The sequence below is a fragment of the Ambystoma mexicanum genome, chromosome 10 (assembly GCF_040938575.1).
Source record: "Ambystoma mexicanum isolate Mex_15411 chromosome 10, UKY_AmexF1_1, whole genome shotgun sequence".
NCBI classification, from domain to species: Eukaryota; Metazoa; Chordata; class Amphibia; order Caudata; family Ambystomatidae; genus Ambystoma; species Ambystoma mexicanum.
Window position 1 is genome coordinate 7,694,188 of NC_090932.1, and position 72,089 is coordinate 7,766,276.

Consider the following 72,089-nt stretch of genomic DNA (forward strand, 5'->3'; position numbering starts at 1 on the left):
TAGGTGTATTGGATGTGCTATGAATGGGCCTGATTATTCCCCGTGATTCCAAATTTTTAATAATCTCTGCCAATGATTCTAAACATGCCAGCGGTAGTCTATACTGGCGTACAAACACTGGATTTCTGCTACAACCTTCTGGTAGTGTGGCCACATGTAAATCAGTTAAACCACAATCATAAGCATCTTTTGCAAATACATCCTTAAACTCCATAAATATTTCCCTCAGGTCGTCTCTATCCTTATCGCTGTCACATGCATCCGCTAAGGAGATCTGCTCTTCTACCATTCTGGAAAATTCTGGAAACTCTTCTGGTAAAGGAATCTCAGCGCTTTCCTCTAACTGTGTGGCTGTGTCTTTTTGTAGAGCTGCCACTTTTAAATATTTTGGCATATCAGCTTCCACTTCAATGGGCTGATTTCCTGTTTCGTTTTCATTTAAATTAAATATTATGCAATCCTCTTGATGGCAGCACACTGTCTCATTTGAATCATAAGGATACACAGAATGAATTTTAAATATTCCTTTGGGCTGAGAGTCCAGGTGTTCTGGCAACTCGCCCTTGGCATCTACATATTTTTCAGGAATATTCCCAATCACCATGTTATTTAAATCTGCCGTATAATGTGATTTTTGTATGGCCATTCCTAATGGGGAGTTTTCCTCTAAATGAATATCCTGACAACCTTTATTATTTACCATGATTTTTACAGATCCTTCACCAATGTCTACCAATGGAATGTATTCATAATCCAGGCCTTGCTGTTTTATGGATTCATTCAGGCATACAAATGCATCAGAGCCTTTCATCTGCTGCCCATTTTTGCATTTCAGTGTTATTGCAAACTGTTTTGTAAATGCAGGAATAATAGTATCTTTCCTTATTTGTAATTCGATGGCATAAGGAACCAGTTGTGCACAATGATAAGCCCTTCTTTTGTCTTCAAATTCAGGTGCCGGCCCACCTAGGCGTGACCATATTTTTTGATTAAGGAAATCTAACACCATACACATTCTGTGCATGATGTCATTGCCCATGTAAAATTCATTTTGTGCTCCATTCACTATCCATACATTATGGTAAATTGTTTTCTGCCCAATGCTAATTTTAAGCATGCATCTGCCTGCAATTCGGTTTTCAAAGTCTGGACTGTCCAACCCAGAAACATATTGGTTTTTAATCCTAAATTTCGGGATTTCTTCCCTCTCCATAATTTTTTGCAACAATTTCTCATTAATGAAACTCCTTTCATGTTCAAGCGCTAAAGTGGCTTTTATTGTTTTAAGATAATCATTTATACCAACGTGAACCCATGGTTGCTCATCTTCCATGTGTATTTCTGCCAGAGTGGTAATGTGTTTTTCTGAATCTGTTTTAGGAACAATATTCTGTTTGCATGTATTCTCTTTTAAGTAGAAACGTAATGTGTGCTCATCTATAGCAGTCTGCCAATCTTTCCTTGGGTCCAAGTATATTTGTACAGGTAGTTTTTCATTGTCGCTCTGATCTTTGTCTTGACACATTAATATAACAGTGACACTAGGTATGCAGCTATTCTGGAGATATACCTCCACAGCATCATTTGTTTTGGCAACGGTGTGACATTCATTTATATTGCTGTTTTGTGATTTTAGTTTCTTAGGCCTCAATGGTTTTTTGGTTAAGGACCACAGCACTCCATTCACCCCATCTATGAGAGGAGACAATCTTTTCAGGCAATCTGTCCCCATCAGAAATGGAATTTCACAAATAGATGTGATCAATACCTCTTGTTTCATTCTGTGCTTTCCTATTTTTATGTCAACCTCAGTTACACCTATGATGGGCACCTCCTCCCCATTAAAGTTATGCACTGGGCCTTGATTTGCCTTCACTGTGATCTGACTCTGTGGAGGCCTCCCTTCATTGATACTCTTTACCAGCTCCTTGGACATAATTGTGGCCTGTGCGCCAGTGTCAATCATAGCGAAGGTGTGGCATTTTTCTTCTACAGTGATGGGTGCATAATATCTGTCCTCAACTTCCTCTAATACACATAAGAAATGTGAATTCTTACTGATTTCAGGGCTCACCTTTCTCAGGTCTTTTTCACTTTTGGCTAAGCACATTGGTAAATGAAAAGACATTTTTCCCTCCTTTTTACCCATTTCTGTGCGAGATATTTTATTCATTTCTCCATGATCAGAAGTTTTTTGGAGTGTGGCCACTGTTCGCCCATCCATCTGGGTAACATCAGAGACCACATTACAACCTTCCAACTGAACATGTGTAACAACATCATTCAGCAATTTGTCATTTTTTAATTCTGTGCATTTGTGATCATTTAGTGTCATATCAGCCCTTGCAGCCTCTTCAAGAATATGTGGCTCAAAGAATTCTTCAGGTGATTGACTTGTACCCTCCTTGTGAGTATTTCCTTTTTCTGTCTGTGTTTGGTCATTGTTTTGCTTGCCCAGGGAAGGAGCTATGGCATCCCCACTTACTCCCTGTTCACTGGTATTCCCCATGCATGAGTCATTTTTCTTAAATCTGTCCCTTTGTTCTTTTGGAATTCCTAATGTTTCTTTTTCATTTGTGCAAATCTTTACTGTTTTATTTAGCTCTAAGTTAAACCGTACCTCTTTTTTAGAAGTATTTGCACTTTCTATCACAATTTCATTTACTGGTACTTTCATTTTTAATCCATTAGTCACCTCAGAGTTGTCATGCAAAATTATATCAGAGCAATCTGTCATTTTGGCACTGCGATTATCATGAGTACTTAGTCACTTTTCGGAAGCCCCCCGGTCATTGCTATGGCCATCAGCCCCCTCTTTGGAAGGTTGTTTTTGCGCTGTATAGAGCTTTCCTATTTGCTCAGCTAACATTTTCACTTGGGCCTCAAGGCACTGGAACCTTTCCATCTCTCTAGGATCCTCTTTCTGTGGCCTAGGTCGATATTGGTTGTTTTCCCCCTGATTGGATCTATTCTGATACCTCTCAGGTGATTGATGTCGGTTGGGATGGTTTCTGAACTCTTGATTCATTTGTGGAGGGGAGCGGGTTGCACCCATCCTTTGATTATAGTCCCCTGGTGGGGAATCATTGTACTGGCGTGGATTGTAGTTCACGTTTTGCCTCATGTCCTGTCTCTCAGATTGTGGGTACTGGCCCCTATGTTGATTTCCATTATCATTAAATCGATTCACATATCGGGGCCTATCCTGATTACCATATATCATGGTGTTGGGATCAAACCTACTCTGTGTCCCCAATGACTGATAGGGACCATCATTTCTTTGATCTTGATTTTGTCTCTGGTTATTGTTCATACCAGCCATATCAGGCCGATATCCTACCCGGGGTCTGTCCCCTAAATACCTAGGGCTGATGTAGCTCTCTCTATTACTAGGATCATGTGATTGGAACATTGGTACAGGAAATGGCGATCTTTGTTGATTACCCCTTTGTTCAGGTGTCACATTATTTTTACCTTGGCTTTGAGCAGACTCAAGGGACATTTTGGCTGACCTGATTTCCATTACTGTGGCTGAGGGTTCTTTAGATTTAGGCCTAGTATCTTTCATTTTATCACTTTCTCTACCCTGACAATAGAGTACCTCATATAGCTTAGTGCTTTGATGTACAATCCATTCAAGGGACTTGTCACGGTCAAATTCACGGACCAATTGGGATATGATGTCTTTCTGTAGCCCATAGAAGTATGCAGTTTTAAACTCATTGGAATTTGAGTCAAAAGATACATCAAAGCGAGAGAATGCTCTTTTTAAGTCTTGTAAAAATTGGCGAGGGGATGTATTAGGTCCAGCAGTAATTGTGTACGCGACTTTCTTTGCCTCCTGCAATGACTGAAAAGGAGAAAAATGACGCCTAATTTCTTTTTCAAACTCCAGCCATGTCATATTCTGCTGTTCATTTAATCCCCTTATGATGCTGGCCGTCGGGGCATCTAAAGTTAAATGAAAATATTGTCTGTACTGTTCCCTAGGTATCTGGAGTGCTTTAAAAATGTCATGCACCGCTTCTAAGTGATCCTCAATGCAGCATTCACCTCCCTTTTTAAATGGTTTGATCAGGGCTTTAATGGATTTCATTATTTTTATGGGGCTACTTGTTGCAATGCATGGAATTGCACTATTTTGTGATTCAATCCTGTTTTCAGGTGTATGAGCTTGGTGGCTGCCCCCAATGGGAGTATCAAGTCCCCCAAGGGCGCTGCAACCAAGTTCAGTCACCGGCCCAGTCTCTGGGGCACTAGCTCTTTGGGCAGAGCTAGACTTCACCTCCACTCCATTGAATGTGGTACCCTGCCGCCTCTCCTGGGACCTGGGAATGCACATTTGCTGTTCTAAGTCTTTACACTTTTTAAGGAGTCTGTTGGCTTCATCATGCAAATAATTATTTTCATCACTCATTTTATTAATCGCCTCCTGCATATCGCACATTTGCATTTGGCATTCATTGAACTCTTTATTTCTCTTGTCTCTTTCTTGGATCATTTTAATCATTTCTTGTTCTGCACTCTGGAGATCACCTTCTTTTTCGCAATGTTCTTTTTGTAAAATCTGCATTTCTGAAACAACCTCATCTTTATCCTGCCTAATGTGATCCACTAAGGCTTTTAAGTGTGTCAATTCTTGCTCACTATCTTCAAATTGTTTCTTGCTTTTGGATAACTGAGTATCAAAGTCTCTGCATTTTAATTGCATGTCTTTTTGGCATACATCCAATTCTGCTCTCAACATTTCCTGATTTTTACTTGCCCCATCTAATTCAGTCTTTAACCTGTTAATTAGCTGAGTATCATTCTCTTGCATTCGCAGGGACTTGTTTAAAATAAACCATATTTTGCCGCATAGCCGTATTAAACAGTCTTTCTCTGCACTTTTATCGGCTGCATTCAATAATCTTGTAAGGCAGACCTGAATTATGCTGCCTTCTGCAAAAATATTGTCTAGTTTTTCTTTCTGCACCTCACCCTGAATGCGGTTACTCCATTCTAACGTACTATTCGAAGACCAATTCCCATGTGCAAATAACTTTGCCTCTAAATATTGCACTAGATCTGAGAATGTGGTTTCCCTTTGTGACATTCTGAAATTCGTTTTTAGTGGCACACTGCTATTATAAAATGGGTTCCCTTTAATGTGCAAATGGCAGTGTGAGACACGCTTGCCACGCCCAGTAGGTACTCTGTGATCACTTTCCCGGCCTGCAACGCACCATAAATATGTAGGGTATTTTGTGGAGATTTGGGGCCTGACGGTATTTTATTACCGCCGAAAAATAACTTAGCAATAATCACTCTTTGTATTCAGATTTGGCCATGTGCAACAATAATACAATGGACATGCATTATTTCAGCACCCAGACCTGCATATTTGGTATACGTGGTTGGTGGTATTTTGGTGAGCATAATTCCCTTGTTTTATTTGTGGCCCCAATGTCCAGAATCCCTTATCTTTGCTTAGATTTTTCGTGTGATCACTAGAGAGACCTCAGACCTGCATTCTAGGAAGACCACATTTTCCTGTGATAGTGTTGGTGTGCCACCATGGGCGAACTCACTGACTTATTTACGACAGAGAGCTATATGTGGTAGTCTTGTGGTAATTTCCACTACCTTATATACGGTAGGGAGCTATGTTCAGAGAGTCTCTCTTCCCGTTGGCTCATGTACCTCCAACAAGCTATGCTACAGTCACTCACAATTATTCATACTGATTTTGACATGCACACATCTGTCTTAAAATGACCATTGCACTGTTTAAAAATCTCCCCACATCATCAGCATTGTAATGGTAAACAATAAACATCACCCGTCTGTTTTCAAATATTTTTCTGTATTATAAAAGTTATATTTACAAACGATCTCATTCTTTACAGAAATAAAATGGTACAGTCAAAGCATTGTCTGTGACACTCTGCAAAGAGAGTGGCGGAGAACAGAACTCAAATTGCAACATTAGCACTTGATTAAGACACGCACAGGAATCCTACACTGACTGCATATTACCGTACACACTCAGCTCCCACACTTCTCATTACCTTATCTTTTTAGTTGTTCTCTTTGTGAATGTGGCTCTCTTGGATTAACTCCAGCAAAAAGGAACGCTTGCCTTCTCAAGCCGGGGTCATTGCCTGGAATTCTCAGCTTTTTCAGATAGGAATGCCTCAGCCAGTGGAAAGGTTTTTCTTTCAGCTCTCCCCAATCTCGACTGCAGCAGGACACAGGAATCTGCATTCAGTCAGGACCCCACAGCCAGGTCTTCGCCCCAGTAGTGCAGAAAGATGTCTGCCTGTCTTTTTCCTTGATACTGCCCACTAAAACTTTCCTCTCAGCCCTGTGTATGACGTGTCCCAATGAAATCCATCATCTCTCATCCTCCTACTCTTCAACAATAGCTTCGCTTATACATTTGCAATTGTTGCAAATCTGACTTCCTTCTTCCTGCAGTTACTGTGCACAAAAACACGGAGAATCAGGCAGAGAAGAGAAGAGAAAAAAAAATCTGCACACACATTTAAATGGTTTTCAGAGTATGCCTAATTCTGCAGTGGAGAACACATTTTATTAGTGGGTTATATTAAATAAGGTTTTATTAGTCAGGTTAATGGTTAATAGGTTAGCTGTTAATTTTCAAATGTGTCTCTCGCACCATAGGCATTTCAGGTGAAAAATAGTGTGCATTTTTAAATGAACACGTGTGCTTTTAACTGTAAAAATAGATTTGCATCTTATATGTTAAAATCGTTTTTGACTGAATAGCCTGTCTTTCCTTGTTAATCTGCTAACCCATATAGCAATGCACCGCACCCTTGTGGTGGTGGTGCTGCAAAAAAAATGTGCTACTTGTGCAGTATTACTGTACTCTGTACTGTAACACGCCAAATATCCTTACAAGACCAATGTGCCTGAGGGAGTCCAACCTGGGAGACCAGCACTGAAGACCAATGTGCCTGAGGGAGTCCAACTTGTGAAACCAGCACTGAAGAACAATGTGCCCGAGGGAGTGCAACTTGTGAAACCAGCACTGAAGACCAATGTGCCCGAGGGAGTCCAACCTGGGAGACCAGCACTGAAGACCAATGTGCCCGAGGGAGTCCAACCTGGGAGACCAGCACTGAAGACCAATGTGCCCGAGGGAGTCCAACCTGGGAGACCAGCACTGAAGACCAATGTGCCTGAGGGAGTCCAACCTGGGAGACCAGCACTGAAGACCAATGTGCCTGAGGGAGTCCAACCTGTGAAACCAGCACTGAAGACCAATGAGCCTGAGGGAGTCCAACCTGTGAAACCAGCACTGAAGACCAATGTGCCTGAGGGAGTCCAACCTGTGAAACCAGCACTGAAGACCAATGTGCCCGAGGGAGTCCAACCTGGGAGACCAGCACTGAAGACCAATGTGCCTGAGGGAGTCCAACCTGGGAGACCAGCACTGAAGACCAATGTGCCCGAGGGAGTCCAACCTGGGAGACCAGCACTGAAGACCAATGTGCCCGAGGGAGTCCAACCTGGGAGACCAGCACTGAAGACCAATGTGCCTGAGGGAGTCCAACCTGGGAGACCAGCACTGAAGACCAATGTGCCTGAGGGAGTCCAACCTGTGAAACCAGCATTGAAGACCAATGAGCGTGAGGGAGTCCAACCTGTGAAACCAGCACTGAATACCAAAGTGCCTGAGGGAGTCCAAGCTATGAAACTAGCACTGAAGACGAATGTGCCTGAGGGAGTCCAACCTATGAAACCAGCACTGAAGACCAATGTGCCTGAGGGAGTCCAACCTGTGAAACCATCACTGAAGACCAATGTGCCTGAGGGAGTCCAAGCTATGAAACCAGCAATGAAGACCAATGTGCCCGAGGGAGTCCAACCTGTGAAACCAGCACTGAAGACCAATGTGCATGAGGGAGTCCAACCTGTGAAACCAGCACTGAAGACCAATGTGCCTGATTCCAACCTGTGAAACCAGCACTGAAGACCAATGTGCCCGAGGGAGTCCAACCTGGGAGAGCAGCACTGAAGACCAATGTGCCTGAGGGAGTCCAACCTGGGAGACCAGCACAGAAGACCAATGTGCCTCAGGGAGTGCAACTTGTGAAACCAGCACTGAAGACCAATGTGCCTGAGGGACTCCAACCTGGGAGACCAGCACTGAAGACGAATGTGCCTGAGGGAGTCCAACTTGTGAAACCAGCACTGAAGACCAATGTGCCCGAGGGAGTCCAACCTGGGAGACCAGCACTGAAGACCAATGTGCCCGAGGGAGTACAACCTGGGAGACCAGCACTGAAGACCAATGTGCCCGAGGGAGTCCAACCTGGGAGACCAGCACTGAAGACCAATGTGCCCGAGGGAGTCCAACCTGTGAAACCAGCACTGAAGACCAATGTGCCTGAGGGAGTCCAATCTGTGAAACCAGCACTGAAGACCAATGTGCCCGAGGGAGTCCAACCTGGGAGACCAGCACTGAAGACCAATGTGCCCGAGGGAGTCCAACCTGGGAGACCAGCACTGAAGACCAATGAGCCCGAGGGAGTCCAACCTGTGAAACCAGCACTGAAGACCAATGTGCCTGAGGGAGTCCAACCTGGGAGACCAGCACTGAAGACCAATGTGCCTGAGGGAGTCCAACTTGTGAAACCAGCACTGAAGACCAATGTGCCCGAGGGAGTCCAACCTGGGAGACCAGCACTGAAGACCAATGTGCCCGAGGGAGTCCAACCTGGGAGACCAGCACTGAAGACCAATGTGCCCGAGGGAGTCCAACCTGGGAGACCAGCACTGAAGACCAATGTGCCTGAGGGAGTCCAACCTGTGAAACCAGCACTGAAGACCAATGAGCCTGAGGGAGTCCAACCTGGGAGACCAGCACTGAAGACCAATGTGACTGAGGGAGTCCAACTTGTGAAACCAGCACTGAAGTACAATGTGCCCGAGGGAGTGCAACTTACAAAACCAGCACTGAAGACCAATGTGCCCGAGGGAGTCCAACCTGGGAGACCAGCACTGAAGACCAATGTGCCCGAGGGAGTCCAACCTGGGAGACCAGCACTGAAGACCAATGTGCCCGAGGGAGTCCAACCTGGGAGACCAGCACTGAAGACCAATGTGCCTGAGGGAGTCCAACCTGTGAGACCAGCACTGAAGACCAATGTGCCTGAGGGAGTCCAACCTGTGAAACCAGCACTGAAGACCAATGAGCCTGAGGGAGTCCAACCTGTGAAACCAGCACTGAAGACCAATGTGCCTGAGGGAGTCCAACCTGGGAGACCAACACTGAAGACCAATGTGCCTGAGGGAGTCCAACCTGGGAGACCAGCACTGAAGACCAATGTGCCCGAGGGAGTCCAACCTGGGAGACCAGCACTGAAGACCAATGTGCCCGAGGGAGTCCAACCTGGGAGACCAGCACTGAAGACCAATGTGCCCGAGGGAGTCCAACCTGGGAGACCAGCACTGAAGACCAATGTGCCTGAGGGAGTCCAACCTGTGAGACCAGCACTGAAGACCAATGTGCCTGAGGGAGTCCAACCTGTGAAACCAGCACTGAAGACCAATGAGCCTGAGGGAGTCCAACCTGTGAAACCAGCACTGAAGACCAATGTGCCTGAGGGAGTCCAACCTGTGAAACCAGCACTGAAGACCAATGTGCCTGAGGGAGTCCAACCTGTGAAACCAGCACTGAAGACCAATGTGCCCGAGGGAGTCCAACCTGGGAGACCAGCACTGAAGACCAATGTGCCTGAGGGAGTCCAACCTGTGAAACCAGCACTGAAGACCAATGAGCCTGAGGGAGTCCAACCTGTGAAACCAGCACTGAAGACCAATGTGCCTGAGGGAGTCCAACCTGTGAAACCAGCACTGAAGACCAATGTGCCTGAGGGAGTCCAAGCTATGAAACCAGCACCGAAGACGAATGTGCCTGAGTGAGTCCAACCTATGAAACCAGCATTGAAGACCAATGTGCCTGAGGGAGTCCAACCTGTGAAACCATCACTGAAGACCAATGTGCCTGAGGGAGTCCAAGCTATGAAACCAGCACTGAAGACCAATGTGCCTGATTCCAACCTGTGAAACCAGCACTGAAGACCAATGTGCCTGAGGGAGTCCAACCTGTGAAACCAGCACTGAAGACCAATGTGCCTGATTCCAACCTGTGAAACCAGCACTGAAGACCAATGTGCCTGAGGGAGTCCAACCTGGGAGACCAGCACTGAAGACCAATGTGCCTGAGGGAGTCCAACCTGGGAGACCAGCACTGAAGACCAATGTGCCTGAGGGAGTCCAACCTGTGAAACCAGCACTGAAGACCAATGAGCCTGAGGGAGTCCAACCTGTGAAACCAGCACTGAAGACCAATGTGCCCGAGGGAGTCCAACCTGGGAGACCAGCACTGAAGACCAATGTGCCTGAGGGAGTCCAACCTGTGAAACCAGCACTGAAGACCAATGTGCCTGAGGGAGTACAACCCGTGAAACCAGCACTGAAGACCAATGTGCCCGAGGGAGTCCAACCTGGGAGACCAGCACTGAAGACCAATGTGCCCGAGGGAGTCCAACCTGGGAGACCAGCACTGAAGACCAATGTGCCCGAGGGAGTCCAACCTGGGAGACCAGCACTGAAGACCAATGAGCCCGAGGGAGTCCAACCTGTGAAACCAGCACTGAAGACCAATGTGCCTGAGGGAGTCCAACCTGGGAGACCAGCACTGAAGACCAATGTGCTTGAGGGAGTCCAACTTGTGAAACCAGCACTGAAGACCAATGTGCCCGAGGGAGTCCAACCTGGGAGACCAGCACTGAAGACCAACGTGCCCGAGCGAGTCCAACCTGGGAGACCAGCACTGAAGACCAATGTGCCTGAGGGAGTCCAACCTGTGAAACCAGCACTGAAGACCAATGTGCCTGAGGGAGTGCAACCTGTGAAACCAGCACTGAAGACCAATGTGCCCGAGGGAGTCCAACCTGGGAGACCAGCACTGAAGACAAATGTGCCCGAGGGAGTCCAACCTGGGAGACCAGCACTGAAGACCAATGTGCCCGAGGGAGTCCAACCTGGGAGACCAGCACTGAAGACCAATGTGCCTGAGGGAGTCCAACCTGGGAGACCAGCACTGAAGACCAATGTGCCTGAGGGAGTCCAACCTGGGAGACCAGCACTGAAGACCAATGTGCCTGAGGGAGTCCAACCTGTGAAACCAGCACTGAAGACCAATGAGCCTGAGGGAGTCCAACCTGGGAGACCAGCACTGAAGACCAATGTGACTGAGGGAGTCCAACTTGTGAAACCAGCACTGAAGTACAATGTGCCCGAGGGAGTGCAACTTACAAAACCAGCACTGAAGACCAATGTGCCCGAGGGAGTCCAACCTGGGAGACCAGCACTGAAGACCAATGTGCCCGAGGGAGTCCAACCTGGGAGACCAGCACTGAAGACCAATGTGCCCGAGGGAGTCCAACCTGGGAGACCAGCACTGAAGACCAATGTGCCTGAGGGAGTCCAACCTGGGAGACCAGCACTGAAGACCAATGTGCCTGAGGGAGTCCAACCTGTGAAACCAGCACTGAAGACCAATGAGCCTGAGGGAGTCCAACCTGTGAAACCAGCACTGAAGACCAATGTGCCTGAGGGAGTCCAACCTGGGAGACCAACACTGAAGACCAATGTGCCCGAGGGAGTCCAACCTGGGAGACCAGCACTGAAGACCAATGTGCCCGAGGGAGTCCAACCTGGGAGACCAGCACTGAAGACCAATGTGCCCGAGGGAGTCCAACCTGGGGACCAGCACTGAAGACCAATGTACCCGAGGGAGTCCAACCTGTGAAACCAACACTGAAGACCAATGAGCCTGAGGGAGTCCAACCTGTGAAACCAGCACTGAAGACCAATGTGCCTGAGGGAGTCCAACCTGTGAAACCAGCACCGAAGACCAATGTGCCTGAGGGAGTCCAAGCTATGAAACCAGCACCGAAGACGAATGTGCCCGAGGGAGTCCAACCTATGAAACCAGCACTGAAGACCAATGTGCCTGAGGGAGTCCAACCTGTGAAACCATCACTGAAGACCAATGTGCCTGAGGGAGTCCAAGCTATGAAACCAGCACTGAAGACCAATGTGCCCGAGGGAGTCCAACCTGTGAAACCAGCACTGAAGACCAATGTGCCTGAGGGAGTCCAACCTGTGAAACCAGCACTGAAGACCAATGTGCCTGATTCCAACCTGTGAAACCAGCACTGAAGACCAATGTGCCTGAGGGAGTCCAACCTGGGAGACCAGCACTGAACACCAATGTGCCTGAGGGAGTCCAACCTGGGAGACCAGCACTGAAGACCAATGTGCCTGAGGGAGTCCAACCTGTGAAACCAGCACTGAAGACCAATGAGCCTGATGGAGTCCAACCTGTGAAACCAGCACTGAAGACCAATGTGCCTGAGGGACTCCAACCTGGGAGACCAGCACTGAAGACGAATGTGCCTGAGGGAGTCCAACTTGTGAAACCAGCACTGAAGACCATTGTGCCCGAGGGAGTCCAACCTGGGAGACCAGCACTGAAGACCAATGTGCCCGAGGGAGTCCAACCTGGGAGACCAGCACTGAAGACCAATGTGCCCGAGGGAGTCCAACCTGGGAGACCAGCACTGAAGACCAATGTGCCCGAGGGAGTCCAACCTGGGAGACCAGCACTGAAGACCAATGTGCCCGAGGGAGTCCAACCTGTGAAACCAGCACTGAAGACCAATGTGCCTGAGGGAGTCCAACCTGTGAAACCAGCACTGAAGACCAATTTGCGCGAGGGAGTCCAACCTGGGAGACCAGCACTGAAGACCAATGTGCCCGAGGGAGTCCAACCTGGGAGACCAGCACTGAAGACCAATGTGCCCGAGGGAGTCCAACCTGGGAGACCAGCACTGAAGACCAATGAGCTCGAGGGAGTCCAACCTGTGAAACCAGCACTGAAGACCAACGTGCCTGAGGGAGTCCAACCTGGGAGACCAGCACTGAAGACCAATGTGCCTGACGGAGTCCAACCTGGGAGACCAGCACTGAAGACCAATGTGCCAGAGGGAGTCCAACCTGGGAGACCAGCACTGAAGACCAATGTGCCTGAGGGAGTCCAGGGAGTCCAACCTGGGAGACCAGCACTGAAGACAATTTGTGCCTGAGGGAGTCCAACCTGGGAGACCAGCACTGAAGACCAATGTGCCCGAGGGAGTCCAACCTGGGAGACCAGCACTGAAGACCAATGTGCCTGAGGGAGTCCAACCTGTGAAACCAGCACTGAAGACCAATGTGCCCGAGGGAGTCCAACCTGTGAAACCAGCACTGAAGACCAATGTGCCCGAGGGAGTCCAACCTGTGAAACCAGCACTGAAGACCAATGTGCCCGAGGGAGTCCAACCTGGGAGACCAGCACTGAAGACCAATGTGCCAGAGGGAGTCCAACCTGGGAGACCAGCACTGAAGACCAATGTGCCCGAGGGAGTCCAACCTGGGAGACCAGCACTGAAGACCAATGTGCCCGAGGGAGTCCAACCTGGGAGACCAGCACTGAAGACCAATGTGCCCGAGGGAGTCCAACCTGGGAGACCAGCACTGAAGGCCAATGTGCCCGAGGGAGTCCAACCTGTGAAACCAGCACTGAAGACCAATGAGCCCGAGGGAGTCCAACCTGTGAAACCAGCACTGAAGACCAATGTGCCTGAAGGAGTCCAACTTGTGAAACCAGCACTGAAGAACAATGTGCCCGAGGGAGTCCAACCTGGGAGACCAGCACTGAAGACCAATGTGCCCGAGGGAGTCCAACCTGGGAGACCAGCACTGAAGACCAATGTGCCTGAGGGAGTCCAACCTGGGAGACCAGCACTGAAGACCAATGTGCCTGAGGGAGTCCAACCTGTGAAACCAGCACTGAAGACCAATGTGCCTGAGGGAGTCCAACCTGTGAAACCAGCACTGAAGACCAATGTGCCCGAGGGAGTCCAACCTGGGAGACCAGCACTGAAGACCAATGTGCCTGAGGGAGTCCAACCTGGGAGACCAGCACTGAAGACCAATGTGCCTGAGGGAGTCCAACCTGGGAGACCAGCACTGAAGACCAATGTGCCTGAGGGAGTCCAACCTGTGAAACCAGCACTGAAGACCAATGAGCCTGAGGGAGTCCAACCTGTGAAACCAGCACTGAAGACCAATGTGCCTGAGGGAGTCCAACCTGGGAGACCAGCACTGAAGACCAATGTGCCCGAGGGAGTCCAACCTGGGAGACCAGCACTGAAGACCAATGTGCCCGAGGGAGTCCAACTTGTGAAACCAGCACTGAAGACCAATGTGCCCGAGGGAGTCCAACCTGGGAGACCAGCACTGAAGACCAATGTGCCCGAGGGAGTCCAACCTGGGAGACCAGCACTGAAGACCAATGTGCCCGACGGAGTCCAACCTGGGAGACCAGCACTGAAGACCAATGTGCCCGAGGGAGTCCAACCTGGGAGACCAGCACTGAAGACCAATGTGCCCGAGGGAGTCCAACCTGTGAAACCAGCACTGAAGACCAATGAGCCTGAGGGAGTCCAACCTGTGAAACCAGCACTGAAGACCAATGTGCCTGAGGGAGTCCAACCTGGGAGACCAGCACTGAAGACCAATGAGCCTGAGGGAGTCCAACTTGTGAAACCAGCACTGAAGACCAATGTGCCTGAGGGAGTCCAACCTGGGAGACCAGCACTGAAGACCAATGTGCCTGAGGGAGTCCAACCTGTGAAACCAGCACTGAAGACCAATGAGCCTGAGCGAGTCCAACCTGTGAAACCAGCACTGAAGAGCAATGTGCCTGAGGGAGTCCAACCTGTGAAACCAGCACTGAAGACCAATGAGCCTGAGGGAGTCCAACTTGTGAAACCAGCACTGAAGACCAATGTGCCTGAGGGAGTCCAACCTGTGAAACCAGCACTGAAGACCAATGAGCCTGAGGGAGTCCAACCTGTGAAACCAGCACTGAAGACCAATGTGCCTGAGGGAGTCCAACCTGTGAAACCAGCACTGAAGACCAATGTGCCCGAGGGAGTCCAACCTGGGAGACCAGCACTGAAGACCAATGTGCCCGAGGGAGTCCAACCTGGGAGACCAGCACTGAAGACCAATGTGCCTGAGGGAGTCCAACCTGGGAGACCAGCACTGAAGACCAATGTGCCTGAGGGAGTCCAACCTGTGAAACCAGCACTGAAGACCAATGAGCCTGAGGGAGTCCAACCTGTGAAACCAGCACTGAAGACCAATGTGCCTGAGGGAGTCCAACCTGGGAGACCAGCACTGAAGACCAATGTGCCTGAGGGAGTCCAACCTGGGAGACCAGCATTGAAGACCAATGTGCCTGAGGGAGTCCAACCTGGGAGACCAGCACTGAAGACCAATGTGCCCGAGGGAGTCCAACCTGGGAGACCAGCACTGAATACCAAAGTGCCTGAGGGAGTCCAAGCTATGAAACCAGCACTGAAGACGAATGTGCCTGAGGGAGTCCAACCTATGAAACCAGCACTGAAGACCAATGTGCCTGAGGGAGTCCAACCTGTGAAACCATCACTGAAGACCAATGTGCCTGAGGGAGTCCAAGCTATGAAACCAGCACTGAAGACCAATGTGCCCGAGGGAGTCCAACCTGTGAAACCAGCACTGAAGACCAATGTGCCTGAGGGAGTCCAACCTGTGAAACCAGCACTGAAGACCAATGTGCCTGTTTCCAACCTGTGAAACCAGCACTGAAGACCAATGTGCCCGAGGGAGTCCAACCTGGGAGAGCAGCACTGAAGACCAATGTGCCTGAGGGAGTCCAACCTGGGAGACCAGCACAGAAGACCAATGTGCCTGAGGGAGTGCAACTTGTGAAACCAGCACTGAAGACCAATGAGCCTGAGGGAGTCCAACCTGTGAAACCAGCACTGAAGACCAATGTGCCTGAGGGACTCCAACCTGGGAGACCAGCACTGAAGACGAATGTGCCTGAGGGAGTCCAACTTGTGAAACCAGCACTGAAGACCAATGTGCCCGAGGGAGTCCAACCTGGGAGACCAGCACTGAAGACCAATGTGCCCGAGGGAGTCCAACCTGGGAGACCAGCACTGAAGACCAATGTGCCCGAGGGAGTACAACCTGGGAGACCAGCACTGAAGACCAATGTGCCCGAGGGAGTCCAACCTGGGAGACCAGCACTGAAGACCAATGTGCCCGAGGGAGTCCAACCTGTGAAACCAGCACTGAAGACCAATGTGCCTGAGGGAGTCCAACCTGTGAAACCAGCACTGAAGACCAATGTGCCCGAGGGAGTCCAACCTGGGAGACCAGCACTGAAGACCAATGTGCCCGAGGGAGTCCAACCTGGGAGACCAGCACTGAAGACCAATGAGCCCGAGGGAGTCCAACCTGTGAAACCAGCACTGAAGACCAATGTGCCTGAGGGAGTCCAACCTGGGAGACCAGAACTGAAGACCAATGTGCCTGAGGGAGTCCAACTTGTGAAACCAGCACTGAAGACCAATGTGCCCGAGGGAGTCCAACCTGGGAGACCAGCACTGAAGACCAATGTGCCCGAGGGAGTGCAACCTGGGAGACCAGCACTGAAGACCAATGTGCCTGAGGGAGTCCAACCTGTGAAACCAGCACTGAAGACCAATGTGCCTGAGGGAGTCCAACCTGTGAAACCAGCACTGAAGACCAATGTGCCTGAGGGAGTCCAACCTGTGAAACCAGCACTGAAGACCAATGTGCCCGAGGGAGTCCAACCTGGGAGACCAGCACTGAAGACCAATGTGCCTGAGGGAGTCCAACCTGTGAAACCATCACTGAAGACCAATGAGCCTGAGGGAGTCCAACCTGTGAAACCAGCACTGAAGACCAATGTGCCTGAGGGAGTCCAACCTGTGAAACCAGCACTGAAGACCAATGTGCCTGAGGGAGTCCAAGCTATGAAACCAGCACCGAAGACGAATGTGCCTGAGGGAGTCCAACCTATGAAACCAGCATTGAAGACCAATGTGCCTGAGGGAGTCCAACCTGTGAAACCATCACTGAAGACCAATGTGCCTGAGGGAGTCCAAGCTATGAAACCAGCACTGAAGACCAATGTGCCTGATTCCAACCTGTGAAACCAGCACTGAAGACCAATGTGCCTGAGGGAGTCCAACCTGTGAAACCAGCACTGAAGACCAATGTGCCTGATTCCAACCTGTGAAACCAGCACTGAAGACCAATGTGCCTGAGGGAGTCCAACCTAGGAGACCAGCACTGAAGACCAATGTGCCTGAGGGAGTCCAACCTGGGAGACCAGCACTGAAGACCAATGTGCCTGAGGGAGTCCAACCTGTGAAACCAGCACTGAAGACCAATGAGCCTGAGGGAGTCCAACCTGTGAAACCAGCACTGAAGACCAATGTGCCCGAGGGAGTCCAACCTGGGATACCAGCACTGAAGACCAATTTGCCTGAGGGAGTCCAACCTGTGAAACCAGCACTGAAGACCAATGTGCCTGAGGGAGTCCAACCTGTGAAACCAGCACTGAAGACCAATGTGCCCGAGGGAGTCCAACCTGGGAGACCAGCACTGAAGACCAATGTGCCCGAGGGAGTCCAACCTGGGAGACCAGCACTGAAGACCAATGTGCCCGAGGGAGTCCAACCTGGGAGACCAGCACTGAAGACCAATGAGCCCGAGGGAGTCCAACCTGTGAAACCAGCACTGAAGACCAATGTGCCTGAGGGAGTCCAACCTGGGAGACCAGCACTGAAGACCAATGTGCTTGAGGGAGTCCAACTTGTGAAACCAGCACTGAAGACCAATGTGCCCCAGGGAGTCCAACCTGGGAGACCAGCACTGAAGACCAATGTGCCCGAGGTAGTCCAACCTGGGAGACCAGCACTGAAGACCAATGTGCCTGAGGGAGTCCAACCTGTGAAACCAGCACTGAAGACCAATGTGCCTGAGTGAGTCCAACCTGTGAAACCAGCACTGAAGACCAATGTGCCCGAGGGAGTCCAACCTGGGAGACCAGCACTGAAGACAAATGTGCCCGAGGGAGTCCAACCTGGGAGACCAGCACTGAAGACCAATGTGCCCGAGGGAGTCCAACCTGGGAGACTAGCACTGAAGACCAATGTGCCTGAGGGAGTCCAACCTGGGAGACCAGCACTGAAGACCAATGTGCCTGAGGGAGTCCAACCTGGGAGACCAGCACTGAAGACCAATGTGCCTGAGGGAGTCCAACCTGTGAAACCAGCACTGAAGACCAATGAGCCTGAGGGAGTCCAACCTGGGAGACCAGCACTGAAGACCAATGTGACTGAGGGAGTCCAACTTGTGAAACCAGCACTGAAGTACAATGTGCCCGAGGGAGTGCAACTTACAAAACCAGCACTGAAGACCAATGTGCCCGAGGGAGTCCAACCTGGGAGACCAGCACTGAAGACCAATGTGCCCGAGGGAGTCCAACCTGGGAGACCAGCACTGAAGACCAATGTGCCCGAGGGAGTCCAACCTGGGAGACCAGCACTGAAGACCAATGTGCCTGAGGGAGTCCAACCTGTGAGACCAGCACTGAAGACCAATGTGCCTGAGGGAGTCCAACCTGTGAAACCAGCACTGAAGACCAATGAGCCTGAGGGAGTCCAACCTGTGAAACCAGCACTGAAGACCAATGTGCCTGAGGGAGTCCAACCTGGGAGACCAACACTGAAGACCAATGTGCCCGAGGGAGTCCAACCTGGGAGACCAGCACTGAAGACCAATGTGCCCGAGGGAGTCCAACCTGGGAGACCAGCACTGAAGACCAATGTGCCCGAGGGAGTCCAACCTGGGGACCAGCACTGAAGACCATTGTGCCCGAGGGAGTCCAACCTGGGAGACCATCACTGAAGACCAATGTGCCCGAGGGAGTCCAACCTGTGAAACCAACACTGAAGACCAATGAGCCTGAGGGAGTCCAACCTGTGAAACCAGCACTGAAGACCAATGTGCCTGAGGGAGTCCAACCTGTGAAACCAGCACCAAAGACCAATGTGCCTGAGGGAGTCAAAGCTATGAAACCAGCACCGAAGACGAATGTGCCCGAGGGAGTCCAACCTATGAAACCAGCACTGAAGACCAATGTGCCTGAGGGAGTCCAACCTGTGAAACCATCACTGAAGACCAATGTGCCTGAGGGAGTCCAAGCTATGAAACCAGCACTGAAGACCAATGTGCCCGAGGGAGTCCAACCTGTGAAACCAGCACTGAAGACCAATGTGCCTGAGGGAGTCCAACCTGTGAAACCAGCACTGAAGACCAATGTGCCTGATTCCAACCTGTGAAACCAGCACTGAAGACCAATGTGCCTGAGGGAGTCCAACCTGGGAGACCAGCACTGAACACCAATGTGCCTGAGGGAGTCCAACCTGGGAGACCAGCACTGAAGACCAATGTGCCTGAGGGAGTCCAACCTGTGAAACCAGCACTGAAGACCAATGAGCCTGATGGAGTCCAACCTGTGAAACCAGCACTGAAGACCAATGTGCCTGAGGGACTCCAACCTGGGAGACCAGCACTGAAGACGAATGTGCCTGAGGGAGTCCAACTTGTGAAACCAGCACTGAAGACCATTGTGCCCGAGGGAGTCCAACCTGGGAGACCAGCACTGAAGACCAATGTGCCCGAGGGAGTCCAACCTGGGAGACCAGCACTGAAGACCAATGTGCCCGAGGGAGTCCAACCTGGGAGACCAGCACTGAAGACCAATGTGCCCGAGGGAGTCCAACCTGGGAGACCAGCACTGAAGACCAATGTGCCCGAGGGAGTCCAACCTGTGAAACCAGCACTGAAGACCAATGTGCCTGAGGGAGTCCAACCTGTGAAACCAGCACTGAAGACCAATTTGCCCGAGGGAGTCCAACCTGGGAGACCAGCACTGAAGACCAATGTGCCCGAGGGAGTCCAACCTGGGAGACCAGCACTGAAGACCAATGTGCCCGAGGGAGTCCAACCTGGGAGACCAGCACTGAAGACCAATGAGCCCGAGGGAGTCCAACCTGTGAAACCAGCACTGAAGACCAACGTGCCTGAGGGAGTCCAACCTGGGAGACCAGCACTGAAGACCAATGTGCCTGAGGGAGTCCAACCTGGGAGACCAGCACTGAAGACCAATGTGCCCGAGGGAGTCCAACCTGGGAGACCAGCACTGAAGACCAATGTGCGTGAGGGAGTCCAGGGAGTCCAACCTGGGAGACCAGCACTGAAGACAATTTGTGCCTGAGGGAGTCCAACCTGGGAGACCAGCACTGAAGACCAATGTGCCCGAGGGAGTCCAACCTGGGAGGCCAGCACTGAAGACCAATGTGCCTGAGGGAGTCCAACCTGTGAAACCAGCACTGAAGACCAATGTGCCCGAGGGAGTCCAACCTGTGAAACCAGCACTGAAGACCAATGTGCCCGAGGGAGTCCAACCTGTGAAACCAGCACTGAAGACCAATGTGCCCGAGGGAGTCCAACCTGGGAGACCAGCACTGAAGACCAATGTGCCAGAGGGAGTCCAACCTGGGAGACCAGCACTGAAGACCAATGTGCCCGAGGGAGTCCAACCTGGGAGACCAGCACTGAAGACCAATGTGCCAGAGGGAGTCCAACCTGGGAGACCAGCACTGAAGACCAATGTGCCCGAGGGAGTCCAACCTGGGAGACCAGCACTGAAGGCCAATGTGCCCGAGGGAGTCCAACCTGTGAAACCAGCACTGAAGACCAATGAGCCCGAGGGAGTCCAACCTGTGAAACCAGCACTGAAGACCAATGTGCCTGAGGGAGTCCAACCTGGGAGACCAGCACTGAAGACCAATGTGCCTGAGGGAGTCCAACTTGCGAAACCAGCACTGAAGAACAATGTGCCCGAGGGAGTCCAACCTGGGAGACCAGCACTGAAGACCAATGTGCCCGAGGGAGTCCAACCTGGGAGACCAGCACTGAAGACCAATGTGCCTGAGGGAGTCCAACCTGGGAGACCAGCACTGAAGACCAATGTGCCTGAGGGAGTCCAACCTGTGAAACCAGCACTGAAGACCAATGTGCCTGAGGGAGTCCAACCTGTGAAACCAGCACTGAAGACCAATGTGCCCGAGGGAGTCCAACCTGGGAGACCAGCACTGAAGACCAATGTGCCTGAGGGAGTCCAACCTGGGAGACCAGCACTGAAGACCAATGTGCCTGAGGGAGTCCAACCTGGGAGACCAGCACTGAAGACCAATGTGCCTGAGGGAGTCCAACCTGTGAAACCAGCACTGAAGACCAATGAGCCTGAGGGAGTCCAACCTGTGAAACCAGCACTGAAGACCAATGCGCCTGAGGGAGTCCAACCTGGGAGACCAGCACTGAAGACCAATGTGCCTGAGGGAGTCCAACCTGGGAGACCAGCACTGAAGACCAATGTGCCCGAGGGAGTCCAACCTGGGAGACCAGCACTGAAGACCAATGTGCCCGAGGGAGTCCAACTTGTGAAACCAGCACTGAAGACCAATGTGCCCGAGCGAGTCCAACCTGGGAGACCAGCACTGAAGACCAATGTGCCCGAGGGAGTCCAACCTGGGAGACCAGCACTGAAGACCAATGTGCCCGAGGGAGTCCAACCTGGGAGACCAGCACTGAAGACCAATGTGCCCGAGGGAGTCCATCCTGGGAGACCAGCACTGAAGACCAATGTGCCCGAGGGAGTCCAACCTGTGAAACCAGCACTGAAGACCAATGAGCCTGAGGGAGTCCAACCTGTGAAACCAGCACTGAAGACCAATGTGCCTGAGGGAGTCCAGCCTGTGAAACCAGCACTGAAGACCAATGTGCCCGAGGGAGTCCAACCTGGGAGACCAGCACTGAAGACCAATGTGCCTGAGGGAGTCCAACCTGGGAGACCAGCACTGAAGACCAATGTGCCTGAGGGAGTCCAACCTGGGAGACCAGCACTGAAGACCAATGTGCCTGAGGGAGTCCAACCTGTGAAACCAGCACTGAAGACCAATGAGCCTGAGGGAGTCCAACCTGTGAAACCAGCACTGAAGACCAATGCGCCTGAGGGAGTCCAACCTGGGAGACCAGCACTGAAGACCAATGTGCCTGAGGGAGTCCAACCTGGGAGACCAGCACTGAAGACCAATGTGCCCGAGGGAGTCCAACCTGGGAGACCAGCACTGAAGACCAATGTGCCCGAGGGAGTCCAACTTGTGAAACCAGCACTGAAGACCAATGTGCCCGAGCGAGTCCTACCTGGGAGACCAGCACTGAAGACCAATGTGCCCGAGGGAGTCCAACCTGGGAGACCAGCACTGAAGACCAATGTGCCCGAGGGAGTCCAACCTGGGAGACCAGCACTGAAGACCAATGTGCCCGAGGGAGTCCATCCTGGGAGACCAGCACTGAAGACCAATGTGCCCGAGGGAGTCCAACCTGTGAAACCAGCACTGAAGACCAATGAGCCTGAGGGAGTCCAACCTGTGAAACCAGCACTGAAGACCAATGTGCCTGAGGGAGTCCAACCTGGGAGACCAGCACTGAAGACCAATGAGCCTGAGGGAGTCCAACTTGTGAAACCAGCACTGAAGACCAATGTGCCTGAGGGAGTCCAACCTGGGAGACCAGCACTGAAGACCAATGTGCCTGAGGGAGTCCAACCTGTGAAACCAGCACTGAAGACCAATGAGCCTGAGCGAGTCCAACCTGTGAAACCAGCACTGAAGACCAATGTGCCTGAGGGAGTCCAACCTGTGAAACCAGCACTGAAGACCAATGAGCCTGAGGGAGTCCAACTTGTGAAACCAGCACTGAAGACCAATGTGCCGGAGGGAGTCCAACCTGTGAAACCAGCACTGAAGACCAATGAGCCTGAGGGAGTCCAACCTGTGAAACCAGCACTGAAGACCAATGTGCCTGAGGGAGTCCAACCTGGGAGACCAGCACTGAAGACCAATGTGCCCGAGGGAGTCCAACCTGGGAGACCAGCACTGAAGACCAATGTGCCCGAGGGAGTCCAACTTGTGAAACCAGCACTGAAGACCAATGTGCCCGAGCGAGTCCAACCTGGGAGACCAGCACTGAAGACCAATGTGCCCGAGGGAGTCCAACCTGGGAGACCAGCACTGAAGACCAATGTGCCCGAGGGAGTCCAACCTGGGAGACCAGCACTGAAGACCAATGTGCCCGAGGGAGTCCAACCTGGGAGACCAGCACTGAAGACCAATGTGCCCGAGGGAGTCCAACCTGGGGACCAGCACTGAAGACCATTGTGCCCGAGGGAGTCCAACCTGGGAGACCAGCACTGAAGACCAATGTGCCCGAGGGAGTCCAACCTGTGAAACCAACACTGAAGACCAATGAGCCTGAGGGAGTCCAACCTGTGAAACCAGCACTGAAGACCAATGTGCCTGAGGGAGTCCAACCTGTGAAACCAGCACCAAAGACCAATGTGCCTGAGGGAGTCAAAGCTATGAAACCAGCACCGAAGACGAATGTGCCCGAGGGAGTCCAACCTATGAAACCAGCACTGAAGACCAATGTGCCTGAGGGAGTCCAACCTGTGAAACCATCACTGAAGACCAATGTGCCTGAGGGAGTCCAAGCTATGAAACCAGCACTGAAGACCAATGTGCCCGAGGGAGTCCAACCTGTGAAACCAGCACTGAAGACCAATGTGCCTGAGGGAGTCCAACCTGTGAAACCAGCACTGAAGACCAATGTGCCTGATTCCAACCTGTGAAACCAGCACTGAAGACCAATGTGCCTGAGGGAGTCCAACCTGGGAGACCAGCACTGAACACCAATGTGCCTGAGGGAGTCCAACCTGGGAGACCAGCACTGAAGACCAATGTGCCTGAGGGAGTCCAACCTGTGAAACCAGCACTGAAGACCAATGAGCCGGATGGAGTCCAACCTGTGAAACCAGCACTGAAGACCAATGTGCCTGAGGGACTCCAACCTGGGAGACCAGCACTGAAGACGAATGTGCCTGAGGGAGTCCAACTTGTGAAACCAGCACTGAAGACCATTGTGCCCGAGGGAGTCCAACCTGGGAGACCAGCACTGAAGACCAATGTGCCCGAGGGAGTCCAACCTGGGAGACCAGCACTGAAGACCAATGTGCCCGAGGGAGTCCAACCTGGGAGACCAGCACTGAAGACCAATGTGCCCGAGGGAGTCCAACCTGGGAGACCAGCACTGAAGACCAATGTGCCCGAGGGAGTCCAACCTGTGAAACCAGCACTGAAGACCAATGTGCCTGAGGGAGTCCAACCTGTGAAACCAGCACTGAAGACCAATTTGCCCGAGGGAGTCCAACCTGGGAGACCAGCACTGAAGACCAATGTGCCCGAGGGAGTCCAACCTGGGAGACCAGCACTGAAGACCAATGTGCCCGAGGGAGTCCAACCTGGGAGACCAGCACTGAAGACCAATGAGCCCGAGGGAGTCCAACCTGTGAAACCAGCACTGAAGACCAACGTGCCTGAGGGAGTCCAACCTGGGAGACCAGCACTGAAGACCAATGTGCCTGAGGGAGTCCAACCTGGGAGACCAGCACTGAAGACCAATGTGCCCGAGGGAGTCCAACCTGGGAGACCAGCACTGAAGACCAATGTGCGTGAGGGAGTCCAGGGAGTCCAACCTGGGAGACCAGCACTGAAGACAATTTGTGCCTGAGGGAGTCCAACCTGGGAGACCAGCACTGAAGACCAATGTGCCCGAGGGAGTCCAACCTGGGAGGCCAGCACTGAAGACCAATGTGCCTGAGGGAGTCCAACCTGTGAAACCAGCACTGAAGACCAATGTGCCCGAGGGAGTCCAACCTGTGAAACCAGCACTGAAGACCAATGTGCCCGAGGGAGTCCAACCTGTGAAACCAGCACTGAAGACCAATGTGCCCGAGGGAGTCCAACCTGGGAGACCAGCACTAAAGACCAATGTGCCAGAGGGAGTCCAACCTGGGAGACCAGCACTGAAGACCAATGTGCCCGAGGGAGTCCAACCTGGGAGACCAGCACTGAAGACCAATGTGCCCGAGGGAGTCCAACCTGGGAGACCAGCACTGAAGACCAATGTGCCCGAGGGAGTCCAACCTGGGAGACCAGCACTGAAGGCCAATGTGCCCGAGGGAGTCCAACCTGTGAAACCAGCACTGAAGACCAATGAGCCCGAGGGAGTCCAACCTGTGAAACCAGCACTGAAGACCAATGTGCCTGAGGGAGTCCAACCTGGGAGACCAGCACTGAAGACCAATGTGCGTGAGGGAGCCCAACTTGTGAAACCAGCACTGAAGAACAATGTGCCCGAGGGAGTCCAACCTGGGAGACCAGCACTGAAGACCAATGTGCCCGAGGGAGTCCAACCTGGGAGACCAGCACTGAAGACCAATGTGCCTGAGGGAGTCCAACCTGGGAGACCAGCACTGAAGACCAATGTGCCTGAGGGAGTCCAACCTGTGAAACCAGCACTGAAGACCAATGTGCCTGAGGGAGTCCAACCTGTGAAACCAGCACTGAAGACCAATGTGCCCGAGGGAGTCCAACCTGGGAGACCAGCACTGAAGACCAATGTGCCTGAGGGAGTCCAACCTGGGAGACCAGCACTGAAGACCAATGTGCCTGAGGGAGTCCAACCTGGGAGACCAGCACTGAAGACCAATGTGCCTGAGGGAGTCCAACCTGTGAAACCAGCACTGAAGACCAATGAGCCTGAGGGAGTCCAACCTGTGAAACCAGCACTGAAGACCAATGCGCCTGAGGGAGTCCAACCTGGGAGACCAGCACTGAAGACCAATGCGCCTGAGGGAGTCCAACCTGGGAGACCAGCACTGAAGACCAATGTGCCCGAGGGAGTCCAACCTGGGAGACCAGCACTGAAGACCAATGTGCCCGAGGGAGTCCAACTTGTGAAACCAGCACTGAAGACCAATGTGCCCGAGCGAGTCCAACCTGGGAGACCAGCACTGAAGACCAATGTGCCCGAGGGAGTCCAACCTGGGAGACCAGCACTGAAGACCAATGTGCCCGAGGGAGTCCAACCTGGGAGACCAGCACTGAAGACCAATGTGCCCGAGGGAGTCCATCCTGGGAGACCAGCACTGAAGACCAATGTGCCCGAGGGAGTCCAACCTGTGAAACCAGCACTGAAGACCAATGAGCCTGAGGGAGTCCAACCTGTGAAACCAGCACTGAAGACCAATGTGCCTGAGGGAGTCCAACCTGTGAAACCAGCACTGAAGACCAATGTGCCCGAGGGAGTCCAACCTGGGAGACCAGCACTGAAGACCAATGTGCCTGAGGGAGTCCAACCTGGGAGACCAGCACTGAAGACCAATGTGCCTGAGGGAGTCCAACCTGGGAGACCAGCACTGAAGACCAATGTGCCTGAGGGAGTCCAACCTGTGAAACCAGCACTGAAGACCAATGAGCCTGAGGGAGTCCAACCTGTGAAACCAGCACTGAAGACCAATGCGCCTGAGGGAGTCCAACCTGGGAGACCAGCACTGAAGACCAATGTGCCTGAGGGAGTCCAACCTGGGAGACCAGCACTGAAGACCAATGTGCCCGAGGGAGTCCAACCTGGGAGACCAGCACTGAAGACCAATGTGCCCGAGGGAGTCCAACTTGTGAAACCAGCACTGAAGACCAATGTGCCCGAGCGAGTCCAACCTGGGAGACCAGCACTGAAGACCAATGTGCCCGAGGGAGTCCAACCTGGGAGACCAGCACTGAAGACCAATGTGCCCGAGGGAGTCCAACCTGGGAGACCAGCACTGAAGACCAATGTGCCCGAGGGAGTCCATCCTGGGAGACCAGCACTGAAGACCAATGTGCCCGAGGGAGTCCAACCTGTGAAACCAGCACTGAAGACCAATGAGCCTGAGGGAGTCCAACCTGTGAAACCAGCACTGAAGACCAATGTGCCTGAGGGACTCCAACCTGGGAGACCAGCACTGAAGACCAATGAGCCTGAGGGAGTCCAACTTGTGAAACCAGCACTGAAGACCAATGTGCCTGAGGGAGTCCAACCTGGGAGACCAGCACTGAAGACCAATGTGCCTGAGGGAGTCCAACCTGTGAAACCAGCACTGAAGACCAATGAGCCTGAGCGAGTCCAACCTGTGAAACCAGCACTGAAGACCAATGTGCCTGAGGGAGTCCAACCTGTGAAACCAGCACTGAAGACCAATGAGCCTGAGGGAGTCCAACTTGTGAAACCAGCACTGAAGACCAATGTGCCGGAGGGAGTCCAACCTGTGAAACCAGCACTGAAGACCAATGAGCCTGAGGGAGTCCAACCTGTGAAACCAGCACTGAAGACCAATGTGCCTGAGGGAGTCCAACCTGGGAGACCAGCACTGAAGACCAATGTGCCCGAGGGAGTCCAACCTGGGAGACCAGCACTGAAGACCAATGTGCCCGAGGGAGTCCAACTTGTGAAACCAGCACTGAAGACCAATGTGCCCGAGCGAGTCCAACCTGGGAGACCAGCACTGAAGACCAATGTGCCCGAGGGAGTCCAACCTGGGAGACCAGCACTGAAGACCAATGTGCCCGAGGGAGTCCAACCTGGGAGACCAGCACTGAAGACCAATGTGCCCGAGGGAGTCCATCCTGGGAGACCAGCACTGAAGACCAATGTGCCCGAGGGAGTCCAACCTGTGAAACCAGCACTGAAGACCAATGAGCCTGAGGGAGTCCAACCTGTGAAACCAGCACTGAAGACCAATGTGCCGGAGGGAGTCCAACCTGGGAGACCAGCACTGAAGACCAATGAGCCTGAGGGAGTCCAACTTGTGAAACCAGCACTGAAGACCAATGTGCCTGAGGGAGTCCAACCTGGGAGACCAGCACTGAAGACCAATGTGCCTGAGGGAGTCCAACCTGTGAAACCAGCACTGAAGACCAATGAGCCTGAGCGAGTCCAACCTGTGAAACCAGCACTGAAGACCAATGTGCCTGAGGGAGTCCAACCTGTGAAACCAGCACTGAAGACCAATGAGCCTGAGGGAGTCCAACTTGTGAAACCAGCACTGAAGACCAATGTGCCTGAGGGAGTCCAACCTGTGAAACCAGCACTGAAGACCAATGAGCCTGAGGGAGTCCAACCTGTGAAACCAGCACTGAAGACCAATGTGCCTGAGGGAGTCCAACCTGTGAAACCAGCACTGAAGACCAATGTGCCCGAGGGAGTCCAACCTGGGAGACCAGTACTGAAGACCAATGTGCCCGAGGGAGTCCAACCTGGGAGACCAGCACTGAAGACCAATGTGCCTGAGGGTGTCCAACCTGGGAGACCAGCACTGAAGACCAATGTGCCCGAGGGAGTCCAACCTGTGAAACCAGCACTGAAGACCAATGAGCCTGAGGGAGTCCAACCTGTGAAACCAGCACTGAAGACCAATGTGCCTGAGGGAGTCCAACCTGGGAGACCAGCACTGAAGACCAATGTGCCCGAGGGAGTCCAACCTGGGAGACCAGCACTGAAGACTAATGTGCCTGAGGGAGTCCAACCTGGGAGACCAGCACTGAAGACCAATGTGCCCGAGGGAGTCCAACCTGTGAAACCAGCACTGAAGACCAATGAGCCTGAGGGAGTCCAACCTGAGAAACCAGCACTGAAGACCAATGTGCCTGAGGGAGTCCAACCTGTGAAACCAGCACTGAAGACCAATGTGCCTGAGGGAGTCCAACCTGGGAGACCAGCACTGAAGACCAATGTGCCCGAGGGAGTCCAACCTGGGAGACCAGCACTGAAGACCAATGTGCCCGAGGGAGTCCAACCTGTGAAACCAGCACTGAAGACGAATGTGCCTGAGGGAGTCCAACTTGTGAAACCAGTAACAAAGAAAACCTTTTTCCAGTTCAAACAAGCACTGGACCAACTCCTCTCAGTTAATCAAAGGGGGACAGATACCCTGACATGGCACCATGAAACGTGCTGAAAATAGTGAACGGAGAGTGTGGCGGAGGACAGCAATAAGAGTCCACAGCTATTATTCATATTAATATTAGGGTAATATTGAGTGCTGACCTGGCTTTGGGAAGCAATGGAGCGCGTTCATTTATAAGGGGACGAGCGAGTTCGGGAGCAGAGAAACAGGGAGTGGGGGTCTTACAACAGGGGAGGAAGGGCAATTGTCAGCAATGGGTCTACAGGCAAACAGGGGAGGAACCTGTGGGCATCGGGTCAGCCAGTCTCGGGTATGTGGGAGCGGTCGATGTATGAGCCTAGGTGTTAGGGAGGAGCCATAGCTGGGTGGCACTGTACCTCTGAACAGTGAGTGCGATGGCATGGCACCAGTTTGCAACCAGGGAGCAAGCTGAGGGGGAGGAGAGAGATGAGAGTGGGGAGAGGGACAGAGCGCAAGCGACCCCCATGAGCCTGCGGTGGCATTCTGACTGCCCGGTGCATTAGGGTCATAGCCTCACTTTAGCTCAGTGTAAGAATCTCACAGTATCTCAGAGCTGGGCAGTGAAAGGGCAATGGGTTTTAAGTGGCCTGATGAAAGCGTGGCCCCGCCAGGGAACGGCCCTGGAGGCAGATGTGAGAAGTGCCCAGTGATGGGGTGGCGGTCTCATCCTTCATTTCCTTTCAGAGCCCAGGACGAGGGTGTCCCCGAAGCCCCCTCTGAGGTGGCCTGTCAGGCCTTTGTCTTGCCGTGTAAGGAGGCTTCTGCGCCAGTGGGTGCGAACAAGGCCCCTATTGAGCGCGAGCCTGTGAGGGGAAGGCGCGGACAATGGGCCCAACACTGTGTACAACCCTCAGACAAGGCTGTGAACAAACGGTGCCGGGATGTGCCCACAGCCCCCTGGGCTCAGAGTCAGCGCATACATTTACCTACCTCGGCGCCATTCAGCACAATATCAATAGAGCGGGATTGGGCGGGTCGCCATGGCAGCCACTCCTCGCCAACATGGCCGCCGAGGAAGGCCTGCTGCAGGGATGGGCCAATACAAAGCCGCCCCATTTCAGGAGCACGACTGGAGGGCTCAGAAGAGGGCCCACTGCCCCTGTGAGGTTTGCACAAGGAATTAACACTTCTGCAGTGTTGGGATAGAGAGATGTGTCCACATCTGGAGCGGGCCGTGTGCTCTCAGGATGAGTGGGTGCTAGAGTCTAAGTGTGTGCTTTAGTGATAAACAGAAAACAAACCCCCTGACACGCCACACTCACTCAAGGGTCCTGCGGCTGGACTCACGCTGCACAAACAAGGGGAGAAATGTGTCCATCTAAAAACAAGCGTGGGCCTGCTGCCGTGATCCGACGCAAAGCCGGCGCCCAGCGGTGCCAAGGAGCCTTCTGCGATGACTGGAGACACGGGGCGCACGCCCCCCCCCCCCCCCTGTGGCTGGCTAAGCCAGTGGTAGAAGTGTACCAGTGGTAGAAGTGTACCGGAACTAGTGGTCTTAGCGGAGAGGGTAGGGGGAGCATAGTGCAACACGTGACAAGGTGTTGTGGCCGGGGCATTGCACTAGTCCATGTGACTAGTAACTAAGCCTCCTATTGCAGTTTACACTTGCACAGGGACATGAATAGACACATCCTCTGTATAGACTGGTCAATATGATCATACAAAGTAGAGGAATGGTAAACAGCAAAACATAAAAGTAGTGGAACACCGCTCCCCACCGTGACCGCTCACTTCGATCACCGGTAAACCCGGCTACGGGGGTCAGACATGGTGGGCCCGGAACTGGCCCGCCACAGAGACTGCCACCCGAGCGTGATGTTGCAGTGGCTGTGCGAGAGTGTAATTGTGGGTTTGTGTTTGTATCGGCACGCGTGTGTGTGGTGACAAGCTGGTTTGTGAGTGAGCGTCAGTTGACTCTTAAGTCTGTTACTACGTGTTTGGGTGTGTAGATGTGTAAGTGTGTGTACGAGTGGATCGGCGTAAGTGTATGTGTGGTCATCTTGAGTATGGCGAGGACAGGAAACACGAGCTATTTTTAATATCTCCTACCGATTACGAGCTGGGATTGCACGAGATGTCTGCAGCGCGAGGCACGTGGGAAGTCCCACATGGGGTACACACACACACGCATCTGCCCCATGAGTGCCTCGGTGTTACGTTCTTTATTCACCGTGCGTTAAGTATCCAGCTCACAATGAGGTGACATTTACATAGATGGAGGTTTTACTGTTACTGCAAGACACGTGACGGCGGTGTCTTCCTCAATGTGGTGAGGTGGCGCTGCCCCTGCTGCAGTCGCTCTCCTACGGGGAGATGGTGCAATTCAGACTTCAATTGTTAAACAGTGGTGTGTGGGCCCCCACGGACCAATCACAGTAGGGATGTATTGGTGCCATTGCCATCCATGCCAGCGGTGGCATGGCAGCAGGTTCTCGCCTTGGCATGGCAGGAGGTTCTCGCCTTGGCATGGCAGGAGTGTCTCGCCTTGGCACATCAGAAGGTTCTCGCCTTGGCATGGCAGGAGTTTCTTGCATTGTCATGGCAGGAGGTTCTCGCCTTGGCATGGCAGGAGGTTCTCCCCTTGGCATGGCAGCAGGTTCTCACCTTGGCATGGCAGGAGTGTCTCGCCTTGGCACATCAGAAGGTTCTCGCCTTGGCATGGCAGGAGTTTCTTGCATTGTCATGGCAGGAGGTTCTCGCCTTGGCATGGCAGGAGGTTCTCCCCTTGGCATGGCAGGAGGTTCTCGCCTTGGCATGGCAGGAGTTTCTTGCATTGGCATGGCAGGAGGTTCTCGCCTTCGCATGGCAGGATGTTCTCCCCTTGGCATGGCAGGAGGTTCTCGCCTTGGCATGGCAGGAGTTTCTCACCGTGGCATGGCAGGAGTGTCTCGCCTTGGCATGGCAGGAGTTTCTCACCTTGGCATGGTAGAAGGTCCTCGCCTTGGCATGGCAAGAGTGTCTCACCTTGGCACGTCAGAAGGTTCTCGCCTTGGCATGGCAGGAGTTTCTTGCATTGGCATGGCAGGAGTGTCTCGCCTTGGCATGGCAGGAGGTTCTCCCCTTGGCATGGCAGCAGGTTCTCGCCTTGGCATGGCAGGGGTGTGTTGAAAGCGTTAGCTTTGGCTGTGGTGATGGCTGCTTTGTATTGGTGGGAGATTAAGTGGAACTCGTTTTTGGCACTGTCGCAAGGGTTGGTTTGCCAGTTTTTTAGTGCTTCTCTTTTGCGAGAGCGCAATGCCTGAAGTTCTTCAGAGAACCAGGAGTTGGTGTGTAGTGATTTCTTTTTTGCATTCGAGTGGTGCTATTACGTTAATGGCTTTAGTGATAACATCCTTGTAAATGTCTGCTAGGTTGTTAGGGTCATTGGCGAAGGGGGGTGCTAGTTCAGGGATATTGAGGTAAGGGCGCAGGGTGTCCTCGTTGAGCTTCTTAGAGTTTCTCACTTGCACTGCGGTAGCAGGGGTGAGAGTTGTGTGGCTCTTGGTGATGGGTATAGTGAATTCGATACAGTTGTGATCGGTCCATGACAAGTTGGTGTTAGAGGTGATTGTAGAGAGGCAGTTATGGTCCGCGATACAATCCAGATGTCCCTACTGCACATAACATGTGGACATAGGACACATGCTCATATTTGCACCTATGACGCATGCACCTATAACACACACACCTATGACACATGCTCCTATGACACATGCTTCTACCACACAAGCTCCTACCACACATGCTCCTACCACATACACTCTTACCAAACACACTCTTACGACACACATTCTAATGACACACATTCCTACACCACATGCTCCTATGACACACACACAACACACAATCCTATGTAGAGGAGCAGGTAGGCGCTATCCTGCCAGTCCCCACACCCTCGCCACTGTCATATTGGAACGGTCGGAGAAGAGCTATCGATGGGACCCCCTGTATCATTCAGATAATGCAATGCGTGAATGAGAGACGCTATGTACCCAGACAGCCATAAAGAATGTACCCTCACACTGAACGTGTGGAAAGATATCACATGGAAGAAAGTTACATGGAAGGATGTCGCCTGCTAAGATGTCAGAATGCATCAGTGAATATCGTGGATGAACGTTAAAGTGAAATCTGACGATGACAAAGTGATGTCATGAAGAAGATATATGAACCTGTACTGAAACAATATGAAATTACTTAGAAGTAACAATGTAACTGAAGTACTAAGAGTAACATGTACCTAAAGCTAAAGTAATCATGGATCTAAAGAAGATGAAGTAACTTACTGACCAATAACTGTAAATACACAGTAACTCAAAGTAGAAAGACAAGGTATAGAAGCTTGCTATAGAGGAATCTTTAACGTGGCCAGGACGGCCATATAAGGAAAATGGACGATGGTTCATGTGAATGTAACCAAGATACCACAGAAACAGGCCAAAGCTGTAAGAATTAGGAGATGTGGAAAGACAGCCCTGTGAGCAGACCCGATGATGGGTCAAGGTTGGCCCAGAGCAAAGATGCTATTTTTAAAGGAAAAGCACAGAGCACAAAGGGAGTACAAGGATAAGCTCTGAATATTAAACATTCTTCTTAGATGAAGGAAGACGAAAACATCTGTGAGAGCAAAACTACTGGTCAATTAAAAGTATACAAAGTTCATATGAGGTAGAGTGAGCATGTCTCTGGAAGCCAGAAGGAGCAACTGCACCGTTCATAATTATATCAAATAGCAGTAAATGGAAGGCTTAAATTGACACATTCGTGGTCCACTCATACGTGACTCAGAAGTCGAAAACAAATGCTATTCATTTGAGCCTTAAGTTAAGATAGTGGTGTGCTCACACTCCCATGAATGTTCCAGGACAGTGAGCAGGCAAAAAGGTCAAACTACAAATGAGAGACTTTGGCTTGTGGCCTGCAGATGAGATATGATGGACTAATTAGGAAAATGGGGAGTAGTCCGATGGGATTCAAACACCTACGTTTTGTTTCACGTATGTGCTGCTAGGAGCCAAAAGTCCAAGGTTGGAATAGTATGGCAACCAATGAGTGGGGTTGGGGGACAACCTAACACACAAAGTTTCTTGCAAGAGCCAATCCCCTGATGTTTTGTCCACTATAATGAGTAATGTATGCATTTATAGGGAGTTCAAGGCGTGCCCTGCAGACAAGAGGTAGCCAATGAAGCGCTAACCTATACATATTTGAAAGTAAACATGTTTCCTTAACCAATCCCTCCCCTCGATAGGTTTTGTATTTTGCCATGTAGTATGATGTCATAGATGATGTACAGTGTGGTATAAGACATCCGCCAAGTCAAACCTAGGTGTGAGTGTGCATGCATCAGTCCTACATTTGTCAGGTCTCCCTGCTTTATTAAACTGAGAAAAAAGTAGTATTTTTCCATATTCCTTGAGTTTGTCCATTTATTTGATTTGATTTGTGACCATTATTGTAATTCCATCTAGCGCAAAATACGCTCCAAAGTGCTACTGCACCCCTATGATATATTTTCCTATAACATGCGCAGCTACTGCACATAACATGTGGACTTATGATATATGCTCTCATATGCACCTATGACACATGCTCCTACGACGCATGCTCCTCTGAGACACGCTCCTACCATACACGCTCATACCACACACACTCTTATGGCACACACTGTAATGACACTCTCCTATGACACGTGCTCCTACGACACATGCTCCTATGACACATGCTCCTACAACACATGCTGCTACAAAACACACACATGACACACAATCTCATGAAATGTGGTCTTACAACACAGAAACCTACAAAACATGCACTTACAACACATATACTTATGGCACACACTGTTATGCTATAATATCAAGAGAGCAAACCCGGTAGACCACTGTACAGACCCATTGACAGTGTCTACTCTGTCTGTATCCAGAAGGATCAATGACAAATCTAAATAGAAGACAGAGCTAGCGATACAGGTGCTGGTCTCAAAACATAGAGAGGAAGGGGGGGGCAAACACATCTAAAAAACTATAACATCAATTTTAATAAGAAATCAAATAGTTAAAATACACGATTAAATTCAATGGTCCACAATACAAAACTTTACAGAAAACATAGGAAAACGTAATTTGCAATAGATGCTAATTAACACAAATTCAAGAAATAACAAGGTACATCTAAGACAACCTGTTGTGTACCAGATTCCATTTGGATTATTATATCATATTCTCACTTCCCTGTTTTCAATCTAGAGAGCTGTCTCGACATGTTTCTGTTCACAAACACAATTAACGAACATTCATCAGGAGAAGACAACAATTAACACGAAAAACCGAGTTCCTACAGAGTCACAGACTTGATCTGGGTCAGTCTCATAGCACCTTGTATGGTGCTCGTGGGGGCTCTCAACTTCTATGAGTAGGTTGGGATAGGAGGAAGAATCAGTCCTGCCAGGGTGGGTAGTAGGCGGGCCACACCGAAGTCTCTAAGGTTGTGCGAGAAGGCTCTTCACAACATGAACCAGTAGGTCGTCTCCTTCGAGACAGTAAGTTCCCAGTGCTACAAGAGCGTATGTGTGGGAAATCACTCGCTCTCAAAAGAAAACAATTGCTCTCAAGGTGCGGGATGCGTAGTACTGAAGAGTCACTTTCCGGATGCAAGAAATGCCTCGTCATGGTTCAGGTAACACCAGGTAACACCCCGCACCTTGAGAGTGTTTGTTTTCCTTTGAGAGCGAGTGATTTCCCACACATACGCTCTTGTAGTGAGATTTGGACTCCAACCCCTTGGCTACTTGTTACTCTGCTTACGTGGTTTTTGAAAGCGGCAGAATTTCTAGTTTCGAACTTCTCCGGGCACTTACCGTCTCAAATGAGACAACCTACTGGTTCATGTTGTGGAGAGCATTCTCGCATAACCTTAGAGACTTCGGTGTGTCCCGCCTACTACCCACCCTGGCAGGACTGATTCTTCCTCCTATCCCAACCTACTCATAGAAGTTGATAGCCCCCACGAGCACCATACAAGGTGCTATGAGACTGACCCAGATCAAGGGCCTCATTCCGAGTATGGCGGTAAGGGATAGCGGCCACCGGTAACGAGACCGGTGGTGGTGATCCCTTACCGCCATACTCCGAGTTCCCTTTGCGCCCTCGCCCTTAACGCCTGCTTTGAGCAGGTGTTCAAGTCGAGGGCGCAAAGGGGCCTCCAAGCCAATAACGGTGACCGTAATGAACGGTCACCGTTATTTGCATCTTCCCCATTCCCATTGAGCCCTATGGGGGCTCATTTGGGAATGGGGAAGAGCCTTGGTGAATGGGGAATTACCGCCCCGCCAACCTTGGAATGGGGCGGTAATTCCGCCATCCACCAAGGCGCTGCCGGTCCGGGTACGGCGTCAACCAAGGCGTTAATAGCGCCATTGGTTAGCGCCGTACTCTGAATGAGGCCCCAAGTCTGTGACTCTGTAGGAACTAGGTTTTTGTTGTTAATTATTGTCTTCTCCTGATGAATGTTCGTTAATTGTGTTTGTGAACAGAAACATGTCGAGACAGCTCTCTGGATTGAAAACAGGGAAGTGAGAACAAGATATAATAATCCAAATGGAATCTGGTACACAACAGGTTGTCTTAGATGTACATTGTTATTTCTTGAATTTGTGTTAATTAGCATCTATTGCAAATTACGTTTTCCTATGTTTTCTGTAAAGTTTGGTATTGTGGACCATTGAATTTAATCGTGTATTTTAAATATCTGATTTATTATTAAAATTGATGTTATAGTTTTTTAGATGCGTTTGGTCCTCCCCTTCCTCTATATGTTTTGAGACCAACACCTGTATCGCTAGCTCTGTCTTCAATTTAGATTTGTTACACACTGTTATGCAACATGCCCTTATGCCACGCACACACTTATTCTACATGCTCTGTGATGGGGTGTCCCGTCACAAATAACCATGCTGACTTTTATGAAAAGTCCAAGGGTGTTTATTTGTAAACTTAATGGTCAGAGATGCTGATTCTGTTCTTGATTCTTTGGGCTCTAAGGGCCTGGGAATGATTGGCCCTAGGGCTGTCCCTTTCCTCTCTCAACTCCCCAGGTCTGGGACCCACCACCCAGCCCCAAACATCCCTACCAGGTTGTTAGTCAGTACCTATCGTTAACACCTATCTGTTCTACTAACTATGGCTCTAGGTGTTTGCCCTAAAATGCTGGCTATCTGTCTCCCCTAACTTTCCCTCTCCTATCGTTGGTTAGTCTCTCCGGCAATAGGGCGTGGTGCCTTCTTTCACCCAGCATCATGCACACTCCTTTCGCAACCTCTCATACATGATCCTTTCCTGTACTGATCCCTCCAATCGCTCACTCCTCCTTTCCACCGCCATCCTTCCATCTTACTTCCTTTCCTGCTACTATTCTTTCCTGATGCTTGTTGTTCCAACTATCCCTCTACCTTGGTTCCATTTCCCTCCCTCCTCTCACGCTACTTCCCCACCTCTTGCTATTCTCCTTGTTATCATTTCTATCTCACTTAATGCAATATCCCCTCCTACTCTCCCACTCACCGTCGCTCTTCCCACTCTACTACTGCTCCTATTTCCCTACTACCACTACCTCTGTTCTACATTTAGACACTATGCACTTGCTGTAACTAGCGTCTAGATGCCCGGGTACTTTGTGCTCTTAGCATTGCTGTCTCTGACACAGACTAGAACCAGTCTCACCTTGTATACAATTGTGAGGGCAGTGTCTATGCAGTATAATGCAGGAATTAATGGCTTGCCTTGTTTGAAAACAGTTTAACCATATCTGCCATACCTGATACTGCACTTTTCTTTGTTTCTTGAGATTCATCTGATGCAGGAAGACTGACCTACTGATCCACATCTGAACATCCGTGCCAAGTGATGTCTCTGAGCAGAGCACATCTGATCTGTGGAATGCGTAATGCCTCAGAGAGGGGCATGATAACAGCTCCACCTGAAAATGTACACAGTTTATGAAGCTGCTGGTTCGAATCCCAGAGTGCAAGAGGCTCGCAGAAACTGCCTGCAATTGAGAGATGTACTTCCCTGCTGTGTTTCGAAATGGACATATTTATCATTCGTACATTATACAAGCTGTTTGCATGGATAGCAAGAAGAGAAGAAATTGGATCCACGCTGCACATCTGAAAAAATTACCTTTGCCTCTGCCCTATGACAACTGGGTAAAGGAGGGGTTAGGGTATAGAGAAATACGTACCAAATACGTGCCCCAGTGTGCCTTTCAGTGAGAAGAAATAAATACTGATCCTGGTTTTGTGCAACATGAGGGTCCATTGAGATGTGAATATAACTGAATTGTTCAAAGGTCACTCTGTGCCCAGGGTGACACGATACAATCTGTACCAAGGAAAGATAGGGAAAAACTTTTGGGGTAGAAAAGTGTTGCAGCAATTTGTGCAGCACCCACAAGAAACCAACTTGTGTTCCCTCTATACCCACCCAAAGACTCATGGAGGTAGAGGGGGGCAGGGAACAGAAGACTTGAATTAAGGAAGGACAGGTGGTCAAGTGCCACCCACATATGAACTTCTAGAGCCTGTATCAGTGAGGCTTCTTAATGGACACTGATAAACTATGCCCATGTTTGGGTTGCACAGAAGTGAGGATATGGACACTTTTGCCACAGAAATGATCAGGTCGAGGGGACCATGGTTAGCCAGAGAAATATGTGATACTTGGTCTGATAATAACTGGTAATAATAATAACTGTCTTTTGGGTACTAGAGACTGCACGCCATTACAGAAAACTGTTGCCACGTCCATCCCACCTGCTATGCTATGCTATACTATGCTATGCTATGCTGTGTTTTCTTTCTTTCCAACACACACACATGCTTGATACTTTTCATCTTGAGCACCAGGTTGATATATATATCCTGCTTTTGTCCACAGCTTGCTATGCACCCCTTAGAGCAATGTTTTCAGGTTAATAGAATGATAGCACCAACCTTTTTGTCACCATTGCAGTGCTTGCAGGAATCATCCTAGGATGCTGCCTTTGTATACAATGCGTCCCTGTTTTAGTTTCCATGCTATGTACATGTTCCACAGATCTGACGCGCTTACAGGTCAACATGGTTAACTGCCAACGGTTTACCTTCTCTCACCAGGACCTTACTAATAGAGTTTCACTATGCTTTTTCAATGGTGTTACTGTTCCAGTATCACTATTCCCCTGCCTATGTTACTACATGAGTGCCTAGCTACAGCTGCTTCTTATCCATGTTTTGACTGACCTCAGTCATCTAACTTGACTGATGTCAATATGCCATCTCCTCCACACTACTGCCTAGCTTTACTGTCCTAGAATTGATTAGCCCATGCTAAAAGGAGCGTTTGTGAATCAGCATTTTTATGATTAGCATAAGCTAATTAATTCATTCATTAATGTAAACTTGTTTAGCACTATGGTTTGTTCTGAGCTATCATGGATCAACATTTGCTAAGAGTCATGCAGAAAGATATAATGAATAATTGTCATTATGTATAGCGCAAATTCTAGTTTCGAAGTGCTATATATGTTTGTGTGCCAATGCTAAAATGCTGAACGCAGCTGAACAGTGAATAGATGTTATAATAAGAGAGTGTCTTTTGGCAGACACTGTTGGCAGACTGTAAGCTATTTTCAGCACAGAGTAACCTTCAGTTACTAAAACAAAGATTGTATAACTCAGAATGTCTTTTTGGTTCAGGAACTGCATGTGATTTTATGAACTTATAATGCTCATGGTGTACTTGTAAGCAAACTGCGGAAAAATATATGTTTTCCCAGAATAACTGTACATGACAGTATATGCCTCTCAGAAATGTATGCACATAGGCAAAAGCATGCGGGTTTCCCTGCAATTCTTCTACGCATGTAATGTACGTCAATGCCACTATGTAGAAACAGTGGATTTCTGTTCAGTAGTGTGTGCCAGTGTGTGGTGTGTGCTAGTGCTAGAGTGTTAGTGCTAGGGGACTCGGCTTGTTAGTGAGCAGATGACTTCCCTTGCCATGCATAATAAACTGTTTTCCGTTTAATATCTTTCTCTGTGTCTCTTGTGATCTTATTTTTTTCCATAGTATATATTTTGGGACTTACAATGGTGCCCCGCTCACCCTCTATTAACCCCGGTTCAACCCTCAGGAACTCTCAGGGAAAAGGTGCCCTGCTCACCCTTCTACTACTAATTCCCACTATACCACTTATATACTTCCCTCGCTACTCCCATCACCTACTACCTCTACTCCCAACAACTACTACTGCAACCTCTGCTCCCACTCCACCACTGCTCCTATTCTACCGCTAATACTCAGACTCTCTTCTCTCTAACACAAACACTCCACAGACTCCCTCCTTACCAATAGCCTCAGCACTGCAGCCGCTCACGCCTCCTCTGGTCTCTTGGACGTCCTCCTCCATCTCCTGTCCTCACCTAACTAACCCACCCCTACACACTCACATGCACCTAATGAAATACTCCACCCCCTTCCAGGATTGGCCACTCACTCTGTCCAATCACTTACCTGGCTCAAGGGAGGAGTGTTTAGGTAGGCTTCAAAAAGGGCTTGTAAGCCCCTCCCCTTTTTCTGGAAGCATTTCTGGCAAGGAAAGTGGAAGGTTTCTGAGGAACTAGAGTCCTTGTTCCACAAAGCCTTATAATGAGCCTTTTAAATCTTAATATCGCTGGTGATCTGGTGGGAGCCTCATTAATAAGGCCTTTTTTCCGAATGGTATGTATTTTTCTGGAGACTTTGCTACACTGCTTTCTCACGTGGCCGCTGTTAGGCTTCTTTCTGTGTGCTGCAAAGAAGTGCAAGCTGCTTCTGCGTGGTGGCTTCCCTCTGCTGCCTCCCGCTACAGTTTCCCTATCAGTGTTCGCCATCACCATAGGTAAGATGGGGATGAGAAGGGGCCTGTACACACTTGTGCGAGCACCAGGGAATGTTTGGGGCGGACTTTCTTCCTTCCCTAACACGGCCTGTAAGCAGGCCTTGTCATAGTTCTTACAACACAGGCTAGTATCACAAAAACACTCCGAATCAATAATCATATAACTGTAAAAAATGTTGAAATTATTTGAAAAAAACTATTTGTTTTTACAAAAGAGTTAAGGTTAAACCAACAAAAACTTAGTCCACAAACATCAGAAATAATAAAGTTAAGATAACAACATAAACTGTATTAATAAATTAAAAAATATTATATTTAAACCAAATATAATGCTAACCTTAACTCACCCACACACTTAAAAGCATATAATATTACCATAGAATTATAATAATTTCGCACATAAAAACAAGCAATTGTACACAACTTCAAATCATTAAAAAGTTAATTAAATGTACACTTAAAATAAATGTTAAAAAAGTATAACATATTATTTGTAACACAAAATTGCTACATAATAACAAACAAATTATAATATACAGAAGCATAATTCCTCCCAAAAAATTGAAATAAAAAACAATACAATAATAAAAATAAAAATGTATAAGCATTCAAGTCTTCTACTTTACATAAACAATAAAATCAATTAACAAATAACTTTATAAATTAATAGAAATACAAATATTAAATAACATGGCCCATGTCATCATTGTAAATACATATAATTTACTAAACAATAAGCATAACATTATAAAAATAAAACTGACAGAAAACCAATACAAATTATTATTATCATATTTTTTTGTATTGGTTTATACAAACCTTTAAAAACAGACACCAATGAATCAGAAGAATACATTTCCCTATTTCCCTATTTCCATCTCTTCATCATCTAGTCACTTCTTTCTCTAAAATACAGTAAGAAACATTTCAGATTTGTCGTGCAAAAGAAGGGACACGTGCCCACTCTTTAACTGGGCTTTAAGTTTGTTTTTTCAACGTCCAAGCCCTCCTTTAGGACACAGAGGAAGGCAACCAAAGCATATAGCACCGATCAGTTAGATCGATCAAACAGGGCTCTCCACCAATCATCAACAGACAGTGTTTGATGTTTGCTAATTACTGTGCCAAAAATGTTTCTTCTTTGTTGTTCAAACCCAGCACACGACATTGTCAAGTGTTTTAGAGTCTTGTTATTTGTTCTACAGAAGTGACACGTCAGGTCTGAATCAGCATACTGGGGCCAAACACTTAGATGCTCCTTAGTGGCCAGTGCATTAAGCCTAAAATGCATCTATAGTGCTCTCGTATGCTGGTCTGGAAAGCAGGTTAAATAATCTTGTAGCTGACCGTATGCTCTGGCTTCTCCAGGGGCCTCTTTCATCGTTATTGATTCAGATCTTAAATTGCATGTGTTGATCCAGTCTGTTCTCCACATCTTTTCTTGGCCAAATCTAGGTTTTCAATTAGGGACTGTACTGTGATATCATGTTTCTAGTACCTTGAGGCATAGCGCATTCCATTGAGAAAGAATGGTGTGTGCTTTTTCTGTGTCAGGTTTGTGTAGTATATGGATTTGAGGCGGCGGATCCGTTTGCATCGTTTTTCTAAACAGGCTTAGTAGATTCCAGGAGACTCGAGCTTGGATTGAAATGTAACCGAGTTCGAATCTTATGCATGCCGTTGGGGTCCCCTTTGGTAAGTGCAAGACTCTTGACCAAAACATGTTTTTAAGTGAGTTCCACAGATCATATCCACATCCAAAGGCATTTTCAACACCATATATCAGGGCAGGCACCACTTTTTGTTGAAAGAAGCTAACGGTTGGTTTTAAAGAAAATGTGCCAAATTTTTTGTTGATCAAGGAAACCTGGCAAGCCATCTGGCGACATTTGCTTTTTGTCACCTCGACCCAGGATGCATCGTTTCTACTTGCACTCATTCTCATGCCTAAGTAGGTGGTGTTTTTCACTATCTTAATCGGTTCCTTGTCGCGGTACCAATTGAACTTCTTCTTGTTCCCACTGTTTCCCAGCAGTTTTTCAAGGACCAAAATGTTGCATTTTTGCTTATTTATATAGAGTCCATTCGCTGTTATGTACTTTTCAAGAGTGGTAAGTTTACGTTGAAGACCTATGGGTGTCAAATCCATAAGGATAAGGTCATCCGTATAAACAAGATAATCAATGTGGGTGCCATGAATTTTGGATGGAAAGGTGGTTAGTTCATTAAAGATCTCCTTAATGTCCGGTATGAACAGATTGAAGATAAAGGCTGCTAAAGGGCAGCCTTGTTTAACACCCCTGTATGTGCCGATAGGGGCTGATAGTGTGCCTTTGAGATCAAGTCGCATCTTGATAGAAGTGTTTGTGTGTAACTCCCGGATGGCAGCCAGCAGGCTGGGGGGACAATTCCACACACTACGTGTTTTCCATAGCAGGTCACTGTTTATGCTATCAAAAGCGTGTGATAGGTCTATTAAGGCCAGGTACACCTTTGAATTGGACCGATGGGCTTCCATCTTCAATAGGTTTAACAGCAGAAGGTTCACACCGCACCCAACTCCCTTCACAAATCCTGCTTGTCTTGGGTCTACCCGGTTTGATTCAGTAGCCCACTTCAGGAGTTTCTGTTGCAGGAGGGTGGCGTAAATTTTCCCCAGCACGTCAAGCAACGGAATCAGTCTATAGTTTTTTGGGTTCCTTCTGTCGCATTTTTTGAAGATTGGTACAATCACAGCAGACTTCCACGATTTTGGGGTACTACAACACTTAACAATTCTGTTGAACAAAGTTGTGCAGAAGTCTGTCCATTGGTCCGGGTGACGTTTGATAGAATAATTAGTTAAACCATCCGGGCCAGGTCTCTGGAAGCGTGCACGTTCTTAATTGCTTGTAGGATGTCCTCTTTGTCAAAAACAATCTCCCAGTGGGTCAAGGCAGGGGCTTCCCACTCCTTGGTTGTAACATCTTTACAGAAGAGATCAGTGTAAAAGGACGTCCACTCTGCCTCCAAGACCAAGTTTGCTTGGAGGGCATGTTGTGCGGCACGATTGGTGTTTATCAATCTCCGGTAGTCGGCAGAATTTTTACTTGCCATTTTAGACAGCATTAGCTCCGCGTCGTTTTGTGCCATGATGACCTTATGTGACTTGAGCCAGTTCTTGTGTGTTTGCTTGAGCGATCTTATCTGGTCGTAGACGTTAGCATTGGAGGCTTTTTGCAAGTTTCTTAGGTCACGTCGCAATGTTCTTTTCCATTGGAGAATTTCTAAGTCAAATTTATGTTTTGGTGTGAATTCAGCATGTTTTAGTTTGTGTTTATGTTCCTCGAATTGTGACAACAGATGTTGGTATTCCAGTGACTCTGAGTGCAATTGAAATTCAAAAATAATGTAAGTTAATTCCTCATCTTCGAGGTGTAGGCGAATTCTACATGCTCCTGTTCTCACTGCATGAGACCACATCTCTTGATCGCGCTGAGTGCTGTTATTGAAACTTAGAGTCACCATGTCTTGGTCACTATGAGTCATTTTAGTGATCTCTAAACGAGTGGTCCTCGTGTGGATGTTTTCAGACACGAATATATAGTCGAGTGTCTAGCTTTGATCACATCTTCTCCAAGTCGGTTGAGCTGAAATATCACCAGCTGTTTGACCATTTAGCATCATTAGCCCACGGAGCTCCATTTCCAAACACCATTGATTTATTAACCGCTCCTGGGAGTTGTTGGTTTTCTTATTACCACTAGGTACATTTTGGAATGTAATACAATCAATGTTTACATCTCGCCTGCTGATTAGATTGATCAGATTTCCCCTTTCTATTAGGTCATCAATGACCGTTGTAACTTGATCAACAAAGGACTCAGAGCCTGCTGCCAAGTGGTTCCAATATAGATTAATGATGTACAACCTAGGCGTTTGAGACCTTTCTTTCCCCAAAGAACTGACAACAACCACCTGAATAAATGGAGATGGATTAAAGGATTTTTCAATCCTAAAGCCAGAGTCTTTCTTTACTGCCACTAGTAGACCAGCCATTGGTCACCCTTAGACTTCTTGATGGCTGGATGAAATGCTATTTCGAATCCTTCAAGGATGGGAATTTCATTTAACCAGGTTTCCTGTAGGCAAATAAGATCAAGGCCAGTAGCCCAAACAGTTGAGAACAGGGAAGTTAGAGGTAAACACTACAACAGATTTACCACAGAAGTATATGCATCTAAACATTGGTCTTCTTAATACACATTCTTTAACAAAACATGCAAACAATATCAAAGATATGATTACCTCTAATAACTTCGACATTCTTTGCATAACAGAAATCTGGCTCATAGACCCAGTGGGGCCTACTTGTGAGCAGGCTGTACCAGAAGGTTACACTATGTACATGGAGAATAGGCAGCAGGGTCGAGGAGGTGGGGTGGCAATTATTGCAAAGGACAGCCTTAAACTTTTCAAGGTGACTCTAAGCTGTAGCGGGTGTGAAGCACTCCACCTGAAACTAGTGTTCTCCCCCAACAACTCCCTAAATTTGGTGGTCATCTACAGACCACTGGCGTTGGTTTCGGATTTCTCAATGGAACTTTGCTCACACTTAAACACCCTAAGATCCGTTAACGTGTCCACAGTTGTTATGGGAGACTTTAACCTATGGCGAGGGAATAAGAAGGATAAAGGAGCCATTGCTTTGGAAAAAGCATTGAACAACCTTGACTTTAATGTTTTCAATGAGGATCCCACTACCCCTCAGGGAAACCAGTTGGACTGGCTATGCGGATATAATGTATCCCTGCAAGACTGCAGAACCACGCCCTGCATTTGGAGCGACCACTATCTGGTATCTGCTAATCTAAAACTGCCTATTCATGTACATCAACATAATCCCCATATCCAGGTAGTTAATAGAAACTTTAAAAATCTAAACAGGGCACAGCTTAAGTCATGCGCTGATGAAATACTGTGTTCCTTTCAGGATCTTGACTCATGCGCAATCCTCTTAGACAAATACAATAAGCACGTTCTTGAGCTGGTGGAGGCAGAGGCCCCTCTCAAATCTAAATAAGTAAGAAAAAACAATAACTGCCAAAAATGGTTTCTATAGAGCTCCACACTTTAAAAAAGGAAAAACGAACTCTGGAGAGGAAATGGATCCTAGAAAAATCAGTGGACAGTAAAAATAATTGGAAAATAAAGGACAAGGAATATAGAGACAAAATCAAGTCAGCAAAGGCCAACCTCTTTAATTCAGAGATTGAATTTGCTGACAATAAGACTAGTAAACTTTTTGACATAGTAAAGAGCATTGAAAAACCTGCTAGCCTCACACCCCCCTTTACGCCCACAGAGGAGGATTGTAATATTGTCTCTAAGGCTTTTCAAGCTAAAACTGATAAAGCACGACAAAATATTATCAAGGCTAGAACCTCTGTTAATCAGGATATACAATCTATAGAAGTGGAGACAATCATTAGAGAACAGCTATTCAAATTTGACTCCATTACAGAAGCAGAATTGTTAGAGGTACTGAACAATATGAAACCCACCACCTGGGCAGAAAACATTCTACCACCTAGCATTATACTCCAACATCAAGACATGTTTGCCCCCATTCTCCTGAGAATAGTGAATGCCTCGTTCCAGGAGGGTGTAGTGCCTAAGGAACTTAAGAAGGTCACCATCACCCCTCTTGTAAAAAAAGCCGGCCTGGATCCAAAGGACCCAGCTAACCTGCGCCCAATAACAAACTCCAATTTTGTTCTTAAATTATTGGACAAGGTAGCAAAGCAGCAACTACAGTATTTTGTAGAGAATCAGGAAGCCTTGCACCAGCGACAATCTGGCTTCAGAGCGTCCCATGGCACTGAAACAGCCAGGCTGGACCTGCAGAATCAGATGCTGAGCCTGTTACACAAAAATAAGTTAGGGATGCTGATGGTTCTTGATTTAAGCGCTGCTTTCGATCTGGTAGATCATCAACTCCTCATTAAGGCACTCAGAGAGAACGTGGGCTGCTCCGAAGGAGCCATTGACTGGTTATTGTCATTTCTATCGAACCGCCAAGCCAGAGTCCATTGGGCAAGCAACTTTTCTGATCCCTGCGACATCCTCTTCGGAGTGCCCCAAGGGGCCAGTTTGTCTCCAATGCTGTTTAACATATACATGCACACTTTGTGCAGCATACTGGTGAAAGCTTGCATGTCGTTTTCCGAATTACGCAGATGACACTCAGCTTATTTTGGAACTGGGGGGTAGCCATCACGCCGCTGACAGCGAAGTGATTGCAAGGGTTTATAAGACAATAGACGACTGGATGCAGGCTAATTGGATGTGCCTGAATGATTCAAAAACCGAACTGATGCTGTTTGGTTCCAGTCGTCAGTTGGCTAATCTAGGGGCAGAGTACAAATCTTTCCAAATTAAGAAAGCCATCATTTCGGTGGCCCCTAAAGTGAAAACCTTGGGCATGATGGTTTACTCTGCGGTTGATTCTCATGCCCAGACCAGCTATCTCCAAAAAAATATGGCTTATTATCTTAGGCTAATGAGATATATCAAGCCTTTCCTAAATGAATGCAACCTGGCCACCATAGCCAGAGCCATTATCCTATCACGGCCCGACTATGGCAATGGACTGTTGTTAGGGGCCTCGTCTAAGGACTTATCTAGATGTCAGGTGATTCAGTACAGTGCGGTTAGGCTAGTTAAAAATCTGAAGAAGAAAGATCATGTCACCCCCGATAGGATTTCCCTTCATTGGCTAAGAGTAGAGGAACGTATAAAGTTTAAGGCCCTCTCCTTGGTCCACAAGTGCCTTTATGGTAAAGCACCAGAGTATTTGAAAAACAGCCTAGTTCTCTACACACCCAGGAGAAGACTACGATCGGAAGGAAAGTGCCTCCTGGTCGTACCCAATTTCAAGTTGAAATCTGGGTTGGGTAGATCTTTTCTGGTGCTGGCACCTAAATTGTGGAACAGCCTCCCCGATTCTCTGAGGTCAGAAGCAAACCACCTTTTATTTAGGAAACGGATGAAGACACACCTCTTTAGATACGTTTTCTGGCGCTAGTGGCTGCCGGGTCTCCCGAGCCAACAGCTCGGGTCACATTATGCCTGTCCTCTTTTCTTCTGTGTTGTAATGTTCAAGCGCCCTGATGCCCTTGGGCTACCGGCGCTATACAACAATAAATACATACATACATACAGATGTGTGAATCCCCTAGTGTTCCAAGATCCCATTATGCAATTTTGAGGTTCCACTTGGGCCTGGCATTACTTGTCTAATTTGGTGTTTAGAGTACCAGCAAGCCAGGACCAGTCATTTGCTTTGCCAGCCAAGTTAGCGACTTGCTCTGTCTCTTCGGAATTTGTTGATACACTATTTGCTCCTTGGAATGTTATCCTTATGAGGTCGTTCATTTGAAGTTTGGTCGAAGATTCAGAATGTTGAAAGCAAGTTCGCGATTGAACTAATGGAGTCAAGGCAGCATTTATGGATTGTAATACCTCAGCATCTGTCTGTTTGACTCCGCCAACTGCCACTCTGCATGTGCCATTTTCCATGGATCTAGGCACAAGACAATTCGGTACTGTGAAAAATGTCGAACCCCAGAGACATTAGCACTGGACCCGCTTCCAGTAAAATGTCTGCTATGAGTTTAGACTGCAGATGTAGTATTACAGCGTCGTTTTTGGTTTCATTGAAAAATTCAACAATTTTCAAGTCTCCGGATTCGATGGCTCTAAGGCTTGGAACAAGGTGACACAACCACAAAATATTGTGGCAGTTTAGAATTAAATCATCCGAAGATTCTATGCGTTCCAATAGCACTTGCTGTAGAGCCTGTGGTTTTTGTACAGTGGTTTTCGCCTTTTTATCCATCATGGCTTGGGGAAGGCTTTTACTCATTTCTGACGCAGTTCGCTTGTGTTTTGTTGTAGCACCGGTGGTGAGAAGTGGCTGCAAATCAGATTTACGCTCAGTTGGTGTGTCCTTCTGGACGTAAGATGTGGAAGGGCGAGCTGGTTGAAGCCCATTGCAGCTGAACGCTTTTCGATAAAGAGTCTGACGTTCTCGGATAGACATCTGGTATGTGAGACATTGCAGCCAGTTTGGTGCGTTTTTCATCCAGTGTCATGAAAGTGAGCTTGGGTTTGGAGAGACCATCTTGGAGAGAGGGGGGTTGCTGAAACACTTGGCAAAGTCTTGGTACTTTGTTTCGTTGGAATGGGATTGTTTCTTCGCACAGAACGTCTCTACTGGATGTTTCAGGGACCATGGATGCTTTTACCTCAGATTCTGTTGAAACGGGCGGTTGAGGTAAATGAGACGGTTTTAAGACTGTGTTTGAGTTGGGTGCCTCTTTCGTTTGACCTGCGGTGTCGCGACTGGGCATAGTGTGTAAGGTTTTGCAAGCTGCTTGCACAGTTGCAACATGCTCACTCGGTTCCTTGTCGTCGCCGTTCTCATAAGTTGACATATTCATCAGGTCTGCGGATACATCACTGTTGCATGTAACAGGCGCTAAGTCCTCATCCATCAGAGTTGTTACTTCTTTTAGGACAACTTTTGGATCACAGCTTTTCTCTTTCACAATGGTTCTGTTTACCGTCACATTGACTGTTTTGATGTTACGTAGAAACTTGAGTGAATCATTTCCTCGTTTCGTTTTCTTAAGAGGTTGATTTTTAGACTTTCTTACATTAGCGCCTCTCAGTTTGTTTTCCACAGGACCTGATCTTTAATTGTTCGTGGGATTCTTGAATATTTCAAAAAGATCTGGAGCGTTAGCGAGAGCTGCGGATTTCGCCGGTGTGGCATCCACACTGGCCGGTAGACACTGAGGGGCCACTTTGGAAGTAGATGCCAGGGGGATCTAAGAGAGCCAAGTTTCTTGTAGATTGACTTTCTGTAAGGATGTCGGCGAACTGCGTGGACAACACCTTGTCTTTGGGTTACATGCTTTCTGCTTGTGGAGGCACGCTGGCTCTTTCTTCACTTTCGCCACATGCGACAGCAGGTACCACGGCCGACCCTATGCCCCCAACAGGAGGCAGCTCACTTGGAACAACTGTGACCTCGTTCCCTGGCACAACCTCTGAGCGCATGGTCTTTTTTGTTATTTCTCTATTAGGCACAATTTTTTCGATTATAATACCCAGCACACTCAAATCAGGTTAACTTGTCATTGGACCCCTGGGGCTCCTGGAGAGAGTCGCGCAATCGTTTGGTGCTCCAGCGGTGCACCTTTCACAGTTTTGTTTCACCACTGGATATGTTTCTTTTTTTTTGCTGGAAAAGATTTAGTGCTTCTTTTGCCACTTCTGCCAAACGTTTCTTGTCTAAATTGGCATTTTAGGTGTAGTCCACTAAGGTGTCCAAGGCCCACTCTGTCCTCTTTTGTGTACCAATCAGTGTCTCTTTATATGAGCTGTGTACGTTTTCAATGTTCGAAAGCTTAATGTTCATAGAAGAGACCAGACAGGAAAGGTCTTTCATATTATCATTCAGGTGTTCGTACATTTTAAGAAAGGGGGCAATTGTTAGTGCCATGGACGACATGATTGTTGCTTGAAGAGCTTTCATTTTTTGTTCGTGTCTCACTACAGTGTCATCACCAACCTCTTGCCGTACGCGGCACCTTTGACGGTATGGGAGCCGTCTGATTTTCGAAATGGACGTTCCATTAAAGAGGAATTGGAGGAAGAAGAATCCGACGAACAGTGAGCATTTAACACCTCCCCCCCAAGGGCAATGTGTCACTTAAAGAATTCGACTGAATTTTTGGTGTGGTATTTGTCATTTTGGGTTTCTTCATCTGTGAGCATCTGATACTCGGTGAAGTGCTCGAGTCAACTCTCCTTCGTTTGGAGAGACTCATTTTACGAGCAACTTGGGCCTTTTGTTTTTTTTGTAAAAGAGGGGCTTGGAGTGACAAGTGGCTCAGTAGTTGACCCCAACCCCTCTGGCGTCACATTGGTTGTAGGTTTGTGAGTTCTTTCTTTATTTGGACAGGTGAGGTCTGTTAAGAGTTTGTTAACGACGTCCAATGAATTTCGTCGATTGTCATACCGATATGACTCTTTCAGGTCAGCTAATGTTCAGAGAGACTGGTTTTGTGGCACATCTTGTAGTTGAGCCCTAAGCGACTCCTTGTGGGCATATGAGGGATAAAATACATTGGGCCTCATTACGAGGTAGTGGTGGCTACCCCCTTACCGCATTCCGAGTCTGGGTTCCCGAAATGGGACTTACTGGGTCATTCCAACCTTGGAGGACCCGGTAAATCCCCATTCCGGGAACCATTCCCCATTCCCATTCGAGCCCCCATAGGGCTCAATGGGAATGGGGATGGAGCTAATAACGGTACCGCAATTTGCGGTACCGTTATTAGCTCTGAAGTCCCTTAACGGGTCCCTTCCATAACGCCTGGTAAAACCAGGCATTAAGGAAGGCACCCGCTAAGGGACCTCGGAATAGGGTGGTATGGGATTACCGGCACCATTGTCCTTACCGGTGCCGGTAATCCCTTACCACCTACCTTGTAATGAGGCCCATTGTCTTCTTCGCCAGTGACTGATGCCGCTTCTAGGCTGTGCAGAGGTAAGGAGTCCAGCTTTTCAAGGGTGCTGTAAAATCGAGGACAGGGGGACCCTAGACTTATGACGCGGCTTTCACTCGTATATCCGTTGGTGCGGCTTAGCATTTTTTCACAGTCGCATTCCTCATCCACACATTCCGAGGGCACACTCAAACAGTCACTGTTTGCAGCAGTGGGTGTACGCTCGTTCGTGGAGCCAACGACTACAGAGTGGGTCTCCGAGTCGTCAGCTCAAGCCCTGTTGCTCGTCACAGGGGCCACGGTCACACCCGCTCCGCCGGTCGTATCGGGTGGATGCATCTGTTTTGCTGGGACGTGTGTTTCAACAAATTGGATTCTCGGAATGATCCTGTCATCGTTCAGTATCAGTGCAATTGAAGTGTCAGGTACGTGTAACGCGCTGCACACATTTTCACTTACTTGGAGCCGTGGCGACTGTGGAGGCGCAGGCACAGTCGAAGCAGGCGTTGCATGCAATGCCAGCGAGGCCGCTGGAGCCACAGGCATGGGGAGCACTTCCAAAGAGCTGGACGTTGCTGATTCCAGCTTCCGTTGGGTGCGTGTTTTGCACGGTAGAGCTACTCTCAATAGCAGCAGGGAAAGCAGACTCCACTCCTTCACTCCTCAGACTCTGCCAGACTCTGCACCTGCTCCGCGGGGGGAAACAGTTTTTAAAGGTAGACACTCCCAGTAGTGTAGACACGGTAGAGCTACTCTCAATAGCAGCAGGGAAAGCAGACTCCACTCCTTCACTTCTCAGACTCTGCCAGACTCCGCCAATACAAATTATTGAAATACCAAATACAGTAAAAGCTTAATAACATTTACTTCACCTAATATTAACATAAACACATTTATCATTATTACACTGTGCATACACAATTCAAGCACGTAACATGTATGCTAAATTACATTACATTTGGTAAATAATGCAAACTGCAAATACTAACAAAAGCAACACAATGTAATGCACATTAAAAACATAAATACATAAAAACAGTTTAACATTTTTATTAAAAATAAATATTCACAAAACACATTACATTACTGGGACTATAAAGAATTTTAGCAAATTACAAAGTTTATTCCTGCCGTTATTATCATTTAAAACAATGGGCCTCATTACAAATTTGACGGTCCGGGAACTACGGTACCAGTAATCTTGCTGGTACCGTAGTTACTAGAACAGCAAACTACAAGTTCTGCTCACGGGTGCCTTTTCAACTGCCAGCTCGGACCTGCCAGGCGGAAAGGCACCCGCGAGCAGAGCATATCGGACGCAGCGGCACCATTCTGAATGGTGCCGGTGCATCCAACCTCCCCAGCCCTATGGTGCTCAATGGGAATGGGGAGTAAATGTTTCCGGCCCCTGGCAATGTGGAAATACAGGGTCCACCAGGATTGTAATGGCCCTGTATTTCCCCATTGCCAGGGGTCGGAAAAGTTCGCAAGTTTGGTGGCAGCCTGCAGGTTTTACCAGCAAGGCTACCGCCAAACTTGTAATGGGGCCCAATGTATTTAGAATTACACCCACAATAGCTCGTAGTCTAACATTTAGCAAGACAAATAACACAATATATAGAGGCCTTCTTTCTTTGATGCAAGAGAACCCTTAGGCTCTTTTACACAAGGTAACGCGTCGTAATATGGATGGGGCAGAGAATAACTTCTCAAACTATGCAAAAAGACAGACTCAGGGAGCTGGCAAATAACACTGTTTGATTAACAATTATCTTAAACAGGGAGTACAAAGGACATCAACGGACATCGCAAAGCATAACCTCGGCTATTCTTATAAAAAAATCACACCTTTATAGCAAAAACTCAACATTCTGGAACATTCGATGTTCTAGCAGCACGTAAACTGGTCCCCCAGGTACTGGTGGGTGGACTTGCCCTTATCTTCCCACCCAATTAGCCTGCCATCGCTCATCACTGATGCCGTCTGTCATTCACATTGTCTTTGAACTTGGCCTTGCAGTAGCTCCTCGTCTCTGGGAATATATGGGAGTATGAGCGCTTGTTATCTTCAGTCCTGTGCACCATGCTCTTCATTTATTTTCATCCTCAGCTCACGTGATCAGAGACAGCGAATGTGCTCGTATTATGCCATTTATTTGTCTTTAACGAAGAAACTTGCCACCCATGGTGTTTCTTCTTTGCAACTTTAACAAGGGATGTCTTGGCTTCTCACGTGTACTCTTCTTTGCACACTGATAACCAATTAATTGCTTCTCCCAGTCTTTGACATCAAGCCAGACATCCTCTCTGATCTTGTTTCAAATTCAAGCCTATTCTTTGCTGGGACACACATAGCTTCAAATCCATCTTCCCTCATGGAGACTCGCTTACTAAAATATGGCACTGAATGTCCAGAACTCGATATACATATATGTTGACGGCACCGCCTGTCTGTATATTACATATAGCCAGCCTTATGAATACTAAGACTACTTGAGTTGCAGCGTCTGTACAGTTATTGAACGGCTTGCATTTTCTTCAGTGTTCTTCACACTCATGCAATCTTCGTTCTGCACATTAAAGTGTGCACTAGGACCCCAACTGGCCCATGAAGCTGGGGGTTCCCCGATAGCACTTTAAGATGAGTAGCAGCACCCGTGTGATGGATGGGGATGCAGATAAATACTCTAGCATCAGATCAATAATGACAACTCAATAGTTTGGCAAAAGGAGTCTGTTAAATGACAAGTACAAACAACGGGGAGTTCATGAACATCAGCAATCGCTCCATCTTACTTCTCGCTTCAACAACTCCAACGAACCTCATAAAAAACACTTCTTTTATATACTAAAAACTCGTCATTACTGACGTGTAACGCTTAAAATGTTGCATGCAATTCTAGTGGTTATAGGAAGGCAACTTTAATATAGGTACTATATCTGTACATGCTAACGAAGTGAGGGGTTTGGATAAACAGTGTCAGGTGGGGCTTCTAAGCCCTTCCTTCAAAATGGCTACTGTGGATGTCACTAAAAGTACAACGTCTTATCGGTTCTACTAACTATAGGACCCTAGATTACTTGGTCCACTATGATTGGGTCGGCATCAACCCTGCTCATACTTTTCCACCAGCTTAGCAGCATGCAGAATAGCTGTCCAGATGCAGGGAGCTCGTCCCCTCCCCCAGTCTCCCTCCAATTATTGGAACAATCACTCATCACTTCAGTGGTCATGTGTCAATTATTCCTTTGTATTTTGGCCTTGAGTCTGCTTCTTGGTCTGGAAAAGTGAAGTCGTCTGGGCATGGCACAACTCCATGCGTAGGTGTGAAAGTTCCATCCCTTCTGCTTGCTTGGTCACGTGATTCCGACACAGTGAAATCGTCTTATTCTCCATGCAATGTGTCTATTTGATTTAATTTTGCCAGCCATCTGCCTCCTGTGGCTTATCTTGACCTTTCAGATTAGGATACTCTGTTCTTTTCTTCATTAATTGTATCCACTGTTGGGCTATTTCAGCTGTTACGACCTTGGCTTCTTGGCATGACTTGCCTTCGTCTGAGTTTCTCTCTGTCCTTAATTCTCGATTTTCCTGCTGTAAAGCTCTCCTTGTGAGACCTTAAGTAACCTTTGGTCGGTTCTGCTCTTGTGCATAGTAGAAGTATACTTATATAAAGTTCTTTTCTTGAGGTAGATATGTATAGGTGGTGCTTGCTGCACTCTATTTTACTACTAAGCTTTAGCAAGCCTCGTGATTTTCTTAGCTTCTTGTGGTTCCTTGCATATGTACACGTGTAAAACTGGCTGAATATCTTCATCACGCTCATTTCATAAGTTTCTAACATTTGACATGGTTATTTCGCTTTAACCTCAGGATGTCACTTATCCATGGTGTTTCATCTCTTTTCATCATTCACAGGTCGTCATATCTTCTATATGTGAGTCAGTCCGGGTTCTTGTGATGTCACCATTCGTCTTCTTTTAGGACTTTCTTGGCTTCTTCAGGTATTACATTTTGACAACCGTCATTCTGTCTCACTTGTCGATGTGGTTTTCTCAATGGGTACCTCACTGTCCAAGCTCTCTTATGTACAGGTACTTCAATAGGTGCTGTCAGTCTGATAGGTACTGGGCAGAGTCTCACTGCGGCTCTCTGTTGGTTTATTTGCTCATCATAGGTCACATATTTCGGCGTTAACGTTCCTGGTACTTCAAAACGGGCGGTAGGGGTGCAAATTATGTTTGGGACCCCTCTACAAAAGTCTTCTCAATTATTTACTTCACCATCAGATTCTATGTATTCTCTTTTCTGTTCATCCATTTCAGTGCGTCATTCTCATTCTTCATGACGTCACCAGCTTCTCCTTTTAACATCTTCACACTTCTTCGGGCACATTTCTCAAGAGATCATCAGTCTTTTGGGGATACTTCAGATAGGGCTTTCTTAATGGTGCCTCATCTCAAAGACTCTCCATGGTATAGGTATCATTACTGGCGCTGCACATGTCGCAATTTCCAGTTTCCAACATATAGGCAGAATAGGGGCAGGACTTCCTGTAGAGGCATTCGGCTGCTCCTCTACACTCCCCCCTCTGGTCGATTCATCTAACACTTCTTTATCAGCTTCCACATCTCGACATACTTTCGTGAAAAAGTGCTTCTTTGGAGTCCAAATTTTCACTACTCCTTTCAAGGATCCTGCTGAATTTTCGTGTTCATCAAAACTCCAGGTCATAAGGCTGCATCAGCCGTTTGGGTTGCAGTAAATCCATTGTCCCACATACTTCTTGTGGTTTCTTGGATGCAGGAGCTTCGTTCCATCTGGTGCTAAGATACTGGCCTTCATGTAGTCTCCCATTTCGTCATCTGTCAATTCCTTGGATTTGAACCCTGATTCAATGTTAATGATTACCTTCATTTCTACTGATTTCTTTGTTGTCTACTTGTACTGTGTAATTATCATCCTGATTATACAGAATCCAAACGTCATCATCACGAGTGTAGCTCCCAGGATCTTGAAGATATACACCATCCATTGTGGAACCCATGAGAAGATCGATGCAAACCAACTATCATCTGCAATATCTTCTATCTCATCATCCATCTTGTTATGCAAGTTTGTCAGCAGCGTTATGGCCTCCGTCAAGGGCCCATTCTCTTCATCATGAGAAGGTATAAACGTGCAACATGATGGCCCGATTTTAGCAAAAACACCTCCATCCATTGCTGTGATCATATCAAGGACATACGGTTCTGAAAGGTCATCATCCTTATGGCTCTCAATTCCTCCATGATCGCATTAAATCCCTTAATAGTGGTGTTGATTGTATGCAAGAGTTCCCATCTGGTAATCCGTAGCCATTTGGCCTTTGCCTTCATCTGGATTTCTGGCCAATGTTCCTTCTAAGCTGTGCGCATGTGCGCTTGCACAGCTTCCTTCTGTGTGCCGCTCAGAAGAATTTTAGCAGCGCACCCAGGCAACTCTCACCTGTGCAAAAAGATTTGATAAGGCACAAGCCACAGAAATTACATGACATTTGCTTTCTCCTAAAATAATTAACTAGTCATGATATTCTGGTGTAGCTCGTTTACATTACCCTACTATGCAAGCGTGACCTTAAAAACCTAAAAACAGAATGCAGCCACAAGAGGTAAAAACTAATATGAAAAAGGGGCTCCATGGACAGAAAAATATAACTAAGATATGCTTGCCCACATTAACCAACTACTGTTCCCTTCCTACCCATATATCCTATGCTTTAGTCTACAACACGCTTAATCTAACCTCTACCACAAAAGATATTTAGGTCTTACCAGATAACCATGACTCTTTCTCTCTTGGCTCTGCAAAAGGTTAACAGATGTGTACCTACATCCACTTATTTTATGTTTGTTGTAATTTGAGTAGCGTTCAAGTGCCAGAACCTCTGTTATTCAACGTGCCTTAAAAAAAATTCCTTTTTGGAAGGCCTTCCAGCGACTACCCTGGCCCCCCTGAGATGTGGCCTGCATGCTGCAGCACCACTCATGAAAGGACTCTGGAAATTCAACCCTGAACCTCCTCTAACTGCACTGGCTCCCGTTGCAAGCCTGTATCATCTACAAATCCTGTTGCATCATCTACACGGCTGTCACCCTGAAGTCCCCAAGCTACTTCACTGTGAAACGTAGCATCTCCAGAGGGCTGCAATCCACCAGACGAGAAGTAAGGAAATGTGAAGGCTTGAACTCCAACGGTGCAGGAAGGAAAAAACAAGAAGAACAGCCTTCTCTGACTATGCTCCAAGACCCTGGAACCTCCTACCAGACTTACCCCATTGCTGCTACAGTTCAGGAAAGAGCTCAAAACCTTCCTCTTCAAGGAATGGCTCCTCCGTAACACATTGGTCCACACACCCTCCACTCCCCATCATACATGAGACTCTGATCTGCCACCCCACTGTCTCCTCCCCTGGTTGCTTGTAGATCTCTTGCTGCTAATTGGCCGCCGTTGCCTTCCCCTGTTAGCGCCCAGTCCCTTGTCTCTGTTTCCCTCACTGTGTTCTTGCCCCTACAATTGTAAAGCACTCTGGTGATTCCTGAAGCCAGGTCTGTGCTCAATAAATACACTAATAATACTAATAATAAATGCATCATCCATACTATGCAACTTAATTATCATCTCAAATAACTGAAACTGAATGTAAGTAAATAGACTACTTAGATGTGTAACCTCATCCCATGCTTCCTATTCTTAGTACATATATCACGCAAGTGCTTTGAAGTGGTCTCTTGCATGTTAACACATTATAAAACTCAAATATTAATTTTCTCTCTAAGAATTTTGAGTAGACCAATGTCATGCTCAGCATCTCCTACTTTAGCATTGCTAACATTACCCTATAAGTGGAGAGCAACATTGCAATATCACTTACTTGGCCTGCAAGGGATAATGGGTATGGGCTATGCCAGGTATTACTCGTATATAGTATTAGGGCAACAGATATTCAGACAGTAGAATGCATTTCACACAATCTGCATCCTTTTTAAGTGTGAAGAATTGCATTGGGCATAGACCTTAACAAATTATATTGTAACTCAATGCTATACGAAAACAAGTTCACTCATCAGTTGTATAAACCTACCCAACAATATAAGGGTGGAATAAGTTACAAAATATCTTGTATGCTCTGTAAAATAATTGTGTATCTGCAGATTCATGACATTTTCTTAAAATGCATATAATAACATGGTGAGGCACTAAATAGGTTTGTTTGCAAAGTATTATGGGTATTTAAATATCCCAGTGAGTGTTTCACTGCCACCATCTCATGTTTTACAGTGCCCTGTCAACTAGTATTGGAGGCAAGCACAGGAGCTGGGGAAGGGTACGGGTGAAAAGGCACTGGAGAACACTCCTTGTGGGCGATAAACCAATCAGTAACTTTAAAAAAACAAGTCAGTAGTTTTGGAAGTACAGTACAGTGTAGAAAATGTGTTTGTTTGCTGAAGGAAAGTAAACTCTAGTAACAGTCTAGAGAACTGTACTTTCTGTTTCTTTCTATGCTCAGCTGCTGAGGGCACTTCAATGTAAACATGTGTTCTCTGTTAACTGACTGCAGCACTCCCCTGAATCGTGTTCAACTGATAACAATGTATTACAGAGGGATCCCTATTTACAGAAGAAGGCTGCCAAGCTATCGTACCTCTGAACACTGATGCTATTAACCTAAAAGGCATAACTATGTGATTCACTTCAACAGGGCTCTGTAAGTCTCTTGTTGAATTTTATCTACGCTCTGGCGAGGGAGTGCCAGCAAAACTATAGGCTGTATGAGCACAGTCATTTGACTTCCTATGTCATGGTTACAAGCACGGCTCTGATAAGTATTTGCTTCCTACTTAAAGTGAAACGATTTTTCAGAGAGTAAAAAAGTGATTGGCCTTGCCAACAGGAATACTTTATGCCTATTAAAAGATGTTTGTTGCCCTTAAAATTCGTTTTGGGATCGGTCTGAAATATTATAAGAGTTCCTTCCTATGCCACTGCTCTGCAGATCACTGATTCGAAACAATTTCAGTGGAACGTTGTGTGCAGAAGCCTAGGGTTGGTTCCTATAGGTTCCTTGTTTCCCCTTTTTATTGGGCACATTTTTTTGTTTTTAGGGGTTAGAAATGGATGGTGTATATGTCTCTAAGCTGTAAGGCTGATTTTGACTAACTCACATGACTACATAATGTGGATAGTAAGTAGAAGCTAGGGAATTGTGATCTTCATTTTCTGTGGTGCAGTTCTTCTGAAGCAATTATCATCTTTACACAAACTATGAGTGACATGTTCTCATGTGGCTCTTGAATTACTTCATTAAAGTAGCACACGAACTCCTATTGGCATGTTTTCTGACACATTTCTTTTCAGTTGCATTTATTCCATCTGTAAATATGGTGTCCGGTCTGATTTTTGATAGCCACATCAGTTATGAAAAGCAGTATTTTATTTTTGTAATACACATGAGTGTTTTTCCAGTGTTATAAAGCACACATTTATCTCTGCACAGGAGTACTTTTGCAAGCTACTGTGCCACATCTTGAGGTCTTGAACTAGTTGATGGGTTCTCTTTATAATCACATATAAAATAGATCTTTTTCAACCTATGTATTTGGAAACGGTGTTGTGAGGTGCACCTTTTTTGCAGATTAGTAAAGAATTGCAGTAGTTTGGAAGGGGCAATTCCTTTCCAAACTCTCTTTGGAGATTGTAGCTCACTAACTGAGAATTCTCACAAAGTGACTTACCCCGTGAGTCATTTGCGCACGTGGAAAATAAAGTGCGCACGAAAGCCAACCAGTTCCGCACTTAGAGAAAAATAATAATAGGGAACATTGTTCCTAGCATAAAGTATGCTCATACGAATAGCATTGAAAGCTTCCATCGATTTTGCTGAAAAGTAATTCCCTCTCCTTGTTCAGTTAAGGAACTCGAGTGATCTCCTCCTCCTCAAATGGGAATCTGCCTTCGGAAATTCGCCAATATTCAGGTCACTTTTTGGGATCACTAATGCTGGAACATTAATAAGTACCAGGGAGCAAGTCCCTCCCCAAGTCCCTCCCCAATCCTCGGGCAGCTTCATGTAAGCCCTGGATCCACAAGCCCAATATTGGTCCATCAGGACGGCTGTTCCTGCTCCCATTCTAATAACGTGGTGTAGTCTTGCAGCCTTTATTTCTTCATACATAATTCTTCTCCTCTCTTTGGAAGCACAACATCACATTTGTCAATGAAACCACTGGCATCGGCCTGATTCATCTTCTACCCATATCAACAGTTTGGCGTGATTAGCCCAGGATTATAAACAAGCATCATTCGCTCTCTGTACTTCAGGCAAATATTTTCGCTTTAATAGATGAGCTGTGCAGGACATCACACCTCCTTCCATCCTTTTGTAGATTTCACTTGTCCATAAACTAAAACTTGTGTCCGTTCCCAACTCCAGGCCATCCTGCTACTTCTGTTTTATCAGGGCAATTCAGTCTCTTTATTTCCGCAACTACCACCTCTTCATGTTGTCTCGCAGGATTCGTAAGCATCTTGCTTTTCCATGCAGGTTCCTTTTCCATCTGTGTAGTCTTGATATAATCATCCTGGAACGGAAATTACCATTTCGACATCCATCACTAGGTGGCCCAGCTTCCTTGAAATTGGCCTCTTGTCATGCATGCTGCAAGATGAACGAGACATCTGGCATCGCATTCCGAAATTTCTTTAGAAATTAAAGTTTGTGTTGCATCCATAGCATAGGGTATGCGTGAGCAGACATGGCAACTCTTCTTAGAGGTTTTCTCACCCATCTTTTTCGTGTGCTGATATCAGATGTTGTTCCCCAGATGTGCTCTGCTGTCTAAATATGTGTCAATCCCATCATTATCTTTTTCTGCATTTCTCTTACTATTACCAAATCAGTACTTAATAAGTAATCGTGAAGTTCATCATAAAGAGTTATTTCTCCGGGGAGAACCATAAGAATCCCCCCCTTAAGAGAAGTGAATACATCAAGAGCAGTAGTTGGAGGAATCACAGCAGTCCCTTGATAAAATAAGGAATGCTAAATAGAAGAACAAGTAAGACAGAGGTTGCCGATCCGGACCGGCAAACTCTGAGTTGTGCTTGCGGGTGCCTTTCATTCCGCCATGCCACAGCAAGCCTGTAGCACCGGCACAGTAATTACCGTGCCGGTGCTACAGGCATCCCCGGTCCCATTGAGCCTTATGGGGCTCAAATGGGAATGGGGATCTACCAGACAGTTTGGAGGTAGCCTTGCCGGGTTGTAATGAGGCACATCGAGCATAGTGGCACATGCGTACATCATAAGCCAATATATAAATCTCCACCATTTGCAGCATTGTGGATTTCATTGCTCATTTTCTGAAATCGTACCACTTTCAAGATTCCTCATTATGCCTGTACACTTTCTTAAGGAAGGAAACAACCTTTTTAATCAGGCAATTCAGGAAAATCAGGTAACTGCACAATCTGTTCATTTATTGCCTTAAGCGGCCTCCTTATCGCAGGGCCATTTTTAGGATCATGCAGAAAAATAGGTATGCTCACACTATGCCCGACAATAGCAGGATAAGTTCGGAGTATACATACGAAAACAGCAAGTACGATCCTATAGGCATCGTCATTTGTCCGAACCATGGATTCCACCAAACAATTGCATTGTACAAAAAGAATCGGCGTACTGATCAAGCTTCCAATTTCTTATTAGTTGCTGTCCCTTAAACATATTCACAATGTGACAATAACTTTCTAAAGGTCATTTTCAAAAGAACTCTGTGGCTCAAGAAATGAGTTTGCACACCTGCTATAATATCTATAAAGATTATCCAGTAGAGCCACAGTCCGAGGGCAAATCTGTTCATAGATTAATTAATCTGTTGGTTTATCGTCCTTATTTATTTTATTTGGTTATACGCCCAAATCCTTGGGTATCACGGTATAGGTTACAAGAATACTTAGTACTTATTCGGTACAGGAATACTTAGTACTTATTTGGTAAAGGAATATTTAGGGGGTAATTCATAGAATTCAGCGCACAAGTGGCGCACGCGGCTGGCGCACAGTGTGCGCGTGCGAATCCCTGCGCCAGCCGCATGCGCTAAAATCCATTTCCGTGCACAGCGTATTCATGGATTCCAGCCGCCAAAACCAGCCGTGGCGCACAGTGGCACAGCGACCCTGCAGCAGCGCCAGTTACGCCCCCAAGAACGCCTCTCCGCAGGGAAAAGCCATCAATATACCCAATCCAGCGCAAAGGGCTGCGCTAACCCTGTACCAGCACGGCAAGCGGGCTACGTTTATCACTGGGGTGCGCGGGAAGTACCTCACGCGATTGGCCCCGTGCGAGCAGGGTACGCGTATTTCAGGGGTGCGCAGGAAGTTCCACACGCGATTTCCGCAGGGTACGTGTATTTCAGTGGTGCGCGTGAAGTTCCACACGCGATTTCAGCGGGGTACGTGTATTTCAGGGTGCGGGGGAAGTTTCACACACGATTTCAGCAGGGTACGTGCATTTCAGGGGTGCGCGGGAATTTCCACACGTGATTGGGCCCGTGTGAGCAGGGTACGCGTATCTCAGGGGTGCGCAGGAAGTGCCACACGCGATTTCAGCAGGGTACGTGTATTTCGGGGTGCGGGGCAAGTTTCACACGCGATTTCAGCAGGGTATGTGTATTTCAGGGGTGCGTGGGAATTTCCACACGCGATTGGGCCCGTGCGAGCAGGGTACGCGTATCTCAGGGGTGCGCGGGAAGTGCCACACGCGATTTCAGCAGGGTACGTGTATTTCAGGGGTGCGCGGGAAATTCCACACCCGATTGGGCCCGTGCGAGCAGGGTACGCGTATCTCAGGGGTGCGCGGGAAGTGCCACACGCGATTTCAGCAGGGTACGTGTATTTCAGGGGTGCGCGGGAATTTCCACACGCGATTTCATCATGGTACGTGTATTTCGGGGTGCGGGGGAAGTTTCACACGCGACATCAGCAAGGTACGTGTATTTCAGGGGTGCGTGGGAAGTTCCACACGCGATTTCATCAGGGTACGTGTATTTCAGGGTGCGGGGGAAGTTTCACACGCGACATCAGCAGGGTACGTGTATTCCAGGGGTGTGCGGGAAGTTCCACACGCGATTCCATCAGGGTACGTGTATTTCAGGGGTGCGCAGGAAGTTCCACACGCGATTGGCCCCGTGCGAGCAGGGTACGCATATTTCAGGGGTGCGCGGGAAGTTCCACACGCGATTCCATTAGGGTACGTGTATTACAGGGGTGCGCGGGGAGCACCACACGTGAATTGCACGTGTGGGTCCTCCCAGGTGTTCCCTCTACACCCTCCATGGCCCCTGCAGGTGGCTCACACCACAGGGGCCTAGCCTGCACATGTCCTGCAGGCACCCCATCCACCATGGCCATGCCCCCCAGCCAACCCACATGTCAACTTGCACTACTGCCCACCAACGCATGTCCCCCTGCACCCCCAGCCACCAGGGGCACCCTCCACCAGGCCCCCACCCATGTCTCCCACCACCCCCCAGCAGTGCAGGGGCACCCTCCACCAGGCCCCCACCCATGTCTCCCACCACCCCCACCTCCCAGCCACCAGGGGCAGCCTCCACCAGGCCCCCACCCATGTCTCCCAGCACCCCCACCGGAGCAGTGCAGGGGCACCCTCCACCTGGCCCCCACCCATGTCTCCCACCACCCCCACCCCCCAGCCACCAGGGGCAGCCTCCACCAGGCCCCCACCCATGTCTCCCACCACCCCCACCCCCCAGCACTGTGGGGCACCTGCCAGCAAGCCCCCACCCATGTCCAACTCATGTTCCCCACCCCCCTCACCCCATAGCACTGTGGGGCACCTGCTAGCAGGCCCCCACTCATGTCCAACTCATGTACCCCTGCACCCCCACCCCCCAGCACTGTGGGGTACCTGCCAGCAGGCACCCACCCATGTCCAACTCATGTTCCCCACCACCCCCACCCCCCAGCACTGTGGGGCACCTGCCAGCAGGCCCCCAACCATGTCCAACTCATGTCTCCCACCACCCCCACCCCCCAGCCACCAGGGGCAGCCTCCACCAAGCCCCCACCCATGTCTCCCACCACCCCCACCACCCAGCACTGTGGGGCACCTGCCAGCAGGCCCCCACCCATGTCCAACTCATGTTCCCCACCACCCCCACCCCCACCCCCCAGCACTGTGGGGCACCTGCCAGCAGGCCCCCACTCATGTCCAACTCATGTACCCCTGCACCCCCACCCCCCAGCACTGTGGGGCACCTACCAGCAGGCCCCCACCCATGTCCAACTCATGTCTCCCACCACCCCCACCCACCAGCCACCAGGGGCAGCCTCCACCAGGCCCCCACCCATGTCTCCCACCACCCCCACCCCCCAGCAGTGCAGGGGCACCCTCCACCAGGCCCCCACCCATGTCTCCCACCACCCCCACCCCCCAGCAGTGCAGGGGCACCCTCCACCAGGCCCCCACCCATGTCTCCCACCACCCCCACCCCCCAGCACTGTGGGGCACCTGCCAGCAGGCCCCCACCCATGTGCAACTCATGTTCCCCACCGCCCCCACCCCCCAGCACTGTGGGGCACCTGCCAGCAGGCACCCACCCATGTCTCCCAGCACCCCCACCCCCCAGCCACCAGGGGCAGCCTCCACCAGGCCCCCACTCATGTCTCCCACCCCCCCACCCCCCAGCACTGTGGGGCACCTGCCAGCAGGCCCCCACCCATGTCTCCCACCACCCCCACCCCCAGCAGTGCAGGGGCACCCACCACCAGGCCCGCACCCATGTCTCCCACCACCCCCACCCCCCAGCAGTGCAGGGGCACCCTCCACCAGGCCCCCACAAATGTCTCACACCACCCCACCCCCAAGCAGTGCAGGGGCACCCTCCACCAGGCCCCCACCCATGTCTCCCACCACCCCCACCCCCCAGCAGTGCAGGGGCACCCTCCACCAGGCCCCCACCCATGTCTCCCACCACCCCCACCCCCAGCAGTGCAGGGGCACCCTCCACCAGGCCCCCACCCATGTCTCCCACCACCCCCACCCCCCAGCACTGTGGGGCACCTGCCAGCAGGCCCCCACCCATGTGCACCTCATGTTCCCCACTCCCCCCACCCCCCAGCACTGTGGGGCACCTGCCGCCAGCAGGCCCCCACCCATGTCCAACTCATGTTCCCCACCACCCCCACCCCCCAGCACTGTGGGGCAGCCTCCACCAGGCCCCCACCCATGTCTCCCACCACCCCCACCCCCCAGCAGTGCAGGGGCAGCCTCCACCAGGCCCCCACCCATGTCTCCCAGCACCCCACCCCCCAGCCACCAGGGGCAGCCTCCACCAGGCCCCCACCCATGTCTCCCACCACCCCCAGCACTGTGGGGCACCTGCCAGCAGGCCCACACCCATGTCCAACTCATGTTCCCCACCACCCCCAACCCCAGCACTGTGGGGCACCTGCCAGCAGGCCCCCACCCATGTCTCCCAACACCCCCACCCCCCAGCAGTGCAGGGGCACCCTCCACCAGGCCCCCACCCATGTCTCCCACCACCCCCACCCCCCAGCAGTGCAGGGGCACCCTCCACCAGGCCCCCACCCATGTCTCCCACCACCCCCAGCCACCAGGGGCAGCCTCCACCAGGGCCCCACCCATGTCTCCCACCACCCCCACCCCCCAGCACTGTGTCATCCTCCAAATGCAAAACACCCACCTGAGTATTGCATCCACCCACTTAGAAATGGCAATAACATGATAGAACACCAATTGCAAGTTTGGAAACGAACACATGACGCTCACATACACCCAATGGGTGTCAGTGAATCTCAAAACCCATATCATGAAATGCATGAAACCAATGAGATGATACTACACATTGAAGTATGAAAAAAATATGTATTAAAGGGAAGCTAAATAGAATCAAAAATAAAGAAACATAAATGTACAAAAATTAAAAGAAGCATGTCCGTGAAAAAAAGCAAACCCAAAAATGATATCCCAAAGTAATGGTGTCCAAAGTCGCTGTCCACAAAACAAAATCCAATGGGAAATAAAAAACAAAGCCATTGCTCCATGGTTAAAATGTGAAAGAAAAATAGAATCCAACAGTGAACTATGTACATGGGAACAGGCCAGGGTCCATTATCCCAACAAAAGAAAGGAAACCTATCTAACTACACTAATAAAATAAACTATATACAAAAATGTGGCCAATGTCCGAAAGGTCCAAATAAAATCCAAAAAAAAATGAAACCTAACACTACCTACATAACTATGTACAAGGGCAGCGGGCTAGTTTGACGGCTCACTTGTGGATGTCCCGGGCCAGGGCATCATCGAACTCCTGCTCAATGTCCCGTAGGCGGTCCTCCTCCATGGCCCTGAGGGTCCGCAGGGCCGTCGACGTGTCCACCTCCAAACCCCTGCGGATTGCCTCGAGGCACTCGGCTAGCCTCAGGGCCCTCCGCATGGAGTTCTCCGCCCTGACCAATGTGTGCCGTGCCTCTTCCGCCCGCTGCCGCTCCGCATCTATGGCGTGGCCCAACCGCTGCCACACGGAAGACACTCTCTGTCCTGGGTCCTCCTGCCCTCCGGCCGATGCCTGTCCCTCCGATGTTGAAGGCCCCGAACCTTCATGGCTCCCACCACGTTGCTGCTGCTGCTGTGCCTCTGCCCGTGCACTGCCTCCTGCTGCCTGCACATCCTCCGCCGGCTGGGGTGCAGTCGTTGATGTGGCCACTCGAGATGACGTGCAGTCTCCTCATGAAAAGACTGCAGGTCACCTCGCATGGCCCGTTGACGCAACGCCACACCACTCAGAACAGGCTCAACCCGGACCCGGATAGCCACGTCCGCAGGCAGAGGAAGGCCAGTTGACGTGAGCTCATCCCCTGCCTGAAAACGGGTCTGGACGTAGGCATCCCTGCTGGTGCAAGATGATGCAGGGACAGGATCAGGGACAGGATTGCACACAGGCACCTACGCGGCGGCCTGTGCTGCCTCCTGTCGCTGGTCCTGCACTGCACCACTAGCACCAGTGGGATCCCCACCTCCAGACCCCGTCTCTGTTGCTTGCACGGCCTCCTCCTCCACCAAACCCCCCACCAACCTGGATGACTCCGTGGCATCTTCCCCTGTTGGGCCCTGTGGGGTCCCAGCTGCCCCTTCTGCTGCCGAGGAGTCCAACTCCAACCTCCGCCTCCCGGACCTCCCCCCGGCAGCTGCGGCCTGGGACGCGGCACCGGACTCCTCACTCCCCGACGAGATCACAACATGGGAGGGGAGCCGGGCCTTGCGTCTCCGGCTGGCGGTGGGATCCCCGCCGCTGTGCTCCACAGCACGTTCTCCGCCCTCTTCATCAGTTGACGCTGCAGACAGGGAGAAATAAAACACAGGCATCAGGGCACTGTACAATGGACACATACACACATGACAGTTGTACATGAGTGGCATTGGCAAACCTCAGACATGTCATCACAATCCCCAAAACACATGTCATTACAACTCGCACACATGAGCCATACCACAGCCATATCGCAACTGCCAGCACCAACCATACACATACAACAGCATGAGCAGGCAAAGGTGAGCCAGACATCACATGCAACACAGGAAGTGCACCACACATGTACACACACCACCACACTTGCATGCATGTGTACACCTCTGCCAAGTGTCGCAGTGTTCATACGGGCATCCATGTCACATCTGCCGATCAGGCTTCCACATGCCGCTGTCACATGCATCCATGTTGCATCACTGTTGCACCCTTGTCAAATACACACACATGCACATGTACACAGTGCTGATACATGCAGATGAAAACAACATACATGCGTGACATCACGGACATGTCTATTTACATACACATTCATCCAAACATGTGTGCCCACACAACTGCATTTGGCATGCAAGCCTACACACACAAGCACCATCCATGTCTCACACATTCCAGCCCTCGCATGTGTTAGCCCCACGGCCCTGTACACCCCCACCCATATTCGACCCCATACAAACAGATGTGCAACCTGCACACTACTGAAGAATCATCACACGCACTGATCACAATCAGGATGCATGTACACTTACCGCTCGACTCCAGACAGGTCTGCCTCTCAAGGACCTGGACGTGGAGCGCTGGGGATATGCGTTCCAGGACCCTCATCTGTTGTTCCGACAAGTGGCCCCGGCGCCCCATGGCATCGCTGCCTTCAAGAGGCGCCGGGCCTTGTTCAGGGTCCTGGACCTGAAGTCCTCCCAGCGCTTCTTGACATGTTGTAAGTCGCGGACTGCCACCCCCTCCGCGTTGACGGCAGTCACGATGTCAGTCCAGATCCGTATCCGTCCTTCCTTGTCGGCCCGGGAACTTCCGAAGAGGGCATCATACTGCCCCAGGACTTGCTCCACCAGGACACCAACTTCGGTGGCACTGAAGCTGGTGCCCCTCTGCCTCTCTGGCCGGGGATTGTCAGTGGTCTCAGATGATGTTTGCCCCGACATGACAACCCCAGAGGCAGGAGTGGGTGGGCAACTGGGTCCTGGGGCTGGGCTGTGGAGCGATGGAATCCCAGTCGGGAGTCTTCGGTTCCAGCAGGGGTGGTCACAGCAACAGCACCCCTGGCTGATGTGCAGGCAGCAAATGGCAGGGCACATGGGCAGCAGGCAGTCAGGCAGCAGCAGATGGCTGGTGGGAGCGTGCTCGGGGCTCTGGGGGGCAGTAGTTCGGCCTTCTGGGCAGGAGCGTGGTCTTCCGTGTGCTTACGCGTGGCCAGCTTGATACGGAGTGATTTGGCACGTGAAAAATCTGCACGTCAGCGTGTAATTCGAGGAAAGGCCCTTAGCGCGTAAGCGCGTCTGCACGCATATGCATTTTCATTGGACAGAAGGCCCCTCAAGCGCAAGCGCCCCTGTGATGTGACGCGTACAGGCGTGCATGGGCATTTCAGCGCGCGTGAAAAACTGCACGTCCGCGTGTAATACGAGGAAAGGGCCCATGCGCGTAAGTGATGTGACGCGCGCGTGCGTTTCCCTCAGCACGGGTTAAAGGTGAGCGGGCCCAGCAGTTCGCTGTACGTGCCTTTCGTGGAGACCGACGTGTGTTGCTGCTTCCTGTTGTTTCGCGCGCCATCACAACTTCATAGCTATCAAGGACGTATCTCTTCTTTTGGCGGGGGTATTGGCTACGTGTGTTTTTCTGCATCGCGCTAGTCAGACGGTGAGTCGCACACGCTCTTTTTCCCACTGCGGGTGCCCCTGTGTATCGCACCCATTTTCGATGTCATAGTAGCCTGCGTGTCCCACGCGTACGCGTTATTCGTGTTACTGGGTGCCACCGCGTACTGCGGGAGGTTGAATCCACGCACGTAGACTGCAGGGTTGCGTGCACGGTTTTACTGCAGTTTTGGGGTGCCTGAGCGTTGCGTGACCCGTCACCACATCACCGGGGTCACATACAGCCTTGCAGGTGCAGGGGGGCTGTTAACATCTTGCTTCCCACCCCCTTCACCCCAATTGCCCAGGTCAATTGTGGTGTACACCTCCCATTGGCACCACTCCATCTGTGCCAGCACTACTACATCTGTGCCATGGTTGGGAGGGCACCAAAGGTGAGGGGCGCCTCAGCTGGCCGTCCTCCTCATGGCGGGCGTGGTCGGGGACGTGGCCGTGGTGACCAGGGAGTAGGGGGACTCCAGGGTGTCCAGGGCAGCCACAGAGGGGGAAGAGGCAGGGGTGCGCCACTTGAGCACAATGTTGTGCCATGTGTCGGTGCAGCCATGCCACCACCCCTTGTGGTTCCGGGGGATGCAGCTCCTGCATCTGGCACTGGTACCCGTATGACCCGGCAGTCCGTTCCATCGACTGCCACGGGCCCAAGGGTAGTGGTAGCTGCAGGTGCAGCTGTGGACACCGCCACCCAGGCTCAGGGTCTGCCAGTGCAGGCTGCGTTGGTAGATCTCCAACAGGCCAGGGGGGAAACCATAGGGGCATGCCGGGCTACTCAGACCAAGACACGTGTCCCTGGGGCAGTCATGTCATCTGCTGCCCCGAACAGCCGGGTGTTGGCAAGTGCAGGGGCAGATGCACCCAACAGCACCCCGGTTGTGAGTCTGCCAACCAGGACCGTTGCGGTCAATGACCCTGCCACAGCTGATGTTGCTGCGCAGGGTCCATTAGTGGGCACCCAGCTGCCACTGACACAAGTCAGGCCTTTGGTCATCGCTCCACCTGCCACTCCCTTGGCTCAATCCACCGAACCCACTGGCCATACTGGTCAGGGCGGCATTAGCCAGCCAGGGTCTGCGCCACAGTCCAAGAGGAGGAAGGTTGCACCTGCAGCACAGGCTGGGACCCCACACACAGCCACGACCTCCTGCACGTCGAGGAAGAAGCCTTTCTGTAAGGTGGAACTGGACTTCCTCGTGGACTACATGCGGGGCCACAGCCGTGACATGCTAGTGGGTGCCAATAGTCAGACTACGGCTGCCCAACGTGACACCCACTGGAAGCATGTTGCGGAACATGTCAGTTCATTCGGCCATGAGGTGCGCACGGCGCAGGAGTGCAAAAAGCGTTGGAATGACATCAAGCGCAGCACTAAGGCTAAGCGTGCCTCTAATTACAACTTGACTTTGGTGGCTGGCGGTGGGCCTGCACCAGAGGAGGAAGAACTCACTCCGCATGAGGCTCTCGTTGCGGAGTTCATACCACCTGAATTGGTCGAAGGAGTGGGAGAGATGCTGGACTTTGATGCCCAGTCCAGTGAGTGTTGATGCGTGTTTGTTGAGGACGTGTGTGTTTCACTTGTGGGATGTGTTGTGCATGATTGCTGCTACATGTGACGTGTACATGGTTCTGATGTGTAAGTAATGCAATGCTTCCGTCATGCATGTCTCCTCTGCCTGCATGCGGGACTCCATGTGGGCATGCTCCCTTGCCCCTCCTCCGCCACTCTGCACCCCAGTTCCACCTTTGCACTGGTCTGCTTCAATCTTGCCAATGTGTAGTTTCTTGTTCATGTGTCCTGTGTAGATGCTAACTTCCAGCATAGAAACTGCCAGACATATGCCGTGTGGTACAGCCTTAGTACTCGATGCAGGGTATCTCACTTGTACTGTGCATGGGTCAGATGTCCCGCAGGGACATGAGTGCCCATTCATGCTCCATGTGCATTGCACGCATGCCCCTATGTGTCCTTGACTGGATGATCACTGTAATATGAGTCCTTGGTTACATATATTGCCTGCCATCTCATCAGCCTTCCCATGTCAACTGTGGCTCAGTCCTGCGTTGCACACATGTTTAGGCTCTGACAATCTGTGTGGCTCACAGGCCTCAGCCTGTTCAATGGCCAATGACTCTGTCCAACTCTTGTTGTGTCTTCTTCACACGTGGGCGTTTTCATCATGTGTCCTGCCTACTGTCCCAGCATCATTTGCAGTGTTGTAATTTGAATCACATTAAGCTGTTGATGCCAGTCAACAATGCCTGTCAATACACAGGTGTATGGTCAGCCTTTTGATACCATGCTAGGCATCCCTGCTTTGGTACTGGGGTGGAGGGGTGCTTGGCTTCTAGATATGGTACACATTGAATTCACAATGCACGTGATGTCTGAATTTGACATTGCACTGCCTTCACATTTCCTGGCACACACCA